This window comes from Xiphophorus hellerii, chromosome 21 (genome assembly GCF_003331165.1).
Source record: "Xiphophorus hellerii strain 12219 chromosome 21, Xiphophorus_hellerii-4.1, whole genome shotgun sequence".
Taxonomy (NCBI): Eukaryota; Metazoa; Chordata; class Actinopteri; order Cyprinodontiformes; family Poeciliidae; genus Xiphophorus; species Xiphophorus hellerii.
In genome coordinates this window covers 26,230,777-26,299,535 of record NC_045692.1, presented here as the reverse complement: position 1 = coordinate 26,299,535, position 68,759 = coordinate 26,230,777, and the positions used below count along the sequence as shown (strand labels likewise).

The 68,759-nt window shown below is 46.8% G+C and overlaps 4 protein-coding genes and 1 long non-coding RNA gene across 19 annotated transcripts in view; 1 reads left to right on the top strand and 4 right to left on the bottom strand.

Annotated features, from left to right (window-relative positions):
* The window catches only part of kmt2ca (lysine (K)-specific methyltransferase 2Ca), a 43,118-nt gene extending 26,158 nt beyond the window's left edge, over window positions 1-16,960 (bottom strand). For 3 of the 11 annotated variants that reach the window (XM_032550928.1, XM_032550929.1, XM_032550927.1), the window contains exons 1-21: window positions 16,660-16,915; window positions 13,671-13,865; window positions 12,046-12,128; window positions 11,112-11,886; window positions 10,737-10,916; window positions 10,623-10,645; window positions 10,347-10,436; window positions 10,173-10,282; window positions 9,826-9,976; window positions 9,575-9,746; window positions 9,340-9,454; window positions 9,104-9,267; window positions 4,343-8,925; window positions 4,132-4,272; window positions 3,420-3,952; window positions 3,240-3,350; window positions 2,548-2,670; window positions 489-608; window positions 311-412; window positions 125-229; window positions 1-49 (exon numbers count right to left, since the gene is read on the bottom strand). The exon at window positions 1-49 is cut by the window's left edge and continues 133 nt beyond it. In XM_032550928.1, the coding sequence (XP_032406819.1) occupies window positions 1-49; window positions 125-229; window positions 311-412; window positions 489-608; window positions 2,548-2,670; window positions 3,240-3,350; window positions 3,420-3,952; window positions 4,132-4,272; window positions 4,343-8,925; window positions 9,104-9,267; window positions 9,340-9,454; window positions 9,575-9,746; window positions 9,826-9,976; window positions 10,173-10,282; window positions 10,347-10,436; window positions 10,623-10,645; window positions 10,737-10,916; window positions 11,112-11,886; window positions 12,046-12,128; window positions 13,671-13,864 (7,924 nt within the window). In that variant the 5' untranslated portion in view covers window position 13,865; window positions 16,660-16,915. Of the gene's footprint in view, window positions 50-124; window positions 230-310; window positions 413-488; window positions 609-2,547; window positions 2,671-3,239; window positions 3,351-3,419; window positions 3,953-4,131; window positions 4,273-4,342; window positions 8,926-9,103; window positions 9,268-9,339; window positions 9,455-9,574; window positions 9,747-9,825; window positions 9,977-10,172; window positions 10,283-10,346; window positions 10,437-10,622; window positions 10,646-10,736; window positions 10,917-11,111; window positions 11,887-12,045; window positions 12,129-13,670; window positions 13,866-16,659 lie in introns of all 11 variants that reach the window. The other 8 variants (XM_032550921.1, XM_032550923.1, XM_032550930.1 and 5 more) reach the window with 6 other exon arrangements.
* A 1,007-nt stretch (window positions 16,961-17,967) lies between these two features.
* On the bottom strand, window positions 17,968-21,048 carry xrcc2 (X-ray repair complementing defective repair in Chinese hamster cells 2). Of its 3 annotated transcripts, none has more exons than XM_032550936.1 (6): window positions 20,403-21,048; window positions 19,888-19,969; window positions 19,777-19,812; window positions 19,553-19,702; window positions 19,214-19,475; window positions 17,968-18,381 (listed from the first exon to the last, which is right to left on the bottom strand). In XM_032550936.1, the coding sequence occupies exons 1-6, from the start codon at window positions 20,421-20,423 to the stop codon at window positions 18,042-18,044; spliced, it is 891 nt and encodes a 296-aa protein (XP_032406827.1). In that variant the 5' UTR covers window positions 20,424-21,048; the 3' UTR covers window positions 17,968-18,041. The 3 variants fall into 3 exon arrangements, with proteins under 3 accessions (XP_032406827.1, XP_032406828.1, XP_032406829.1); XM_032550937.1 differs by having other exon boundaries at window positions 19,244-19,475; XM_032550938.1 differs by lacking the exon at window positions 19,777-19,812.
* Window positions 21,049-21,186: 138 nt separating this feature from the next.
* Window positions 21,187-28,037, bottom strand: actr3b (actin related protein 3B). 3 transcript variants are annotated; one of them, XM_032550935.1, is made up of 12 exons: window positions 27,766-28,037; window positions 26,004-26,059; window positions 25,785-25,909; window positions 25,603-25,713; window positions 24,554-24,649; window positions 24,381-24,488; window positions 24,166-24,309; window positions 23,917-24,090; window positions 23,131-23,223; window positions 22,891-23,016; window positions 22,635-22,718; window positions 21,187-22,549 (listed from the first exon to the last, which is right to left on the bottom strand). In XM_032550935.1, the coding sequence occupies exons 1-12, from the start codon at window positions 27,807-27,809 to the stop codon at window positions 22,454-22,456; spliced, it is 1,257 nt and encodes a 418-aa protein (XP_032406826.1). In that variant the 5' UTR covers window positions 27,810-28,037; the 3' UTR covers window positions 21,187-22,453. The 3 variants fall into 3 exon arrangements, with proteins under 3 accessions (XP_032406826.1, XP_032406825.1, XP_032406824.1); XM_032550934.1 differs by lacking the exon at window positions 26,004-26,059 and having other exon boundaries at window positions 25,785-25,942; window positions 27,766-27,974; XM_032550933.1 differs by lacking the exon at window positions 21,187-22,549 and having other exon boundaries at window positions 22,635-22,792; window positions 27,766-27,986.
* A 2,135-nt stretch (window positions 28,038-30,172) lies between these two features.
* LOC116711595 (uncharacterized) lies at window positions 30,173-32,185 on the top strand. Its single transcript, XR_004337278.1, has 2 exons — window positions 30,173-31,859; window positions 31,893-32,185. It is a non-coding gene; the product is annotated as an uncharacterized LOC116711595 (long non-coding RNA).
* Window positions 32,186-43,225: 11,040 nt separating this feature from the next.
* LOC116711589 (5'-AMP-activated protein kinase subunit gamma-2-like) lies at window positions 43,226-60,812 on the bottom strand. Its single transcript, XM_032550920.1, has 15 exons — window positions 60,451-60,812; window positions 60,210-60,310; window positions 55,563-55,753; window positions 49,928-49,985; window positions 49,613-49,722; window positions 49,357-49,438; window positions 49,198-49,256; window positions 48,855-48,900; window positions 48,731-48,785; window positions 48,474-48,600; window positions 47,101-47,266; window positions 46,984-47,021; window positions 46,770-46,916; window positions 46,576-46,669; window positions 43,226-44,711 (listed from the first exon to the last, which is right to left on the bottom strand). The coding sequence occupies exons 1-15, from the start codon at window positions 60,525-60,527 to the stop codon at window positions 43,897-43,899; spliced, it is 2,166 nt and encodes a 721-aa protein (XP_032406811.1). The 5' UTR covers window positions 60,528-60,812; the 3' UTR covers window positions 43,226-43,896.
* Window positions 60,813-68,759: the final 7,947 nt, after the last annotated feature.

Here is a 68,759-nt window from a genome sequence, read left to right as displayed (position 1 = left end):
CTGTGCACTCCAGGCAGCGCCAGCCTTTGGTGAGCACCACTCGGGTAATCTGAAATCAGATTGCAGAGTAATGAGTGGATCGGAACCAGATTGCAGCGGAGGCGTAACCGGGCCGGGGACGCACCTTGACGCCGACACAGTAGGGATGGTAACACTGGCCGCACTGGGAGCAGGGCAGCAGGCGGCCCTCTGAGCCCCGACCGAAGCTGCCACACACCACGCACATGTCCTGCAGAGACAGACGGAGAAATGCTAGGACACCAGGGTGCCAGGAGGCGCCCGAAGACAACTGGGGTACACCTCTGAGTACCTGTTTGAGAGTGAAATGGTCTGAGGTGGAGAACATCACCACCGTGTTGTGCATGGAGTTCTCCTCTTCCTCCTTTGCCTGAAACGTCTCCACATAGCTTCCCTAGCAGACACACAGCAGGGGGGAGGTCAGCTTCCTATTACCATGGCAATTCCTCCATCAGCCAGCGTGCTCTTACCCCAGGGAGCACAGTGAGGCTGTCCTGAGCCTTCAGCCGACTCCTGCCTCTTCCTCCTCTTCCTCCACCAGCAGCTCCACCTCTGGACCGCTTCCTGCCTGGAAACCCTGAACCCCGACCCTGAGGAGGACGGGGATGGGAGGGGGTTAAACTACCTGGCATGTTACCATGGAAACCCTGGGGAGAGCAGCACCCTGTCCCATCCACTCCTTGGGTCAGGTCAGCAGATGGTGCCACTGACTGAGTTGTAAACAGTGACCTGGGGCCTCATGCATAAAGCAGCGTACACATAAAAAATGCGCGGCGCCATATTTTATGCACAACTTGGCATGTATAAATGAACTTTGCGTCAAAGTTTGCATAAATATACACAAACTTTTTCCCTGCCGAGAAAATGTGCGGCAGCCACACAAACTTTTTCTGTGGACAATAATAAACTACAAAGAGTCAAAACTCACTAAATCCTCTGAAATCTGACAACATCCAGTTATTTAGACCAGGAAGCATCAAACCTGATGATTTTCATGATTTTAATATTTTAGTGTTTAAACGATGAAACTGAACCACATTTATCGTCAGACAATAAGCTAACACACACACACACAAAATAAAGAAAATAGAAATAAAGGATGTGAAAACCTCAATGTAAATAATCATGTTGCTCAGTTTGTGTCTCATAAAGATGAAACTCATCGTCTGAATGCATCTATTTATTCTCACTATCAATCAATCAAATTTTATTTGTATAGCACATTTCAGCAGCAAGGCATTTCAAAGTGCTTTACATCATTACAAACACAAACTAAACACTAGAGAGAAACCAGGGTTGATCAAACAGTTTGATTATTGATCAGGTGATCAGGTGTGGAGACAATCCCAGGTATATCAGTAGCTGCATCAAGGTGAGCCGCTACCTGAGGAGCTTTGGCTCTGATGGAGAACATGGAGCCATTGATCAGAGATCAGATTGATCTGCTGGTTTCTGAGCGTTTAGATTCATCCAGACTGATCATCCTGGAGCTCTGAGCAGAACTTAAAGCAGGTACCGGTACCGGTCCAGCTGCAGCTGAAGCGAGCGCTTTGTGAATGCGCCTTATGGACAGAAATCATCTGGACTCTGTAAATGAAACTTCTGCTCATGATTCATGGATTCAGAAGAAACATTTAAATCCCAGCTGAACGCTCTGCTGCTCCAACAGCGTGTGCTCTGAGATCTTTAGTTATTCTTTTATTTGGATTTTTCTTTCTTTAAAATGTATTATTTTTATTTTTGTGAGGTGACCTGAAAACACCTTCTAAATAAAATATATTTTATTTATGTGTGCATGGAGCAGTATAAATATTATAAATACTCGTAGTGCTACAAACAAGGATGTTGCCATGGTTACTGCTTCACATGGCGACAGACTTCCAGGTATTTACACTAATTTACATTAATATGTATTCATGGAGGCGACAGGCGGAGCAGCAGCTGATCTGTTTCCCCTATATTGGGATTTATAAAGGAAAGTTGAGCGTCCACATGTGTGCGCACGGCTTTATACATCCAGATTTTTTTGTATAAATTTTCTACATTTGTTCGTGCATAAAAGAGTGCACATAAAACTGCGCACTCTTTTATGCATGAGGCCCCTGGAACTGGCTGGCTAACCGGGTCCAGACCCGTTCAAACTCAGGTAAAAAGAAAACATTTAAAGTCACAAAATTTAAATCCATGACAAAAATGATGAAGCAATCATAAGCCGGAGTGAAACTGGTTTGCAGTCCTGATTTAAGAACTAGCAGGTTCTGAACATCTCAGGTTTTCAGGCCATTTGTTCTATCGAAGCTGAATGTTTGGTTCTGAACCAGAACGGGTACCAGAACCAGAAAGCAGCTGGACCAGAAGAACCGTCATGTTCAGCTTGAGGCGGGCTCAACTGGAGCAGCAACCTTCTGATTGGCTGAATTTAAATCCAATAACTAATTTAAATCCTCATTCTCAGCCTCAGGCCGGTCAACAGCTGCTGCTGAAACCAACTGCAACCTGAAGCCATCATGTTTGGGTGCGCTTATTTACCACTTTCATGCTCCACAGAGAAGAGTCTGGTGGGCGGGGCTTAGGGCTCCAACCTCCCTCCCCCGTGGAATCCTGGGAGGATGAGGGAGGGCTCGGCGCCCTGCGACTGCTGCACCACGAACCCTGAGTCATGCAGAAGGGTCAGGGGGGTAGGAGGGCAAGAGTAAGAGGAAGAGTGGAGGGGGACAAAATGCAGCAACATAAATGCAACAGCCACAAACAAGAAACAGAAAACAGCCTAGTCAAGATACGAGACGTTAGCATGACAACCACATGCAGCTCTGCTCAAACATTCAAAAAGTTTAAATAGCGACATGCTAAACGGCTACAGGCACAAGAAAGCAGCATGCACCAGATCAGAGGCTCCGGCCCGACGGGCGAGAGGCCCGACGGGGAGGAGGCTCCGGCCCAATAGAGAGCAGGCTCCGGCCCGACGGGCGAGGGGCCCGACGGGGAGGAGGCTCCGGCCCAATGGAGAGCAGGCTCCGGCCCGACGGGCGAGGGGCCCGACGGGGAGGAGGCTCTGGCCCAATGGAGAGCAGGCTCCGGCCCGAAGGGCGAGGGGCCCGACGGGGAGGAGGCTCTGGCCCAATGGAGAGAAGGCTCCGGCCCGAAGGGCGAGGCTCTGGGTCTCCAACCAGAGGCTCTGATGCTCCACAAGCTTCTGAGCGAGGCTGCTGATCGGATCGGACCTGTGGTACCTGCCGGGACCGCGCCCTGCCGGGGGAGAACTTCCTCTTGGAGATGGCAGGCTTTCCCATGCCAATCTTTGGGGTCAGCAGGAACACGGCAGTGGGTGGAGCCTAGAGACATGAAGTGAGGTTAGCCAGTGGAGACAGAAAGAGATTTTAGTGGTCCTGCCGGAGTCTTACCTGGGTAGGGGGCGGAGTCTCTCTGGAGGAGGGAGGAGTTGGTGGAGTCAGAGGTGGAGGAGTGACCGGGGTCCGGGCAGGTGAGGTCTCAGGGGACGCTTCAGTGGAAAACGGAGACTGCCGTAGACGGATGGACAGGTCATCTGAGGGGCGGGACCAGGAGGGGAGGGGCCTTAGGCTCCGCCACTTTCCTCTGCGGGAGGCGGGAGGTGCGGCTGAGGTCATCAGCTCCATCACCTCCATGTCCAGGGATTGGTCCAGATCCAGAATTGGGCCATCTGAGGTCTCCTCATCTGGTCCCGTCTCCTCATCTCTGATTGGCTGGTGTCTCTCTACTGACCTTATCTCCTGCTTCTCTGAAGGCTCGGAATGGGACTGGTGTCCATCTTTGGTTGATTCTGTTGCCATGACAACAAGTTTATTCAGGCTCTGTGATTGGCTGTACTCTTCCTCCACATTCCTCCTCTCAGCCAATGGAGGATGGTCTCCTCTAGGGGATGTGGCCTGAGAGCAAGGACAGGAGGACAGGGAGACTGATGGGAAGGAGGAGAAACAAAAACCAGAACCAATTAGAACTCAACCCTTAACCGGCCAGTCAGAACAACATAAATTTGACCATAGGAACTGGTCTGGACCATCGAAACCAGTGTAAACCAGTCTAGTCGGCTGGAGATGGATGATGTCAGCATAGCTGGTCAATCTCAGTTCTCACCTGAAGGACAGACCGGACCCAGTGTTGGGCTACTCTCCTCATCGTCTCCTTGTACCTCAGTCATCTCAGCAGGATTGACCTCATCTTCTGGACTCTCCATCGCTGCTTCTCCTTGCTCTTCCTCAGCACTCCTCTGCTCTGCTGCAGGAACAACACCAGTTTAGAAAACAGTCTATTGTCCCATCAGAGCTGGACTCTCCATGATACTCACCTCCAGCAGGTCCATGACCATGTACAGAACTAGGCCGTTCGGGGATAAGGCTAAAGTCCACACCAGAACCAGCACAATCAAGATTGTGGTGGTTCTCAGAGCAAGCTACTGACTGAACATGGTTACATGGATCAAGACTGAACTGTTGCTGTTTAGGACCAGGACCAAAATCAGAACCAGACTCTGGAGGCAATGAATCAATGGTACTCCTATCAGAACTTGGCTTCAGCTGCACAGGACCTGGTATGGGGCAAGCATGAGGACTTTCTGAACCCACTGCCCCAAGGACAGAACATTCTTGTGAAGTTCTGACAAAGCTAACTGGAGCCTGAAGCGTTGAAGTCAATACTACAGATGGAGGGCTAACCTGTGGGTGGACAGAGCCTGAAGGACTGGCAAGGCTTTGAGTAGACCGAGCAGGGTCACTAGGTCTCTGGGACCCTTCATTGGGTTCTGCTGTTTGGACAGCACCAACATCCAGAACAGAGTAAGGGGGAACAGTAGATATTTGGGTGGAAAGATCAACTCCCCGGACCCAATCTGACAGAGAGCCCGGGCTGTAGGGAGTTTGGCGAAGGCTGGGACTGGTTCCAGGGTTGGACATGGGTCTGTGGAGCACTGTCCCATCCAGAGCTGGACTCTGAAGTGGGCTAACGGGTGTTTGTACTATACAAACAGTATTAGTTTGACCAGCATGACTAGTCCTTGGAGAGACATCACTTGTGGGAATACTAGTCAGACTGTTGGCAACAGAACTATTAGCTGACAGAGTATGGGTAGAAGATGTCATTGCAGAGCTGTGGACTTGTGTGGGACCAAAGTCAATAAGGGCCTCAGTATGGACCAGTCTATCTGGGTGGAGCTCTATATCCTTACCCTGACCAGAAATTGAGTCACCAGGTTGAGCCAGTTGTGCTTCAATTAATGATGGAGACTCTGGACCATTTTGTTGTGTTGAGGACTTAGCTGGTATGAGACTTGCTGACTGTGGTGTGGGGTCAGTCTCTATTGGCAAGACTTTGAGACAGAAGGCAGGGTTTGTAGGCATTGTAGGCACTGGCTCAGCTTGCTTGGAACTATCACTTGTGCAGGGTGACAGACTTTTGTAAGGACTCTGGTTTACCTTTGTGTCCTTAACACAAGGTGAGTAAGTTAGGCTACTGTGTTCAAAAGAAGTGCTACTGTTATCAAGGCTTTCTGGCATCTGAAGGGCAGGTATGTGAGGCCGGTAGTTCTCAGCAGATTGCACTGTGGAGGAGTCATGGGTGAACTCTATACCTTCCAGTTTCAGTCCACCAGAGTCAATACTTTGCCTGACCATTTTGTTGTAGTGGTGCTGAGTTGGACTTGCAGGTTGTGAAGAACTGTGGGGTCTAGATTTCCCCAGGAGAGGGTGAGGGCTACAAGGAGCTGAATAGGATCCAAGTGCCATCTTGGTAGATGTGCCAAATATCTGTGGTGATTTAGGGTTCAGATTACAGAGATTCTGTGAAAGGTCTGAGCCAGTGGTTGTGTGGTCCAGTGTTGTGGGAGTTTGCGGATAAGATATACCAGCTTCCAATTTATGGTTGGGCTGGGAGTTCATGATGCTTGTTGGACTGCATGGTCTCTGTAGCAGTGCCTCAGGTTCCAGGTGGTATCCTTGTTGAAGCCTGGTAGGACTCAGCCCTGATGTACTCAGACTCTGTGGCTGAGGGTTGTTACCCAGATGTGCCTGCAGAGATCGAGTACCGAGCTGGTCCTCTGTGAAGTCTGGTTCAGAAGAAGGACAGTTCAAACTGAGCTTAGAAGAACTCTGAAGAACCTTTACAGGGGACCTTTTGGTTGGACTAGGACGAGAGGACACTGGACCAAACTCAAATCCTGTTGGACTGGCCTGAGATTGAGGAAGCCTTTCAGGTTCAAGTTGGTGTGACAGGGCACATTCCTGGTTTTCTGACTGACAGTGTGGTGATGAGGAAGGTGACTGCTGGTCAATGGAAGCAGGGTGAGATAATGTTGAGCTTGACATACAATGTGCAAGCCTGAAGCTGTCCTGGTGATCTCTATCACTACTTTCTTGGCAATGTGATAGTTCAGCAGAACTTGGATGGATCTCTTTAGGCAACAAAGCTGCTACTTCTGAGAAGTTTACGAGGTTTAATTCAGGACAGTCTTCTGTCCTTTCAAGAGATGGTGGATGATCTTGTTTGAGATTTTTAGGAGATGTAACAAGACTTTGGAGATCGGCCTCTGGATATGGAACCAAACCTTCATCCGAGTTCTTCAGAGGAGGTTCTTGAAACTGGCAAGTCTCCCCATGAGACCGAGCAGAACTTTTTAGTAATGGTTCTGGACTTATACACATGTGGCTAGGGGGTGGACCAGATTGATAGGTGCCTTCTGGAGATGGAGCAGGAGTTTCATATTTCTCACCAGGAGACTCCACAGATGGTTGCTGAGACTTTAGGGGAGACATTGGAGGAATCAGCTGATCAGAAGAGAGCAGCAAACTTTGATGGGTTGTCTGTGGAGAGGGTGAGCGGATCTCTTTTAAAGATGGTCCCTGGACCTGACCAGCAACCTTCTCATCTGCTGATGGAACAAGGTTTCTATGGGGTTGAGTCTTTTTTAGAGATGGTAGAAGACTCTTATGGGTCTCCTCTAGAGATGATGCATCGTTTCTATCAGGATCTTGTACAAGGCATAAGGGACTTTGGTGGCTGTGCTCTGGAGATGGTCCAAGATTTGGATGGCTGTCCTCTAGAATTGATGCAGGAAGTTTAGCAGAGGTCTGAGGAAAATCATCTGCTGGTACTGCAACACTCCGATGGGCCTCCTCTTGAGGTGCTGAAGGGCTCTGACACAGGGTGAATGGAAGATGGTTTAGGACAATGTTTGAGTTCTCTATTACATGATTCTTAAGGGGCTCCTCTGTAGTGGAGGAAGGACTTTGTGCTGTCTTTAGAGAAAATTCACCAGAGACTTCAGCCTCTTCTGGTAAGAGTTGACTGATCCCTGCTGGAAGGGCTGCAGAACTCTGATAGGTCCCCTCAGAACTTTGATGTACCACTGGAGGTGAAACAGAATCCTGATGGGTCTCGGTTGAGGGTGTTGATGATGGACTCTGATGAGTCTCGGCAAGAGTTCTTAAAACACTCTCATGGGTCGTGGCTGGAGTTGTCGATGGACTCTCATGGGTCTCGGAGGAAGGTGATGCAGGACTCTGAGTCTCAACAAGAATCTCATGAGTCTCAGCTGGATTTCTTGCAGGAATCTGATGGGTCTCGCTTGTAGGCATAGTAGGAATCTTATGCGTCTCCTCTGGAGGTGTTGATGGACTCTGATGGGTCTCGGAAGAAGGTGAAGCAGTACTCAGAGTCTCAACAAAAACCCTATAGGTCTCGGTTGCAGGACCCCGGTCGGGCTGGGTTGGAGGGGACGCAGGACTCCGCTGGGGCTCGGCTGGAGGGGACGCAGGACTCCTCTGGGGCTCGGCTGGAGGGGACGCAGGACTCCGCTGGGGCTCGGCTGGAGGGGACGCAGGACTCCTCTGGGGCTCGGCTGGAGGGGACGCAGGACTCCGCTGGGGCTCGGCTGGAGGGGACGCAGTACTCCGCTGGGGCTGGGCTGGAGGGGACGCAGGACTCCGCTGGGGCTCGGCTGGAGGGGACGCAGGACCCCGCTGGGGCTGGGCTGGAGGGGACGCAGGACCCCAATCGGGCTGGGCTGGAGGGGACGCAGGACCCCAATCGGGCTGGGCTGGAGGGGACGCAGGACTCCACTGGGGCTCGGCTGGAGGGGACGCAGGACTCCACTGGGGCTCGGCTGGAGGGGACGCAGGACTCCGCCGGGGCTCGGCTGGAGGGGACGCAGGACTCCTCTGGGGCTCGGCTGGAGGGGACGCAGGACTCCGCTGGGGCCCGGCTGGAGGGGACGCAGGACTCCGCTGGGGCCCGGCAGGAGGGGACGCAGGACTCCGCTGGGGCTCGGCAGGAGGGGACGCAGGACTCCGCTGGGGCCCGGCTGGAGGGGACGCAGGACTCCGCTGGGGCCCGGTTGGAGGGGACGCAGGACTCTGCTGGGGCTCGGCTGCAGCATGCTCCAGGCTCTGACAGAAGGTGGATGGTGATATAACAGGTGGTTCGTATTTTGCGAGAGTAAGTGACGACGGCAGGTCAGTCTGCTCTGGTGACGATGTGTGCCTCTGATATCCGGTAGGTGGAGATGGACTTCTTTCGAGGACTTCTAGTGATGCTGCAACACCGTTCTTCCGATAGGATGGAGACCGTGGAGGAGTGAGTTGGAGGTCTTTCTGAGACGTTCCAAGAATGCTTTCACTTGCTACAGAACTTATTGGATGGTCTCCAGAAGAGGGTGTGGGACTAGGTTGGAGCTCTAAGTTCGGACTCTGCAGAGGACTAGGTGGTAGCTCCAGGCAGAAAAGCTGGCCTGTATCAGGAGCAGCAGGTGGACTAAGCGCCAGAGAGGTGTCAGAGGGAGGGGCTAGCTGCTGTTCAAAAGGGCTGCAGGAGGAGCAGAGGTAGAGGTCAGACTCTGCTGTGCGCTCCCCAGCTTGGCCCGAACACTCAGCATGAACAGACCTGAAGCACAGAGAACATCAAACACTCAAAGGACTGAGGAAGGAAAGTAAACACATTTACGTCACATCTTGTCGAAGAGCTGCAAGACCTGGTAGTTGTTCGTTTACTTCCATCTTTACTGAAGGAAACTGAAAACTGGCTTCTAGTCGGAGGATAACCCCTCTCTAAGCATGTTTACCTGTAGCAGCTGCTGCAGGCCAGACTGTCCTGCAGCGAGGCAAAGTCAACAGCACGGTAACAGAGAGGACAGGGCAGGGCAGGGTCACATGACTCGCACAGAAACTGATGATTGGCCCACTGACCCGATGATGTCACACCACATCGGCGACAGACTCTGCAGTTCTGGAGAAAACAGGCCCAATGAGTTTAGAAGCAACACACCTGGGCAGTTGTACCTGACAGAGATTTTCTGACCTTGCAGGTCCAAGCGCTGTTGGGTGTGCCGTCCAACGGAGGAGAGAGGCAGTGTGTGTGGTAGGCCTTATCACAGCGCTGACACACCAGCAGAAGGCCTTCGTCACCCCGTAACCTGACACACACACATAGAGCTGGTCAGGACCGACAGGACGACCTCTGACCTGCTGAACCTGAGTCCAGCCAACAGTGGTGCTCCACAGTCAGGTACTAGTTCAGTCGGAAGGTGTGTCACCTGCAGCTGCGACACACCCTGCAGGCGGGACACTGCCACCCAGACCGGACCAGAGGGGACAGGGTGAGAGCTGGCTCCAGGCAGTTGCCATGGTAACAGCTACCGCAGCAACAGCACATCAACAAGTTGCCGGGTTCGGTTCCGCCCAAACACGACAAACATCTTGAGGAGCCTGTGTAGACAGAGGTTAGTGTGTTTCCATGGCAACAGCGGGGCGAAGTGGGGGGAAGCGGAGCTCTGAGTTCCCCCACCTGGGCCGGCGTGCGTCGGGCACAGTGTGAGCCTTTGGGTCCAGTCCTGATGAGCGCCAGCAGCAGCAGCACAGGGGAAGTGGTAGCTCCGCCCACATCCCGTCTCCTGGCAACGCAGCGAAGCACCCAGGCATTGGCAGAACCCACATACCTGGACAGGTGAGACAGGGGGTGGGGCTTATTAATTTGAGTGATGGGTTCCAGAGTTCATCCGGATCCAAGCCAAAAGCCCATTCAGCATCAGAGTTCTTGAAGTTCTAAAGACCTGAAAACACCTGGACACCCAGGCAGAAGGCTGTGCTCTTCATCCATCAACCCCCCAAAACAATTTCCTGTCAGAAACTCACCTGGCTGCTTCCTGAGTCGATGGCTTTGTCCACAAAGAGCAAAGACTGGCCATCGCCATGCCGCACACCTTCTGACCAGGCGGCACACTGCAGGTGAGCACAGCACTGACCTGCACACAAAGCCAGGTAAGCACACGTTTACAGAGGAGGAGAAGGGAAAGGACGAAGGGCTACCTGTGGGGTCGAACAGTGATTGGACGTTGATGTCGTGTGGAAGGCCGATGGGGCCGAGTTGTCGCATGAACTCTGAAGAAGATTCATCTTCTGAAACACAGAGGGACCGTGACTGACCTGCAGCCCGTCACCAGGTGATCACCTGACGGTGGACCACCTGATGGTGGATCACCTGGAGGTGATCACCTGGTATTCTCCAGGTGATCACCTGATGGTGGATCACCTGGTAATCTACCATCAGATGATCACCTGGAGATCAGGTGCACCGGTACTCACCACACTGTGCTGGGCTGCTGCACCTGACAACAAACAGATCAGCTGGTCAGCCTCATCTTTTCAAACCAACAGTTTCTTCTTCTTTATCTCTGAACAGGAAGTGAGGTCACATACGTGGGCGGGGCCCTGTCTCCATGGTAGCAGTGGTCATGGCAGTCATCGACACGATCAGAGGAGGTGCGGCGGTTCAGGATGTGGAGCGGGATGTAGCCTGGGGTCGGACCGAACACCACAAGGCGGCCCTGGCCCAGAGGAGGCTGGTCGCCGCGGTAACAGAAGGCACATTGCTTCAGCCTGCAGGAGGACAGGTGAACACATGAACTCAGGCGGGTCCTATGTGACCATGGCAACGGGTCATTTAATTACACTTAGTCCAGGGAATATTTGTTCTGAAGCCATCCAGAAGGTTCCCCACAGCTCTGCCCTCATGACAATCAGTAGCAGCGGAGGCCTGAGGAGGAGTGCTTCCATGGTAACACCCAGACTCACCGTTTCTTGGCGTGTCCCAGGGTTGGGGCAGGTGAGCCCCCTGATTCCTCTGATGGGGAGTGCTGGAACAGGGGGGAAAGGGAGCCCTCGTCCTCGTCCTCCAGGCAAAGGGACACTGGAGGACTGGAGTGGGGACTCAGCTCTTGATTCTGCTGCACCGGACCGACAATACAGCCTTCCTTGGTGTCCATGGAAACCCTACTAGGACAGCTGGTCTCAATAGGGGTGGGGCTGTGGGTGGGTTCCCCTGGTTCTGGAGCGCCAACCTGAGGATCCTCCACAGGGACCTGAGATAACAGGTCAACAGTAAAGGGACCGGTTCTGGTACTGTCTTCCTCCTCAGAAACAGGGGCTGGTTTTGAGCTGCATTTTGGGACTCTGGGCTCAGGAGCTGGTTCAGGACTAGGACTGAGCCCAACCTGGCTCATTTCAAGGTCTGGTTCAGGGTTTTTGTGGGACTTCTGCCTAGAGATGAACCTCCGGGACCCCACAAGCTTCTTAGGTCCCTTAGGCTCCTTGGGTTCTGGAGGTCCCTTGGCCTCTGGTGGCTCCTTGGGCTCTGGGGGATCCTTGGGCTCTGGAGGCTCCACCAGGTCCTTGGTTTTCCGCAGTCCCTTGGGCTCTGGGGGTTTCAGTGACTCCTTGGGCTCCAGCAGCTGATTGGGCTCCTTAGCCTCTGGGGGCTCTTTGGCTTCCTGCGGCCCCTTGGGTTCTGGGGGCTCCAGCGGCTCCATGGCTTCCTGCGGTCCCTTGGCCTCCGGGGGCTCCTTGGGCTCTGTGGAGATCAAACCGAGGATTCATTTGAGAGTGCAGAAACTTGGTGAAGTCAGTTAAGTTTGAGTCAATCAGAAAATGAAGCTGAGCTTTTTTCTAGGTCCTCCTGAGAATGAATGAGTTCCTGTGAGTGGAGCTCTGATTTGTCATTAAGGCCCACCTGTCTTTTTCTGGAGTCGCCTCTTCTCTGTAGTCCCCGTGCTTTCTTCACCCTCTACCTGGGCTCTTCCTCGGCTTCGCCCCCTGCAGGAACACAGATCAACAGGAACTGTTGATATTTATGCAATTGCTGCTGGAAACCTGGTTCTGCTCTCATTCAGAAACACTTGAAGAACATGAGCAGAATGACATCACATTCTGTGTTTGGTAGGAAGTAAACCCAGGAGCCAAGTCCACCCCTCACCCCGGTGCCTATTTTACCATCATGCCCCTCACCACTTCCTCCTGACATTCTAACCACAAACACACTTTTAGGCACAGTCGTATATCTATGAGGACCCTAGGTGTTAGTACCTTGCTTGAAGTCAGACTAAGCAGACCCAGACTGGACTAAGTTAAGCCTGCTCAGTTTGCATCCTAGTTCAGCCTGAAGAACATCACAGAGGTATTGTTGCATTGTTACCTATGCAGGTATCAATACCTGCATAGCAGCAATCACTGATCAGACGATACAGATGGTTTGATTCAGTGCTACATTATTTACTCCGTTTTCTATCTCCTTTTCCACCTCGTTCAATAGAGTAACTTCACAACATCGCACAATCTTCTCTAAGAATTTCTTCCCCATTTCTCATCCACCCCAGCGTCCCTGACGTATTGGTCCTATAGAGAGTGCAGAGGCTCTCTATAGGATTTACCAGAGATGCAGATAACATTAACCTTCCAGGTGGGGTTCTGAAATTTCAGCAATTCGGACTCCATGGCCAGCGTCTGATATTTTCCGCTCTCTAGCCAGTGTCTGTTATCGTCTATTATCGTGTGCTCCCTGGTGAGTGGCCAATCCCTGGATGACATCCAGTAATGTTCGCATCCTGCCTATCCTACACTCCTCTCCCTGACTGATGTCCACTCCATGGGTGAAGTAACTAACATCTGTTCACTGGCCAGCATCCTCTTCACTCCTAGGCTAACATTCGCTCCCTGTTTATTGTCTGCTCTGAACCCTGGCTAATGTCCGCTCCATGACGAGGGACAGCAAACTGGAAGACATCTACTAACGTCCGCTCTCTAGCTAACATCCGCCAACTGCTAACACCCACTTCCTCGTGGTGCTGGTACTAGAGCAAGTTCACGGTCTAGGAGGCTCTCGCTCAGAAAAATTCAAGTGAAACAGAGACTATATTTGAAATGAACCCGGGGCAGAAAAATATCAACACCCTTTGAATCAAGTCAATATCGCCTCGTCATATGTTGTGATTATATAGTCCAAACACTCAGGGAGGGACCAGTTTCTGTTTAGAGAACAGAATCGGACCTGAGACCAAACTAATCCCAGTACCAATCAGGTGTCTCCATTTGACAATGGTGGAGGGTTGCCCAAGCCGCCTTGCCTGCTGGTCAGGCAAGGCTGATGGCAGCCTTGCCTCCATCAGTGTGACCCAACACTGACGGAGTTGGGTCACACTCCCAACAATTGTGGCAATTGTCCAGTAGCTTGCCACCATTAGTGTGTGAATGTGTGTGTGAATGATTGAATATAGTGTGAAGCTCTTTGGGTCCTCTGGACATGATAAAGCACTATACAAGTACAGGCCATTTACCATTTATCATTAGTGGTGCACTTACTTCTTAGATTTGGGTGAAGGAGGAGCAGGAGGCGCTGGGCGGCCGTGGTTCCCATCCTTCCGAGGCCGCCCGCGGGGTCGCTTCTCAGGGGCGGGGCTAGTGGCTGCAGCTTTGGCCAGCTGAGCGCTGCGTCCAGCCCGCGTGAGGGGGTGGGGGGGCCCTCTGTCTCGAGGCTCCTGAGCCTCAGAGGGCATTCTAGGTGCAAGCAGACAGACGAGGGTTAAAGTTTTCTGTTACCATACATGACTCCACTCCGACCACAAGAAGACGCCACACTAAGCTTGTGAGATAAGGAGTCTGGCAGCAGAAATGGTTCACACCAACACATCTAACTGAAGATCAAAGATCTGCAGGTGCCAGCTGGTAGCAACCAACCAAGCAGAGGTGGGATCTTTGCAGAATCACCAACTAATGTTTTTGTCCTATTATTTTACCATTTTAGATCAGAAAATTTCTGTCTCGTATGTTTATTTCTACATGATTTCATCTCTTTTAGTTGGACAACTTGTAGCTTTATATCAAAACTCTTGTTTAATGGTGACTGATCCACTGAGGGGTTCTGGTGAAATGGGACACGTACTGGTTCTACTGTCTGACCAATTCAAGCAGACAGTGTGAAGGCAGAACCGCGAACCATCCATTATCCATCCATCAACCAACATCAGTCAACCAACATCCATCCATGAACCAACATCCGTCCATCCGTGAGCCAACATCCAACCGTCAGCCATCCATCCATCTGTTAACAAACGTCCATCCATCCATCCATCCATTAATCTATTTTTTCATCCATGGTCCATCAGCAGATGGAGCAACTGGGATGCTAGCTGGGTTTCCATTATAAATGTGCACAAATCTATGTTCAGCTAATGTAGAAAAATAAAATTGCCCTACTGCATTATTTCCTTTAAATAAGAAATCCACTGAAAATCACACATGAATAACCTTGTTTACACCATAAGTCCTCAAGAATCATGGCAGAAATGGATAAACATAATTATAAACTAATAATTCAGCCATGGCGCTCATCATCTATCAGTCGATCAGAGGAGAGGTCTGCGTCTTATTCAGGCGGTGGAGCGACAAGCCCCGCCTACTCAGCAGAAGCCATGTATGAAGCGTTTTGGGAAAATAGTAGTCAGTGATTTACACAAGAGCCATGGAGTCAACGTGTTGGATTGATCAACTTTTGATGAACTGATGATGTGAGAGCTCTACTGGAGACAGCTGGGCATCATCCCAGGAGGCCAGAGTGACAAAAGTACTGGGTACAAACTGATGATGCGATTAATTACAGTTTTACAACATACACCCTTTTTTTTTTTTCTCCGAAGAGTTTTTGCAGCGCTAGTGGCTCATATTTTTTGTACAGTAGGCAGACAGGAAGGAGGGTGATGAGAGGGGGGAAGACATGCGGCAAAGGTCGTCGGGACCGGGAGTCGAACCCACGACGTCCGAGTCGAGGACTAAGGCCTCCAAACGTGGGGCGTGCTAACCCCCTGCGCCACCACAGCATGCCCCAACATACACCCATTTTAAATGGCTGAAAAATTACCTCATACTAGTGCAAATTTTTTTTTATTGAAAAATGGGTGTTTTGTTGCATTGTTGCTAACAATGCAACAATACCTCTGTGATGTTCTTCAGGCTGAACTAGGATGCAAACTGAGCAGGCTTAACTTAGTCCAGTCTGGGTCTGCTTAGTCTTATTTTGATACTACAGTGTTTACATTAGGCAAAATTATTTTTGCTATTCCAAGTGCAATTTTATGGGCAGTGGAAGCGCAGCCAATGATGAGCTGCAGATCAAGGAAAGTCTGGGTGGGTTCTGTTGTGGTGGAGAACCTTTGATTACCCTAACCAACCCAACATCTGCTACTGGTTGGACCTGATGGGTCTCATCAGCTGAGGTTTGCCGTATTCTTTAAGTCAAGTCTCTGCTGGATTTCATGAGCTGCACTAGACAGGTCTTTTTGGTTGTTAATGTTTCTCATTTTCCAGTTGTTTATTGGGTTTTGATCAGTTTTGGTTGGTTTTCCTGCAGCTCTTTGAAGTTCTTTGATCTTCTGGATATTTTCATTTCTTCTATCAAGAACCAGAAATGCTCATGGTTCTTGATAGAAGAACCAGGAGCCATTCCAGGTGGATCATCTGCACCTTCTGCTTTACTTTCATCTACAGTCAACAAGCAGTGGACCAGAACCATCAAATACGTCTTAAACCTCTAACTACCGCAGCAGAAGAGCCGTCTAGAATCACTGGATTAATTCTGCCTCAGAACCTGAGTGTTGGATCTGAACACCAAAGAACCTCGTAGAACCAACTCTGGACTACAGCCAATCCAACAGAACCACAAAGATTCTACCCCAAAACTCAAGTCAACAGTACCTGACCCATCTTAGATCCAAGATTGGACCCTTAGAGAACTTAAAATCAACCATGTAAATCCTGTATGACCCCGTAGAACCTTAGAGAACAACTGGGAACATCAGAACCATGTAGAACGACACCAGAACCTCTACCTGAGACAGTAATGGCCCCTTCAGAACCAGGAACGAACTGCGTATCTCCATCTGATGAGCTGGTACCGATCAGAGGTCAGGGAGGCCCTTTCGGACAGGTGAGTCCTGGTCAGGTGAGCCAAAACTGTGTGGCTAACCAACTAGCTCCATGCTAACACACCCATCTGTCAGCGGACCAAAGCCGGCTAACAGCCGCCGGCTTTGGGAGACCGGTAGGCGGCCTCCCACACCGCATCAGCCTGTTAAGCCTGCCTGGATGCCCGGACTCAAGCTGCTAATGACAGTCGGTGTAGCCGTTAGCAGGTAGCCTCCCCGTTCACTTTACCGTTAGCATTAGCATTAGCTCCTCGGCTGTCTATCGCGCGGTGCAGGCTACTGACAGCAGGGCAGGGAGCGCGGACAGCCGGCCTTGGCCCCTGGTTCGGGGCGAGTTAGCGGCGGAAGGAGGACCGAGACAGGCTGCTTACTGATTTGACGCGGTTCTCCTTTTCCTCTCCAGTTTTCAGTCAACTTAGAGCGACGTGATCAGCACCGAACTTCTGCGACAGAAAACATCTGCTTCTGGTGTCTGCCGTACAGAGCTGCTCCGTGGAAACATTCCCGTGAGCTGTAGAAGGAAAAACACGCAGTTTGGACGCAGATAATCAGTGAGAAATCAAACTTGAAGTGGTCGCACCGTCATGGAGGCCATGTTTGGGAGCGACCGAAGCACCGCCTGTCAGCCCCAGCAGGAGAAGTAGATCCCAGAAAACCTGTCCTACAGCTCCACCAGGTGGCCGCTCCGTCCTGGAACCAGCGCCGGGATGAGGGCAGCCTTCCACCAGACTGTGGCCCAGCAGAGTGCCCGTGTGGCCCAACTCTCTATTGTAACCGCCTGGTTTGTTTGTGTTGTGTAAAAAGTGTGTGTGACCCCGCGGAGGGATCTGTTGGGGGGCTGCTCCTGTTATGCGGCTGCTGTCATCAGACCAGGGAAACCTGGGCCGGATCGGAAGCGGGGGGATCAGGACTGCAGTTGCACGTGCAGTAAACACAACACCGGAACTTGACAGATCCGTCCAGAAGGAACGTTCTAGGTCTTTCGGTTCAGTTCTGGTTTCAACAGGATTCCTCCAGGAGAACTTGATGAACTCTGTAGAACCTGCTCAGCTGATGGTACATGAGCAGAACCAACAGTCAGACGGGGTCAAAAACATCCATCTTTGGTTGTGCAGAACCGTCATGTGATCCGAACCACCGAATCCAAGATTTTGGACTTTGAACACCTATGGTTCTGCAGAATCAGTACTGTGAGAACTCCCTGTCCAGCTCCAGAACCAGGGAGTGACTGGGTTGAGGTCCGGTACTGATGGCTGGATATGGTCCTGCTAGCTATATGTTGAACCAGGCAGGTTTATTAACACAACCCATTTTCAGCAACAAGGAAATCAGTTTTACCTGATTAGACGGAAAATCAAGCTATCAGTTGCAAAGTAGGGTGGCAGGTTGAAAAACAGACTACTAACCAGGTATTAACCAGCTAGTTTCCAGCCCTAGCCTGGTTGTTACCTGGATAGTACCCAGGTAATAAGCGGGTACTAACAATCTGGTTTAATCATCATTTAACCAGGGTATGATTACTTCTGGATCGATGGTTAGTTCCCTTCATCAGTGAAACAAATATTAAAAACTGCTTCTGATTTTTACTCTGGTTATCTCTACTAATCTTTCCTGATTATTTCTACAGTCATCTTTATTGATTATCTCTACCGGTAAAACCAAACAACTGATGATCCAGATTCCGATCCATCTCTGGTTTTATTCATTTCCAACATGTCATCATAATAAAGTTACAAACATCAACAGTGAGTCTTTAAAGTACAACAGAAAGACCAGGAGGAGGTCTATGGGTCCAAACGAACTCCACACCACCATCAGTCACTCTGAAGGAGCTGACCCTGGAACCCTTGGTTCCGGTCCAGGAGGAGCAGTGGACGGTGAAGACCTGCCGGTTCCTCTGCTCTCCGCTCCCTTGGTCTCCATTTGCTGGGTTATGTTCAGCTTCCTGTTTGGAGCACACCAGCCGGTGGGTCACCAGACGCTGCCAGGCTCGGCAGAGATGGGACCGGTCTGCCTCTGAGGAGGAGGAGGGTGGTCCACTGGAAGTCCGCCTGATGGGGTGGCAGGTTGCAAAGATGGTGATTCTGTAATCCCTGGGGAGGAACCACAGAACAGGACATCAGCTGTTGATCCACAGCTGTCAGAACCACGTGATGGACCAATGCAACCTTGAACTTTGAACTCTAAGGCTTGGACATCCTCCCCAAGAACAGTGTTGTTTTACTGGAGCTGATCAGATGGAGTGGTTCCTGGTCTGGAGAACATCTGGATCTGGTTCCTTGATCCAGTACTGAACATTGGCACCTCGGGTCATGGAATGAGCTCCAGAACCATGAACCTGGGCCACCATCATAGGACAGGGTCACTGATTGGAGTTTCTGATCAAGGTTGCTACTGATGTACTGCAATGGACTGGACTCTACTGGATTTGAACGGGTCAGTCGTGCTAAAGACCAAATGAACCAGAGGACTGTTCTCTGGGAAGAACTTTCCGTCTGACATCTCAGTTCTTGAAGAATTTGTTCAGGCCTTTTAAAGGACACGAGAACTTTCTATATGTCCAGTTGGACCTGCTGAAAAACCTTCCACCTGAGCATCTTTTTTTAGGTTTCATTGGCTCTAGTGGCCTTTATCTGACAGTGAATTGACAGGACAGTCAGTAATAAGAGAGGGGGAAAGGTAATCAGGCCAGGACTCGAACCTGTGACGTCCACGTCGAGGACTAAGGCCTCTGTATATGGACTATGCTTCACCTCTGCACCACCAAGCCCTCCACCCCCACCCACTGGAACCTTCTAATGACCCAGAACTGAATCAAACCCCCCACCCTCAGTGTACAAGCTCAGATGGACAGGTAGGCTCTTCAGATAGTCCGTCAGAGGTCAAGCCTCTACAGAACATTTAGAACCCACTTAAAGGATCCACCTGAGCAGTCGACCCAGCAGCTCTGAACACCTGCTGAGCTTCTCCTCCTGCTTGGCAACGCTGGCTCCGCCCTCACTGCGATCCGACCAATAGAACGCCGAGATGCTGTCAATAAGAAGGAGCGCTGCTTTGGGTCGAGAAGACAAGGTGGTCTCCAGAAAATGAAGGGTGAGGAGGAGCTCGGAGGAGGAGGAGCAGCGGACCACCAGGAGGCGAGACAGACACGAGCGCAGAACTGCATCATCAGACCCGGCAGAACCATCTGGAGAGAAAGGAACCAGTCATGTTCCGGTAAGCTCATCTGAAGTCTTCACACCCTGCAGATGTCGTTAGCTTCACCTGCGCTCAGTCGACTGTCCAGAACACTGGCCAACCGGAACACGTCCAGACTGTAGTCTGTGTCCATAAAGACGACGTCCACCTCCAGACCGCCAGCCGCCTCCGGCAGGACGCAGCGACACAGCAGGTGGTAGAGCAGCTCCGTCTTTCCTGGAGACACCAGAACACAGGTCTCAAGTGGGTCAGGTCAGGGCACAGCACCCGTGGAGCCAATGAAACCTCACCTGTCCCCTCCGGACCGTACACCTCCACCACCTCCCCTGCCACAGTCAGACACACAGTCAGAAACAGCCTGATTACTGGTCAGCTGAGAAGAAGTGGGTGGAGTTACGTACCAGGGTCAGGTCCTCCATCATCGGCAAACAGCTGAGGCTCAATGTCCTTCAGACAGCGCCGGGCCTCGAGACGGGCAAGCAGCTGCAGGGAGACACCAACACTTGGATGGTACCAGAACATAGACTGAACCAACACTAGAATATATACTGTACCACTGATGAAAGGACACTACAACCAAACCTGAGATGAACTTTTACTGTGAAAAGCCTTAGGGCTAGACTGACTGCTGAACCTGACCTGGACTTTTACTGTTTAAGTCCATTAAAACTTCACATCAAGTTTTAATGTCAAGTTTAATAAAATAATCTGAGATGAAGAAAATATTTTGTAAGTGTTTTTTTGCAGAGCTGTAGATATTTTCTGTACTAGTAGCTCTACAACTAACCGGAGTTGGGATTTCATTTTGAAAAGCCAACAAAGACAGTTCCGGAGTTAAAAGATTTGGACTCTAAACCCGGTCATGTAGCGAGCTCTACCACCACAACCAGGTCACCTGTCCGCATCACAAGCTCACCTGAGTCCCGCTCTCACTCATCTCTGTCCGACCTTCCTCTTCCTCTTGATCATTTGCGCGGGAACGCTTCGACTTCCGCTTGCTAGGTTTTAGCCGAGGCAGTTGCGGGGATATGATTTAGGTTCGATGCCGGTTCGGAAAAGCCCAGACGGATACATTAAAGAGAAACAAGAAGCGTTGGTTTATTAAAGCACAAACAAGTGAATCGATTTGTTGACAGTGACATCACTTCCGGCTGACAAAATAAGACTCGGCTTTTCATAATAAAAGTGTGTATATGTATAAAGGGATAACTTGTGCTTAAAAAGAATATCTCGGCTTTCTTCATCCCCATCACGAAAAATAAATAAAATTACAAATAAACCAACTTTTACCTCCATGTGGAGGAATAAGAGCGATAATGAGGAAGGCGGCTGAGGTTAAAATGATGAAGATGGAGGCCCAACGCTGTAGATGTTATTATGAATAATGTGCTGACACTGAAATGGCCAAGGTCATTTATGAAGAATAGAAACAGTTTCTTTCTCTTTGCAACCTTTTGTTGAGTAAGTCATGTGTTTTCTCTGTCTGTAGGATTGTAATGCATTATTATATAGAGAACAGCTAAAATCAACAATGAGCGTCAAGTTTTAATGTCAAGCTTAATAAAATAATCTGAGATGAAAAAATATTTTGTCTTTTTTTTTCAGAGAAGTCAGGCCTCACTGCCTTGTCTATGTGTCAGTGACTGACTGACAGCACCTGAACGCACCACGTCTCTCAGTGAATCCAGCAGACACGTCAGTGAGTGTTTAAATTTTATTGACCTTAGAATTTCTCCAAAAAAGGTCAGTTTTCATTTCTTTACAAATATAAAGATTCTTAGAGCTGTGGGTGAAGCAGAAAAACAAACAGGATCAGCTGAGAAAATTTGTACTCTCCCTTTAACACAGGTCCAAACTCCTGCTGGTTCTGGTTCATCTCTGCATGCCGTGTATTCAGTACAGCATCAGTGTGGTGATCTGTTCAAAACATCACTGAGAGCGTTGGTGAAAAAACATCTACAAAGAATCCAACCGGACAGCGCCCCCTTGTGGAGGATTAGTGCAGGAAGCTGATGGAGGAGTCCAGCCAAGACAGAAGTTCGATTAGAAACATTAGAGCAGATTCGCAGACCCGATAGTGTACATCTCATGACAAAGAACACAGCCCAATATGGCTGACTGAAGGTCCAGACTGAAGGTCCAGAGCTCTGCTAGAGAGAACAAACATGAGGGAGGAGGGCCCCAGGAAGCCTGCAGGGTGGTCAGAGAGGACCCAATATCTGCAGCTCTGCAGGCAGCCTGACGATAAATGATAGAGAATCAGGAAGAAAGAAGGGAAACTGATCAACCTTTACCAGTTCTAGCTCAGTTACACCTGCTGAGGCATCTCGAGCTTCAGCAGCCGGTCTGGAGCCAAGAGAAACACCTGAGAGGACGCGATGAAACCACAAGAAATTAGGAAGGAGAGGCTGCAGCAGGAAACCCCGGCACTACATCAGAAATGAAGGATAGCTAACATCAGCTAGCAGCAGCTGAGAACAAATATCCGCTAACAACTAGCTAAAAGCTAACACCGGCCCATAGCTAGTATTAGCTAATAACAGCTGGCAACAGGTAATAGTTGCCATCAGCTGAAAGCTAGCAGAAGCTAACAGCTAACAACATCTAACAGTTTGCGGCAGCTAATAGCTCACAGAGGCTAACTACTAAGAGATCGCAGCAGTTAATAGCTCACAATGGCTAACTGGTAGATGGCAACAGCTAACAGCTAATAGCTAACAGCTAGCTGCATCTAATAGATAACAGAAGATAACAGCTAACAGCTACCATCAGCTGCTAGGTAGCAGCAGCTATCTGTGGTCTAAATAAAATGGCATCTCTGCTGCAGCAGAATGATTATCATGCCTTCTAGCTAACATGCTAAGTCTTTCTTTCTGCAGAGACAGTATGCTAACAAGCTCACAGGAATCACACGAAGCTAACAGTTAGGCATCCGGTGCCGAGCAGACAGCATGACGACGGGCCCCATCAGGACATGATGCCGAAGACGGGGTTGTGTCGACAGATGCTGGGGCCGATCTCATCGTAGTCCTTCTTGGAGTGACAGACCTGGAAGAACTCGGGCTGCAGGAACAGAAGCAACAGCAGAGCATGAGGGCAGCAGGAGAAGCTCAACGCTTCAGACCGATTGTAGTTCGTCCATCCTCACCGTGGACGCCAGCATGGAGCCTCCAAACCAGACAGCGTAGCGCTGCATGTGATGGGTCACCACCTGGACCTCCATCGGCTTCGGCTGCAGAAACACAGACACGCCGAGATAAACACGGTCCAGAACCAACATGCTTCTGCTGCTGACGGTCCGAGTCACTGAACAGAGACAGACGTCCCGCAGCATCATTCTGCCTTAACAGACAGCTGATGACTAGGAGGAGCTAGAAGGAGGGCAGGCGACCGGCGGTTCTGACCTTGATGCGTCCTCCGCTCAGCTCCTCGCTCAACCTCAGCCGGGCGTCCGTCGTCCTCTTCACGTCTCGCTGCAGCCGCCGCCCAAAGTCCCTGAACATGGTGGAGCCTCCGGAGAGAACGATGTTCTGGAAACGGAGAAGCAGAGGCTCAAGTCAGTCTGGCAGGAAACAGTCCAACACAGTGACACATCTTACCACCAAACCATCTGTGTTTGAGATAATGACAGTGGTTAGACTCGCCTTGTAGAGCGGCCGCCTCACATCGATCGGACAGCTTTGAATGACCTCATCGATGACATCAGAAATGGGCTGCATGAAATCTGGGTTGGCAAACTGGAAAACATGGAAAAAGTATTGAAATGAGCTTAAAATGAACGTCAGCCAACACTTTAAACCAAAGTCCAACCTGTTCAAGCTGAGCTTTAATTTAGTACAAATGTAGTAAAACTGGAACGTCAGCATATGGAGAACATGTAACTAAACAAGTATATTGTGACATTAAGAGACCAGCGAAAAGCTTGCAAAACCGCTTGCTTCATTCACTTTGTGTGACACAGCGCCCCTAGAGGTCTGGTGAAAACTTCTGACATGTATTTCAACAGGCAATGCAGAAATTCAGCAACTTTGATCACAAAAATGTTGATATTACCAACAAAAAACCCTAATTTAAAGAAAAGCCAAGTGGACAGATTGCTATTATTGCTATTCTTTCATTGTCGTTAGTATCTACTTTGCTTCTCATGCACCTATTTTACTTGTAAGGATTACAGGTGAGGCACTGCTTCACTTGACTGCACGTCACTGGATTCCTGCAGGTTCTAGAAGGAGAAAGGCAGATCCTTTCATCCCTGTTTACTGAGGCAGACACCCCATCAACTTTCCTCTGAACTTGATGCATTGATTGATAACTAGGATCAGTTGGGATGATGGTACCTGAGTTTGAATTATGGGTTGATTATTCTGATTGTGTTTCTATAGTGAAACCAGAGAAAGCCTGAGATGTGACGTGTGAGTTGGTTCTGGGACCTCGGGATGGAAGAAGATCTCGGGTCCAAGGAAGCGTTCGTAGCCCACGTCAATGTGGAAGGGGGTCTTGGTGACTGCATTGATTCCTTGGTACTGCTTGATCCACTTCCCAGGGTCGGAGTCATACTTGGCGAACTCCCTCACGATGTCGGGACAGATGTAGCAGTACCGCTCCTAGATACGAGGGTAAAACATTCAGTGAGCAGCAGAGGAAACAGAAGAAGACAGCGAGCAGCAACAGAGAAACACCTTGATGGCTTTGGCGGTTTCCAGTGACTGCTCCGGAGGAATGCCCGCCTCTCTGTCCCTGAGCAGCTGCTGGATGAAGAAGGTAATGTCTCGCCCTGCGATGGGGATGTGTTTTATACAGCTGCCAATCACGTAACCCTCGGCCTGCCGCAGACAACCAATCAGTGAGCAACGTCCGCCGCAGCATAACCGTTGAAGGTGAGTGCGGCTCTAACCACAGGAATGGCGTGCGTCACTCCATCTCCGCTGTCGATCACGATGCCGGTGAGGGTCCGCTGTCCCACCTGGCGAGATGTCCAGGATGCCGCCAAGGCCAGCACCGCCTGCGGGAGGAACACGGTTAGCCAGGGAGGTCTGCAGCATCCTGGAACACTCAGGTGGCTCTCACCTGCACTGCGATGTAGAGCCCAGGTACGTTGAAGGTCTCAAACATGATCTCAGCCAGGTACTCTCTGTTTTCAGGAGTGTTGAGAGGAGGCTCTGTCTGCTCAGGTAGGCCCAAACACACACACAGAGGTGAGAGCAAGAAGAAGAAAACATCCACTCACCTGTTGCCTCTTTAGAGACCTTCCTACCTGGACAGGAGGCACTGCCATTAACCTTCTGCTGAAAATCACAGCAAAGACTGTTCTGATGCCAGAACGTAGATACAAGAACATGGACTGTAATAACACCATGACATAGACAGTACCGACACTACAAGGTAGACCATACCGAAACCAGACTGTAGAAATCCCTGAACAACAGATGCTACAGCTCTCACACTCTCAGCTTCTTCAGTAATATTTATTTTACATTTCCAGGAAGCTGACTTCCATTAAGACCCCTTACAACCCAGTGTGTTCTTCACATGGCCTTTGGAGCGGCTTCACTTTGGATCCTTGAGGACTCGCTGTATCCTTCAGGAAGGAACCTGATACGTTTTCATTGATGCGCAGAGCTCCCCCTGCTGGCCTCTAGGAGACCCAGGAGTCACCTGGAAACCTGCTGCAGTGTCTGAATGGCATAATAGAAAACCTCAAACCTTTCTTAGAACAATGAACCCTTCTGGAGCTGTGGACACCCAGCTGAACGTCAACATCTCTAAGCCTCATCATGTGACCGGTGTCCTCCTGGCCTTGAACCCTTCCTGATGCTCAGCTCCTGAATGTGAAGGTGACTCTTGCTGGGTTCAGTCTTCAGACACCTGAATGGTTGTGATTTGCTAATGGATGGTAAACCGAACCCCCATTTCAGAAAGGGAAGGACAGATGTTTATGTCACTATATAAAACCTGTCATTCCTGTAGATAAATAAGTAAGGTGCTCTGATGTAGGATTTCTCTCTTTTATAAAACATTCAAGGACTGTAAGGCAGTTAGTTTTAGATTCTGGTGTTGGATCAGCCTGTCTTAATTACTTTAAAATTGCAGTTGTGTTGACATCACACAGTCTGTACCATCAGGAAGCTGTGGTCCTCTGGCTCGGCCCTCAGGTACTTGAAGATGACCTGCTCCATGAACTTCTCCATCAGGTCCCAGTCCTCCACCATCCCATGACGGATGGGCCACTGAACAGCAAACCGTCAGTCAGTCTGCTGACCCAATCAGCTTCCATCCTCTTCCTCCTCCACCAGCTCACCTTGGTTGCATAGTTGGGTTTATCGATGGCTTCGTCTCCGATGTAGAAGTCCAGGTCGTCCACTCCTCTGGCCAGCCTCCTCTGGGCCTGCTCTCCAACGCTGGCCGACTCCTTGACGGCGATGCCTGGCGGAGACCGCAAAGGAGCCCAGGTTGGTTCTGTTCAGTAAAAGCGGAACAGAACCAACTGTTTAACTGAAGAGGCTCAGCTGGTACTCACAGGACGGCATGATGAACTGCGGCTCCGTGTTTCCTGCATAGCCGATCTTAGTGTATCTGCAGTCAGAAGGAGAGAGCAGCAGATCAGCCCAGACAGGAGCAATCAACACACAGATTCACTGATTGGAGCAGAACAAGCAGGAAATAAGGCTTGGTTGTGGTTCTGACCCGACAGAAACACTAAACAGCTAAAACGCTGTGGTTCCGACCCAGTAGATCATTCAAATTCCAATCATTCCAATTTACAAATCTGGAAATAAAAATATTAGCAATTACCACCCTATTTCTCTTCTTCCAACTTTATCAAAGGTTCTTGAAAGAGTTGTCCACAACAGATTAACTGAATATTTGAATAAACGTTTGATTCTTTCAAATTCACTGTATGGATTCAGGAAAAAGAGCTTCGCTTGTTGGGCTATTTTGGACCTTATTGAAAAAATGATTGATGCACCAGAACGGGGAGATTATGGCGCTGGCATTTCTAAGGTTTGACACAGTAGATTTTAATATATCACTGGGCAATATATTAATCCCACTATGGGATTATAGCTGGTTTAAAAGTTACATTTTTGATAGACATCATTATGTAATTAATCACCAAAAATGGGGACATCAGACATGGGCCACTATCACAGGATTGATTATGCTCTTCATTATTTATATTAATGACTTTGTAAACTCTTCTAAAATATTTCATAAAGTTTTTTACTGATGACACAAACTTGGTTTTTTCACATGCACATCTAAATGAACTACAGGAAACTTAGAATTGTAGAAAATAAATACCTGGTTTAGTTATCTCCTAACATCAGCAAAACTCATTTTATTTTGTTTAGACCGAATACATTTTTATCATTCACTGATCATATAGATCTTAAAATTGGAAATGAAGAAATAATGAGAGTGAGTTCTATAAAGTTCCTGAGGGTCTTCATAGACCAGTTCTTACATTTTTTAACCTACAATCTAGAAAACTTGTTATATGGTGCAACACTTAGCCCAGGTAACTCAGGAAACTTGAGATCCTTCAAAAGATAATAAGCGCCGTGTTCTGGTTCTGGTTCTGGTGTTCTCCACCTCCCATCTAGGCCGTCGCTTCGCTCTCCTCCAGGTCACTGAAGTAAATGGGAGCCAGAATTAACTCATCATAGGTTGACAGCTTGTTCCAATCAGTGGCCCTCAGCATATTAATAACTCTAGGAATGGATTTATTATCTATGGTAAAAAAGAAGAAAAATACTTATTATTATTATAAGGCAAACTTTGCTTGGAGGGTCCAAAGGTTTGGAATGAGATTAAAAGGTTGAAACTCATCTCCACTTTTTTTTTTAACAAATTAAAGATTCAATTGCTTTATTGATACATTTATAGGATAGTTTGAGGAATGAACGATGTTTCTTTCTTAATAAAAATGTTATGTTCACAGGCTCCAATATAAGCTTTTAATAGCTTCTTTGGGAACCTGATTCACTCACCATAATTTTGCAGTTATGATCTGTATTATCAGGTAAAACATGTTATGAGCTCATTATAGAATTTATTAAATTGTGTGAGTGAATAAACTGAATACCCGGAAAATACTGTGGTACCGACCCAGCAGAACCAGTCCTGGCCAAATAGTGAGAACCAATAAGCTTGTTGTTGTTGTAATGACGTCACTAGCAGGTGATTGGGGTTACTGTCCCTTTAACGGAACTTAAAACAACACGCCTGCAGAAATATCTCTCGTGATGTCACTCTGTCCTCTGTGCGCGTGTCCTCACCCAGTCCCGCAGTCTATCACGCACGGCGGCAGCTGCAGGGTCATGTTGCGGTTCCGCTCCGGTTCGGTTCGGTCTGGTCCGGTCCACGCCGCACTGCGCGCTGAGTGTCCGGTGGGTGCGGGAATGATGAAGAGAGCGTCCTTGCGATGCGTGTGCGTGCGTAAGAGGAGCACTTCCGGGTCGAAGGCAGAACCCAGAACCCCCTCTCCCGAACCCCGCGGTAACTGGAGAGGTGATGCGTTCAGGTGCTGCCAGAAGGGCCGGAAGTCCCGGAGTCAGAGTCCGTTCAGAGAATGATGATGATGATGATGATGATGATCAATCATAGTTTATTTGTGTAGCTCCTTTCCTTTTTCTGGCTGGTGTAGAACTGGGTGGTGTAGAACCGGATGGTGTCTCTATCCTCCTGGTTCTAGTCAGAACTCCAGCAGCAGCGTTCTGGACCGTTGTGTTGTCAATCAGACCTGTGAAGACGCTGCTGCAGGAATCAAAGCCACTAAAGAGAAACTAAAGCCTGGATGAGTTTCTCTGATCCGAGACTTTAGTCTCTGGTTCTGGAAATGTTCTGCAGCTGGGAGAAGAACCACTGTGGAACCAGCTTTATGTGGCTCTGGAGGGGCAGGGCAGAGGTCAGAGGTCAGCCTGATCTCTACGTAGTTTACAGATGGAACAACTGAACCTGTGTGCTGACTCTAGATCTGTAACTCTAGATCTGTTACTCCAGATCTACAGCTCTAGATGTTCCTCTATAATAACTCCAGTTTCAGAAAGTTTTGTCTCATCCACACATTTATCTGTTTTCAGTGCTTGGATGGGGTCAAAGGTCACCTGGTGACATCAAAATGTAGAGGTGTGTATCATCTGCGTCGTCATGGTAACTGATCTTATTTCCTGCTATAGCCTGAGCCAGTGGGAGAATATAGATATTGAATCAAATGGATTCTAGAATGGAGCCTTGGGGAACCCCACATGTGACCTCTGACCTCTCTGAGAAGTTTCCTATTGAAACATAGAAATCCCAGTTCTTTATGTCAGACTGGAACCAGTCCAGAACTGGACCACAGAGTCTGACCAGCTCTCCAGTTGTTTCAGTAACATGATCAGCACTGAGGTCCAACAGAACCAGAACCAGAACTGTGGTTCTTCCACAGTCTGTGTTTATATGAAGGTCATTGAACACTTTGACTAGGCCAGTCTTAGTATGGTGGAAACCATGGAAACCAGACTGAAAGACATCAAAGTGGTTGGTTATCGTTAGGAAGCCATTTAACTATTGAAGCTTTTTCAGTAACGTTGCTGATGAACAGGAGGTCAGAGGTCAGAGGTCGGCCTGTAATTCTGCAGCAGATTTTCGTCCAGATTGTTGTTTTCATCAGAGGTTTGATATCTGCTGATTTTAAAGCGCATGATGAGAGCCAGGAGTTCAGATCAGATCAATAAAGGCTGGACTTTCTTAAGAAAAGTTCCGGGTTTTGATTTCTAGACAGCAGGAGGAAGAGCTTCATTTATAAATGACGTCTTCTAAACTTTTATAATTAAGCAGTTGAAATCGAGTAATTCTTTTTGAATTTGTTATGTTTGGGTACAGCATTGATGCGGGGCTTGATATTAAATAATCTGTTAAAGGGCGTGCCGTGGTGGTGTAGTGGTTAGCGCGACCCATATTTGGAGGCCTTGAGTCCTCGACGCGGCCGTCGCGGGTTCGACTCCCGGACCCGACGATATTTGCCGCATGTCTTCCCCCCTCTCCTTCCCAGTTTCCTGTCAGCCTGCTGTCATATAAGGGACACTAGAGCCCACAAAAGACCCTTGGAGGGGTAAAAAAAATCTGTTAAAACTGCTGTTCATAAACTCTGCATCTAATCTGAGCTTCAGCTGTTTGGCAAAGAAGCAAAACTTTCAGTCAGTAGATGATCAAAGCTGGGAGAGACGAACCCTAAAGACTAGCAGCTGCAACTACAGCAACTGGTGGTTCCAGAAGTATTCTCTCAGAGGGATGAATACTTTTACAACACGCTCTCTACAGTTTTAAATTCTTAAAAAATGTTTATCATATCATTTTCTTTCTACTTCCTGATTGTGACCCTCTTCCTGTTGCTGTTTCAGTTTGTGGCTGAAAGGAGAACCTGGATGAGTATGTTATACTTGTGACGGCCTTCAAATCTAAATTATTTAATGATTACAATAATAATATCTTGATAACAACAAATTTGTCTAGAATTGAGAATTCGTTCTCCAAGTATGTAAAATGACCGATTTCACCAAAGGTTAAAGAGACTCGCTTCAAAATCTCACAATTTTGGTGTGTGCCGTGGTGGCGTAGCGGTTAGCGCGACCCGTATTTGGAGGCCTTGAGTCCTCGACGCGGCCGTCGCGGGTTCGACTCCCGGACCTGACATGTCTTCCCCCCTGTCCTTCCCCGTTTCCTGTCAGCCCACTATCATATAAGGGACACTAGAGCCCACAAGAAGACCCCCTGGAGGGGTAAAAAAAAATCTCACAATTTTTACCCAGTGGCTGAATTTTTGCACAAAAGATTTAAATTTGATTCAACATGTTGTATCTTTAGTGAATGTCCAGAAGAATCATTAATCAGCTCTTTTTTTCTGTCCTTTTTCTTTTAAACTATGGAGAGACATTAAAAATTGGTTGTCCCTTAAAATTGAAGAGATAACCATCACCCACATATTATACTATGTTGATGATCTTGATAGTCAAATATCTGACATGGTAAATATTGTCTTCTTGCTTGTTAAATATCATAAATCCTGCTGTAAATGCAGAGGTTCTACACCTTGTTTTGATTTTTTCTTAATTAATTTAAACTGTATTACACCTCATTGAAACATTTGAAATCTGTTTATGCAAAAAAGGGTAACTGTCAGTATCTCTACTTTTCTTTTGTTTTAAATCTTGCTCTATTTTTATTCATTTGCTTTACTGTTTATGTTTTTGTCTTTAGTCTTAGCCCCATGCTTGGTTTCTTTTTTTCCTACCTTTGTTGCAAAGTTCTTTGTACCTCAACGAGTCTTTGTATACTGTTTGTCTAATAATAATAATTAAAAAAGAACCTGGACGGGTTCCGGGGTGTGAATACTTTTGGCTGTCCTGCAGTAGCTGCAGGCCTCCAGCAGGGGGCAGCGGCTCTCCACTCACTGAGATGTTTTGATCCGCCGCTGATCACTTCCTGTTGTTCTAGTTCTGTTGGGTCCGGTACCCTATCCAGAAGCCTGAGGTCCAATCTGTGGTCTCTGGAGTCTACTACTGAGGTTCTGGCACGGATCCAATCGGGATCAGATTCAGGTTCTGATTGGATCAGAACCAGAATCAGTACCAGGAGTCGGGTCGGGGGTTCTGACAGAAACAGAAACTAGAGACTATTTCAGTTTCCGTGGAAACAAGATGCAATGAGCAGAAAGTCCCTAAACGTTTGCAGCGCCTGGTTCCGGTCCAATGAAACTTCACAGCCCGGTTCCAGCCCAGGAGACCCTTGGTGGATCTTAATCAGAGGTTTGAACGCCTGAACTCCCTGAAGACCAAACCGGATCAGAACCAGGACCCTGGACCGTGAACCTGACCAAGTTCTGATCTAGTTCTGGTTCTGACCTGGTGTTGGTTCTACTGGGCCAGCGCTTATCTAATAAACCAAACTCAACCAGAACCAGACTGACCAGTGGAGGGCGACAGTGGAGAGGAAAAACTCCCCATTAACAGGAAGAAATCTCCACCAGAACCTGACTCAGAACCAGAACCAGGCTCAGAAACAGCAGCCGTCTGATACGACCAACCGGAGGTCAGAGAAGACAGAGCAGACCTGAACCAGGAGAACTTTCTATGTGATCAGGGCAGATGGTCAGTAACTGGAAAAGTCTGTGAGAAGAAACATCTGTGTTGAATAAAAGACATTGAGTTTTATTTTTTATTTTTCTGTCCAATCGTATTTATCTTGGAGATTTTCATGATTTGTTCGTGTTAGGTTTTCCTTTACTCCTTTACATTTTGGCTGCGAGTGAAGTGGTGTGTTAGCAGTGTGTCAGTGGGATGTTAGCAGTGTGCTAACGGTGTGTTAGCAGTGTGTCAGTGGGTTGTTAGCAGTGTGCTAACGGTGTGTCAGCAGTGTGTTACAGGTGTGTCAGTGGGGAGTTAGCAGTGTGCTAACGGTGTTAGCAGTGTGTCAATGGGGAGTTAGTTGTGTGCTAACCATGTGTCAGCAGTGTACTAACGGTGTATTAGCAGTGTGCTAACGGTGTGTTAGCAGTGGGTTAGCGGCGTGTTAGCGGGTAGTGCAGAGAAGTTCTGCTTCCTGGTCTAGACTCCAGCTTGTTGATGTTGGAGAAGAACCAGCAGAGACTCGGAGTCAAAATGTTTTATTAGAATCAGTGATCAGCTGCAGTTACAGAGACAATGAAAGAACACACACTCCAATGCTGGACCTGTCGGACCTGTCGGATCAACAGAACCCAGCGAACAGGTTTCAGGTGGAGAAATAGCTTCATCATCATCAGACTGCTGGACGCCCTGAAGAACTCATCGATGGCATTGTATTTAGTAAAAACATTTTTTATTTTAAGTTTTATGTTTGAAAGTGAGACAAACCAATCAGGAAGTGTTTTCAGGTTAATTTAATCCAATCAGAATTTATCCGGCTACATTGCTAGGCAGATAATGGGTCCATCTGTTCTGTGCTTGGTGGTATCGGATGGAACCATGTTTTTGGTGATTTAATGTAGAACTTTATCTTTTAGGGTGATGGCTTAGTGTTTTTCAGGACATGATGTGGTTCTGATTGGACTTCCTGTTGGTTCTCCTAACCAGAGGATTAAACATGTTTCTGTAGCTCACTGGAGCTGATGAAAGATTCTGTTGGGTTAACTGTAAGAGTGTTGGGTCAGAGGGTCTCGGTCTCTGGGACCGGCTCTCCTCTGTCTTCTACTTGAGGTTCAGATCTTCTGCCAGACACGGATCCAGCTCACACAGCGCGGCGATGAAAGCCGAGCTGGCCTTGGATCCCTTGTTACGGACCATGTCGACCACGGCCCGGACTTTATCCCCCTGGTTCATAGGACCGAGATCGATCTCGCAGTCGTTCATAATCTTGTTCTCCAGCATTTTGTCCAGAAGCTGCTGCAGAACCTGCTTGGAGATTTTCCCCACAAGCTGCGTCCTCACCGATCTCAGCACCTCAACCGAGTCGACCTGGGAGCTTGAAGACGCCTTTGGACTACCAACTAGAGAACGAGTCAAAAACTCATGTCAGGATGCTGATGATGGACTAAAACTTTAACAGAAGCCGGTCACTACAACAAACCCTGAATTTCTATGACTGGGTCAAACTATGATGATAATAATAATGCATTTTATTTGACAGCGCCTTTCAAAACACCCAAGAATATTTTACAACATTAAAAACACAAACAGCAAAGAATTGCTACAAAATTAAACTGACCAAACATCTGCAATCTGGAGCTGACTTTAAAAGTTGTGGGTCAGTTTTGGGTCGAGAAGCATTGGGGTGGTTCTGGAGGACCAGATGCTGGTCCTCCAGAACCACTGACATGAAGTCAGTGGTTCATGGAGCTTCATGGTCATTAATCTGACATGAAGCTCTCTGACTGACCTTGAGCTGCATCTTCAGGACACAAATCTGCCAGCTTCTTCACCAGGTCATTCCTGTTGATCTTCTTCAGTATATTCATCATGACCTGCACGGCTCCAGTGGTTTCGTACTTCTGCACCATCAGGTCCACAACGTCCATCCTCTCTGCCCTCTGCAACTGGGAGCCTTTGATTGGTTGCATACCGTTCCAGGTTTCCTTCTTCAGATGCCATATGAAGGTGCTGAAATCCCCATCTAGCATATCATCCATGACATCAATAAGATTCTCTTCTGTGCACATCTTGACCTACAGCTGAAATCAGAGGAAAACGCGAGTCAGAAGTTTTCTTGATAATCAGCTCATCAGTTGGATCCTGGAGAACTTGACAGCACAAAGGAAGTAGCTGAGCCATTTGACTCAGGTGTGTTGGACCAGGGACACGTCTAACCATTGGAGGACACCGGACCTTGGACTGGCGATGAAGATGAGCCCCCTCTATTGGTAGAGGAAGGTCAACACAGAGTTTCCTCTACCGGTAACGTCTGCTTGCTCAGGAAAGATGGAGGCTTCAGGCAGCTTCATTGGTATCTCTCCAGGACTGTTGTATACGGCAAAAAATGTGGAAAAATCTAATTTTATAGTGGAGGCAACCATGACGTTGCTTCCTGGTAACATATTAGGAAGGTTCACCTGAAGAGGCCACGTGTTAATTCAACAGAGTTCTGGACCTAAACCATCAGGATCCGTGTTGTGGAAGAGGAAACACAATGTGTATTTTCATGATCTCAGAAGATGCTTCTCTGCTCAACAACATGACCCTAGATGCAGAACTCTGTGTGCATACCTGCTCTGAAAGTCGCCTGACGACTTTCAGGTGAGTTCCACAGAACTGGGCCTCACCTGTGGTGTCAGGTTACAGTGTGAGCCAAACATGCCCCTCTCAACAGCCCAGACTGCAGTCTGATGTTCTGATTGAAAATCTCAGGTAAGTTCAGGTAAGCACCATGCGACCTGCCCTCCATGGCCCCCCCCCCATCCCTACATCCCTTTCCTGCCATGTGACGTCACAGAAACCAGCACATTTAGTGCTCCAGTAGACAGAAGGTTGGATCTGTGGGACGGTTGAAGTCTCCGCTGGATGTGCACAGCTGGGTTTTTAATCACAGACCCTCAGTAGGATGGTAATGCGATGGGTAAGGTACCAGCATTAGGCCATGCACCCTGAGTCAAGCTAGATCTTAAACCCCATTCCTGCCTGTTTCCCAGTAACTGTTGGTATCAAACAGAATCTGACATTAACATTAAAATTCTGCACAGCAGATGAAGCTGTGCAGGTTCAGACTGGCTGAAGTCTGACTTTCTACCAGCTCAGAGGAAGAAGCCGTTATCTCCATCAGTGGACAGAAAAAGAAAACCGCAAACAGCTGGCTGACCTCCTCTCTGGTTCCGTTTGCGTGGCTAGAGAAGGGTCAGAGGTCGTACTCACCAGCTGTCAGACGGAGCTCAGCGATGCGTTGCCTGCTGCGTGAAGACGGCGGTGCGCTGCTGGATCGACCCAAACTGAGCTGCTTCCGGGTTTCTTCCACAGAAACGCTAAAGGCGCTGCTCAGAAACCGGTTCTGTTGCTCCTCCAACATGTTCTAACTCCTTCAGTGTCTCATCAACACCGCCTGTAAGATCACCATCTGCTTCTTCATCACCAAAGTTAAAGTCTAAATTCTGTGCTACTTCTGCATGGTGCTGCAGAACCTGTGGGGAGGTCAAAGCGGATGATGGACACTTATTCTGGACCGGTAAGTCTATACAACGGTCCCAACACGATTCGCTACAGGAAACATGCAGAGTAACGTGGAGTTTAAGAAACACTGGGCTTTGATAGCAACTATTCATTCATTAAAGGCTTTGATCTCTTCTGGTTGATGGGGGGTTGGGGTTAGGGTTAGGGCTGGGGTCAGCCCCCTATCCACTCTTATGTCCCCAGACACACACACACACACACACACACACACCTACACACACACACACACACACACACACACACACACACACACACACACACCTACACACACACACACACACACACACACACACACACATTTTGGTCTAACACAACATGTCAAACAAGCAACACACACTCAAGGACACACACTCAGTAAGGGTGTGAATATTTCCAATGTCTCTGTAACTGATGTCGCCTGTCGCATCACTTCCTGTTATCTTTGAAAGTTCTTCATCTTTTAACCCACTTGGACAAACAGCAACCATCACAAAACGTTCTCTCACTGAAAACACAGCAGAAACTTTTCATCAAATCTACTCTTCTTCCTCACCCTTAAGCTGTAATGATGTAGATAAGTTGGTAAAAGATTTTCAGTCTAAAGTCTCAGATATTATTGATTCCATTAAAATGAAGGTTGTGTCTGGTAGGAAGAAATCTCCATGGAGAAATGCACAAACAGTTAGATCAGCAAGACAACTCTGCCGTAGGGCAGAACGAAAATGGCGTAAAACTCAACTCCACGTTCATTGTGACATCTATAAAGAAAGACTACGTAACTATCATTTAACACTAAAACATGCAAGAGAGGCTTTCTTTGCAGATGTCATAAACAAAAACATTAACAATGCTCCAGCTTTATTTGCAACAGCTGACAGAATCACAAACCCTCCTGTGACGTTACCGCCTGAATTCCAATGTATTGCCGCCTGCAACCAGTTTTCCAGCTTCTTTTCAGAGAAAATTCAAAAAATCAGAGGATTAATCTGCACATCCACTATAAAGTCAGTACCAATGCTGAGCCCAAACAAAACAAATACAGGAAAAATGACCCAATTTCAACTACTTAATTATAAAACCCTACAGGAAATTATAAGTCAACTAAGGTCAAGCTCCTGCTGTCTGGATGTCCTAGATCTATAACTCTAGAACATTTCTTTAAGAAAGTCCTGCCTGTTATTGCTGCTGATCTGATCCAGATAGTAAACTCATCGCTCTCATCAGGCGTTTTCCCCCAGGCTCTGAAAACAGCAGTAATCAAACCACTTATAAAAAAGAACAATCTGGACAAATCACTACTGCAGAATTACAGGCCGACCTCTGACCTCCCATTCATCAGCAAAGTTATTGAAAAAGCTGTGTAAACAATTAACTAGCTTCCTAACTATAACCAACCGCTTTGACTCCTTCCAGTCTGGTTTCCAGTCTCACCACAGCACAGAGACTGGCCTAGTCAAAGTGTTCAATGACATCCATATAAATACGGACTGTGGGAGAACCACAGTGCTGGTTCTGTTGGACCTCAGTGTTGACCATGACATATTACTGAATTGACTGGAGAGTTGGGTCGGACTCTCCGGTCCAGTGCTTAACTGGTTTGAATCCTACATAAAGAACAGGGATTTCTTTGTTTCAATTGAAAACTTTTCATCAAAGAGGTCAAAGGTCACATGTGGGGTACCCCAAGGTTCAATCCTAGGGCCCCTTTTATTCAATATTTATATGCTCCCACTAGCTCAGGTTATAACAGGAAATAATATTAGCTACCATAACTATGCAGATGACACACAGCTCTACATAACGATGTCACCACGTGACCTTTGACCCCATCCAATCACTGAACAGATGCTTAGAACAGATAAATGTGTGGATGTGCCAAAACTTTCTCCAGCTGAACAGAAACAAAACTGAAGTTATTATTTTTGGACCTAAAGAGGAACGATCTAGAGTTATAGATCTAGAGTTATAGATCTAGAGCTATAGATCTAGAGTTATAGATCTAGAGTCATAGATCTAGAGTTATAGATCTAGAGTTATAGATCTAGAGTCATAGATCTAGAGTCAATGCACAGCTTCAGTTATTACAACTGAAAACCAGCGATCAGCCCGAAACCTGGGAGTAGTGATGGACTCTGACCTGAACCTCCAGAGCCACATAAAGACAGTTACAAAGTCGGCCTTCTATCACCTGAAGAACATTTCCAGGATTAAAGGACTAATGTCTCAGCCAGATCTAGAGAAACTCATCCATGCGTTCATCTTCAGTCGTATTGATTATTGCAACAGCGTCTTCACAGGTCTGTCCAACAAATCAATCAAACAGCTGCAGCTGATCCAGAATGCTGCTGCTGGCGTTCTGACTAAAACCAGGAAGATAGAGCACATAACACCAGTTTTAAAGTCCCTCCACTGGCTCCCTGTAGCTCAAAGAATAGACTTTAAAATACTGTTGTTAGTTTATAAATCACTGAACAGCTTAGCACCACAATACATTAAAGATCTGCTGTTGTTGTATCAACCTTTCAGACCTCTCAGGTTCTGGTTCTGGTTCTGCTCTGCATCCCCAGAACCAGAACCAAACGAGGAGAAGCAGCTTTCAGCATCTATGCACCACAAATTTGGAACAAACTTCCAGAAAACTGTAAAACAGCTGAAACACTGACTTCTTTTAAATCTCAACTAAAAACCCACCTGTTTAGAATTGTATTTGAAATGTAATCAATTACAAATTTATTGATGGAACTTGAATGATTGATTCTATATTGCATTGTGTTTCTGTGTTTGTAATGATGTAAAGCACTTTGAAATGCCTTGCTGCTGAAATGTGCTATACAAATAAAATTTGATTGATTGATTGATTGATTGATAAATTGGGGCATGAACTGAGGACTCCGGTAAACTACAGTGTAACTTAATTTGTTTCCATATTTTCAAACAATTTAAAACAATCCAATTATTTACTCCACTATTTGTAGGAGATATTGGTGCTGAGATAAAGAAGAGAACTGTTTATAACACAACTTCTTTCATTAGTCACCCAAGAGGGAATTTGCAGATGGTTCTGGAGCCTCAGCTTCCTGCCGGTATACTGAGGCCCTGGCATTCGCCGCCCAATAATAGTGCTGAAAGCAGCGTAATCCTAATCCCCCCCATCTCTCTTGGTTTATGTGAGTTTTTGATATTCTATGAGCTTTAAAACCCCAGACAAAAGGCAAAATTATTGAGTCCAACGATTTAAAAAAAGGCCTTTGTTAAAAAGATAGGCAGACCCTGAAAAAGATATAAAAATTTAGGCAAAGACACCATTTTAATAGCATTTATGCAGCCCATCATTGAGTGGAAGTATTCTCCATTTATCAACATATTTCCTAAGATTAGCCACTTTTTCTTAAAAGTTCAATTTGAAAATTTGTTTGGGGTCGTTTGGCAAAATAACTCCAAGATATTTCACTTTGTCAGTTACCTTAAATGTTAAATTATCAAGGAATTCAGAAGTAAGGCTTGCACCTAATGACATACGTTCACTCTTCTGCCAGTTAATAGTATAACCTGAAATCTCACCAAATGACTGAATAAGGTCCAGGAGAGTCGGCACTGACTGCTCAGGATGTGATAGAAAAACAACATCATCATCAGCATACAATGAGATGTGATGGTCAATGTTTCCCAATTGAATCGGTTTGATTATTTTCAGTATTAGTGTTTTCTAATACTAATGGCGAGGGGCTCCATAGCAACCACAAAAAGCAGAGGACTAAGTTGGCAACCCTGGTGGTTCCCCGCTGTAGGAGAAAAGGTTCTGGCCTGTCCTGGTCTGAGGACTGAGGCAGATGGTTGAGCATACGTTGTTTTAATTCAAGACTCTAATTTACTACCAAACCCAAATTCCTCAAGTACAATCAGGATGTAAGGCCTTTCCAATTGGTTAAATGTCTTTTCAGCATCCAGGCAAAGAACAGCTCCCTTAAACTTACTGTCATATTTACGATACATAATGTTCATCAACAGTCTGATATTAAAAAATGAAAACCTTTTAGGGACAAAGCCCATTTGGTCCGGGTGAACAATAGGAGAAATATATTTATGTAGCCTATTTGCCAGAACTTTAGCGAATATTTTAATGTCACAATTCAGTAATGAAATAGGAAGATATGATGAAACTCTGTCTCCTCCTTCTTTATGTAGTAATGTTACATTAGCTTCATACATAGTGGGGGGAAATTAGGGGAATTAGTGAGCGAACATCCTGCGGAGGAGAGGAGCGATCTTCCTGGCATATCTTTTATAGAGCTCAGTTCCAAAACCATCTGGACCTGGCCTTTGAACTCGGGAAACGATTTGATTACATCTAGGATCTCTTCCACAGTGATGTTTGCGACATTTAGATCTTTGAGCCAGTTTAAGACGTTTCCTTTTGCTTTGGACATGTATAGTTGTTGATAATATTCATTTATGCTTCTTGGTTCAATTATAATTGTTCCCGCCTTGGACTTAATTTTATTGCCCTGTTGGCCTGTAAGCCCCACAGCCGACGAGTCAATAATTTATGGGGCTTATCACTCAGCTCAAAGTGCTTCTGCTTGATTTAACCTAACCCTAACCGCTGATCAAGCACCTGCCTGGACAGAATAGTGTATTATTCACATTTTAGTACAAGAATGTTTTGTAAAATCGAAGGGTTGGAAGAGGACTTGTAGTCTCTGTCTGCTCCTTCATGAGTCGTATCTATCTTCTGAGAAACTAGCCCATTGACCTTATTGGTCACAATTCATTTACATTGATTTAAAATATAGTATAGTGTTATCTGTACAGATATCCTACAAAAGGACTATAAATAGCCCGTTACCAATATAAATCTGCCATTTGGGTCAGTCACAGTAGAAATATGTCTAAATGGAACTGTTCTACGAATCAGAATTGCCAACCCTTGAGCTTTACCCGAAAAGGTGGACTGAAAAATTTGGTTGGTCCAACTGCATCTCAGTATGTGTCTGATGTGTGTTTCTTAAAAGGTATACAATGTCCGTTGATAAGGACTTTAAGTGAGAAAATACTTTAGGACATGCCCCAAACCCTTGACATTCCAACTGGTAAAAGTTATGCCACCGCCTTGTAATGATGTGTTATGACACACAGAAATTTTTTAACAGAATGGCTTCAGTGCACTCACGTGTTAGTCTGATAGTGTATTGAAACACGTAAAATATGTTTTGAATAAGAACCACCAACAAAAAATTACCCCTTTGCCCCCATCCCACTTTCCCAAACAAAGTGAGAATAAAAACCCCACAAAGCCAGATAGAGGAATCCGGGCCGTACAAATACCGAGCCAACTCCACAAAAGGCTCTTTCACCCACTCAAATTTAGCAAACTTAGATTATGGTACAAAACATCAAGCTGTTCTAAACGCGATTCCGGCCCCGCATGACCCAAAGCAAAAAGCACATACCACAGTGTCTGTAACTTCCAGATGCTCAGTCACTGGAAAGTTTCCTCTGCGTCCCGCGGCGAGGAGAACGTCTCATCCGTAGAGCCGACGGTGACGGAAACGCGCCGGATACCGGACACCGGACCTCCTCCAGCATCCTGCAGACGCTTCTTCACATTGTCAAAAGCCTGCCGCTGCCTCATCACCTCCGCCGGGTAATCAGGGAGGATGATGATCGGCTTTCCTTGTGACGGAGGGGGAACTGCTGACGGGCCAGTCGTAGAATCGTCTCCTTCACATGGAAGTAGTGAATTCGTGCCATCAATGCTCGCGGCCGCGCGTCGTCACCAGGCAGCCTGCTTCCCAGCCGACGCGCCCGGTCCACCTCCAGCTGTGTGAAAATGATCCGCACCAAGCAGTTCTGGAATGAACTTCATCAGAAACTCTCTTGGACGTCCACCCTCCATCTTTTCCGGCAACCCGATGATTTTAATATTCTGCCGCCTGGAACGGACCTCAAAATCGATCACTTTCAGGCGAAGAGCCTCGTTCTCTGGCTGCATCCTGGGACAGGGCTCCTCCTGGGACAGGGCTCCTCCTGGGACAGGGCTCATCCTGGGAGAGGGCTCCTCCATCCGGTCGAGATTTAATAAAAATGCCTGGGTCCAATCGAAGCGAGGGGTTGCTTCAAGATCGTTAAATCTACATTCATTGTCTTGCTAGTGTAACTGGGTCTATATTGTGGTATATTTTCATAAAATGTTTTCTTTAATTTATTTGTCCTCTTATACTTGTCTGTCTTTGTGTTCCTCTGTGTCTGCTGTGAGGGGTTTGGTCCTCCAGCTGCGCCCTACTTTCTTCTTCTTTTGTTTGGGGTCCTCCAGCACCATTATAAATGTTAAGTTGTTAATTTCCTCTTCCCTTTTGTTACTCGTTCCACTGGGAAGAGGCAAGTTTTATAATCCATTGTAATCCTTTCATTTATATTGTTCAAATGTTTATTTTTTTTCTTCTGTATTAATGTTAGGTGTTTTAATATTTTCATTTGAGTTGCTATTACGCATTTATAAGATTTGATGCATGCTAACATTATTATTTTGCGAAATAACAAGGAGACCTTAAGGAACACGGCCATATTTTTCTAAAAGCAACAACTGAACCTGAACCATCAGCTGAACTAGAACTCTGACACCAGAGCTGCTCTACTGTTAAGCTATGGGCTTGTTGTTCCTCAGGCTTCAGAAGCAAAAAGCCTGAACCGTAAAATCCCCGTTACTTGGTCTCTGACACTAACGACAATAAACCACGTAATATACTTGAAAACAAGGTAAAAACATTGTCCGTTAGAATGGATGAATGTCTAGCATAAGCTAAAGCTAATGTTAGCCACAAAGTTTAAAGAAAGTAAAACTCACCTTCGTATCTGTGAATAACGAGGCGAACATCTTAAAACCTTTCTCCAGCTTATTGTCGGGGCTTCAGATCGATGTTCATCATTAATTGTTACCTTGGACAAGCCCTGCAAACACCCAGTGGAAAGAGACTTTTTCAATAGATCGGAAATGATTGAGCCGCTTTTCCCCGAATGCGGAAGCTGAGGAGCAAAGAGCCCATTAGTACCACAAGCTGAGAAAAGGACGGAAAGCAGAAAAGGCCGTTTCTAGCTGGACATCCACAGAGCCAGTCTTTTCTTGTAAGCCACTCTGAGGTTCCCTTCTTTCTTTCTTAGAAAACCTTTCAGCTCCGCTGTTGCTTTTCCAATTATTTCCTGCTTCAATTGAAAATCCACTTTAGAAAACTGTTTAAGTGTAGAAATATAGTCATCCATGTTGACGTTGGAAGAGAGGAGAAAACAAATCTATCGCTGCACTACACTTATTTACTGTATGGCTAGCTCCATGGCTAGCATGGCTAGCTCGCTGTTTCTGTCTCTTACTCTGCAGTTGTGGAGTCTCAATGTCTGGATCATGAGCGCCCCCTGCCATGAGGCCAGAGAACTGCCTGCCTCACCTCCAATCTGTTCTCTGGTTTCTGATCGCTGCTCAGCACAGGAAACACGTTACACACACAGTTGGTGACAAAAAACACTGAACATTATGTACATAAGCTAAATTATGGAAAATCAGTTTATGTATTAAATGTTTCTAACCATTTTATTGTCAGCTTACAGACAGGAGAAACATTGAATAGCAGCCAGCGCAGTTAGCCAGAGGTTGATCAATCCCAGGTGAGGCTCAGCTTCCTGCTGCCTCACCGACTTCACTTCTGAGCATTTGAATGGGAAATTGCAAAAATTCAGCGATTCTGAAGAAAAAATAATCAGAATTGGTTAAGCTAAATGAAAAATAAATACTTTATTGTACAAACCACAGGGTGAAAATAGAAATATAAATTATTTTTCCATGAAGACAGATGAGGCTCTGCCTCACCTGCCTCCCCTGACTCAAATCACTGGGTTAGACCCAGTATGTTCTGGTCATGAGGTCAGTGTTGACAGACCTGATGAAGGTTTTCTAAGCTAAAGCTAGCTACCTTAAATTCCTCAATGTTCCAGTTAGATCAGTTGGACCAGTTGGATGCTACACATGCGGCCATCCTTCCTGTCATTACTGTCACATAACAGTCCCCAGTTGGACCAGTAAAACCAGACTGGCAGATCTCAGATCAGCAGTTTTAATTCGTTTTCACAGCAGCAGCAAAGCGACTCACTATGGAAACTGTGATGTCACAGACGCACCATGACGACATCACAGCTGTTAAATACTACATTTCTCTGTCTCTATGGGAACAGTAAAATATGAATATACAAAGTTAAATATTCTCTCATCTGATTGGTCCAAACTGTCTGGGGCCCCGCCCCCTTACAGTACAGCAGGAAGTAGAAACAACACTTTCCAGAATAAAATCATTTTCCACCAAAGTAACAACCTGTGATTGGCTACGTCAGTGAAACAGGAAATGATGCAGCAGCTCAACAGTGATTGGCTCATTCAAATGTTTCTGCCACCATCAGAAGGTCCAGATGTTCAGGGTGACCCGGTTCTGTTTGTGGTAGAGCTTCATGGCTGTTATGAGGCTGCAGTGACAGACTTCCACCAGGAGGGGCTAGAGGACCAATCCATTGCCATGGCAACCAATCTTCCTGAAGCTTCTCCAGAACCCAGCAGGCAGAACCAGAACCTTCCTCTGATTGGCATCAGCATGTTAGTCTGGCTCTGCCCACCTGAGCAGCAGTCCAATCACAGTCCACCCTGTCCTGATTCTTCTTCTGTGGTTTGACCCGAGCGCGGTGGGTCGTCAGAGTCCAAGGGGAAGCACTGTGATGATGTCACTTTCCCTCTTCCCCCTCATCCCCGCCTGCCACCTCCTCCTCCTCTGGCTCCCCCTGCTGGCCGCTCTCAGGAGCTTCCTCTGTGGCTCCTTGGGGATCCTGGTCCTGGTCTTGGTTCTTTTCCTGGTCCTGGTCCTGGTCTTGGTCTTGGTTTTGGTCCTGGTCTTGGTTCTTTTCCTGGTTCTGGTCCTGGTTCTGATTCTGGTCCTGGTCTTGGTTTTGGTCCTGGTCTTGGTTCTTTTCCTGGTTCTGGTCCTGGTCTGGGTTCTGGTCCTGGTCTTGGTTCTTTTCCTGGTCTTGGTTCTTTTCCTGGTTCTGATTCTGGTCCTGGTCTTGGTTCTGGTCCTGGTCTTGGTCTGGGTTCTGGTCCTGGTCTTGGTTCTTTTCCTGGTTCTGGTCCTGCTCTTGGTTCTTTTCCTGGTCCTGGTCTTGGTTCTGGTCCTGGTCTTGGTTCTGGTCCTGGTCTTGGTTCTTTTCCTGGTTCTGATTCTGGTCCTGGTCTTGGTTCTGGTCCTGGTCTTGGTCTGGGTTCTGGTCCTGGTCTTGGTTCTTTTCCTGGTTCTGGTCCTGCTCTTGGTTCTTTTCCTGGTCCTGGTCTTGGTTCTGGTCTTGGTTCTTTTCCTGGTCCTGGTTCTGGTCCTGGTTGTGATCAGTTTCAGTTTCTGTCTCTGGCTCGCCTCCTGGTCCCGGGATGCTTTCTGCCTCCGGCTCCAGAACAGGGTCCTGGTCCGACCCATTTGGAGCTGTTGGTTCTGGTTCCGCTGGGTTCAGGGGTTCTGGTTGGGAGGTGATGGACTCCTTCCTCCCCAGTCCTGGAAACACAGAGACACACGGATGAGGGCCCAGTTGGATCTAAGACCTTTGGTTCTGGTTCTGCTGTGAGGGGGAACCAACATCTCCACCAGAGTTTCCCCCAGTAAACCTGCTGAGCCCGGCGGGCGGTCCGCCACCGGTCCGCCGAGTTTTTGTATTAAAACATGTTAACTAGACAGGAAAAGTAAAAATATTACTGGGTAATTAAATCTTACTGGAAAACTTCACCAGTGAAACTATTTAAACCAACAACCAGTCTGAAAAACAACAAATCAAAAAATATAATTAAGATGAATATCAATTATTTGCACTTTTGTTTAATCCAAATGAAGTCAGCAGCTCCATCGGGCCCCCAGGGCTTCAGGGGCCATAATGATAATATTTTAACACAGATACATAAATGTAACATTTATTTATTAAGATGATCAATGCTGCTAAATTTGATTTAATGGTTTCAACATAAATTAAAATATTTAAATTGTTTAACATTTATATGTAAGATTTTATGGCAAATTTACTTTGTAAAAGTTCAAAGAACAACATTCATAGTTAGATTGTTTTGTTACCATAGCAACAGTCTGATGCTGTGAGTTTAATCTTTGAGTTTGAGCAAATGAATAAACTGTAATTATAACTGATTGTTTTTTATGTTGGCCAGTTAATCTACTCTCTCTCTCCCAGATTAAATCCAACCCAGAAGCTGTTAGAGGTGCTGATGGTTTTAGCAGCAAGAGGGGCCCCTAGGTCAGATTCTGCCCCAGGCCTCATGCAGCCTTGGACCGGCCCTGCAGGATGAGTTCAATCTGCTGCACTGAGCAGAGATGAGCAACAAACTGAGATTTAATTTAATGCTAATGTGGCTTTAGCAGCTCTAACATTTCTGTCTGTTGAGTTTTAATAAGAGCCACAGAAACTGTTTTGGTTGCTCCAGTTTATGGGACGAGTTTCTCAGATCTCCGTTCTCAGTAACTCTGACAAAGCATTTGATATGGTTTGTTGCATTGTGTAACCAAAAAAATAATACTACAAAAAATAATAAAATAAGATTAAACCAGTGTGATGCGTGACTATGACACGAACACAAAAGCTCCTAACTGGGCTGAACCTGCATGATCAGGTTAGCGCTGGTTAGTTAACCGCTAACGCTCCGACTAACTGGGAACTCAGACATGAACTTTACAGCGCAAACAGCGCCACACGCTGGGCAGCGTGTTGAGATGGAAACGCCACATAATTCTTAGTTCACAAAGATAAATCATTCTCACCGCGCATGTCTGACAGCAACTACAAGTTATAGATCTGTGCAACCAGAGCTAACGCGGTGGGTTTTAAACTCCTACCTTGATGTTGAGTAGGCTACTCCGAAGAAACATGATTCTGTTGGGGTTGATGTAAATATCCATACAGGTCAGCCTGTGTCCAGTTTGAGTGAAAGGGGGCGCGCGATCCGCGCTGAGGTAAACTTCAAAGCTCATTCATCAGCATCGCACAGAGGCGCCAGCTGTGTGATTGGTCCGCACTCCGGCTTTAAATGCATAAACTATAAACTTATATTTTAGGAATTAATTTGCTTTGCCAGTGAAACACTCTGATCAACAGAGACGCTTTCAAAACGGATTAAATTAGTAAAAAAAACAAAAAAAATCCTTTTTTTTAATTATTAATTTTTCTAAAATCAAAAAGAAGCAACGCTTGGCCTGACGGGGGGGCTAGTAAAGCATGGCAGCCCGCCAGGCTTATAATGCACTGGGGGAAACCCTGTTTCCACTGAGAATTTCTGCAGACAGAAACCCGGATCACCAGATCCTGAAAGGATCTACTGACAGGCTGAAGCCCTGAACAGACAGTAAATAAAGTCGGTACCAGCAGGCATCAGAACCAGCGCCTGCAAGATGTCCGACAGCGACACGATGCCAATGATATGAGACTCATCGTCAACCACGACCAGCCTGTGGACCTGCAAACACAAAGACTCAAAATCAACCAGATTTGGGTCTTTGCAGCACCTTTCACAATAAAAACCTTGAAACTTTTTGACACCTTCTGTATCCTGGTACCTCAGCCTTCACGATCCGGTCCACGATGGTCTCCAGCGTTTCCAGCTTGTTGCACTTCATGACGCCTTCAAAGTACTGCGATCTGTGTCTTAGAGCCTGGGTGACCGTCACATCCAGATTGTTGTAGGTCTTCTCAGCTGCCAGGTTCTGAACAAACACAGCAGTCAGAAATCTGACAACTTCTCCAGAACCAGCAGAGGACGAAAATACTCACAATCACGTCAAACTTGGAATAGATGTCCACCACCTTCCCTGCAGGCAGACAGGATCCCAGCTCATCAGACACTCTCAGAAATCAACTCTTAACAGGACGACGGAAACAGCTGCTTACCGCTATGATCCACCACGGGCAGCGCAGAGACCCGGCGGTGTGTGAACACAGACAGGGCCGTGATGAGCGGTGTGTCGGGGTGGATGTAGGCAATGTTGGAGTACGTTCCCACCGCAAGTTCCTCCAGTGTCTGCTTCATGAAGGCCGGCATGGGCATCTCACACACCTGAGGCCGAAAGGGGTAGAGGTCAGGAGACAAGAAAAGAAGACATAGTTGGAGACAATGAGGTACAGTGTACCAACAGCAAGGTTTGCCCCAGAAAACCAGCTAAAGCAGTCATTCATCCAGCGGCCCGTTGTGTTTTTCTTAGTTAAAAAATGTTTAAAGTTGACAAGAAATTTGAAAATATCACTTGATAATCAGGTGTTATTGAAAGATTACCCTTTATACCTGAAATGTAAAGGTGTTACACTAGAAAGCCTCTTCCATTGTCTCTCTGAACGTCTTGGGTAGAAAAGCTCTCACACCTAACTCGCCCCCACTAACTCGCCCCCACTAACTCGCCCCAACTTGCCCCCCTAACTTGCTCCCCACTAACTCGCCCCCCCAACTTGCCCCCCCAACTCACTCCCCACTAACTCGCCCCCCCAACTTGCCCCACTAACTCACTCCCCACTAACTCGCCCCCCCAACTTGCCCCACTAACTCGCTCCCCACTAACTCGCTCCCCCACTAACTCGCCCCCCACTAACTCGTCCCCCACTAACTCGCCCCCCACTAACTCGTCCCCCCAACTTGCAGTCCACTAACTCGTCCCCCACTAACTCGTCCCCCCAACTGGCCCCCCACTAACTCGCCCCCCACTAACTCGTCCCCCCAACTTGCAGTCCACTAACTCGTCCCCCACTAACTCGTCCCCCCAACTGGCCCCCCACTAACTCACCCCCCACTAACTCGTCCCCCCAACTTGCAGTCCACTAACTCGTCCCCCCAACTGGCCCCCCACTAACTCGCCCCCCACTAACTCGTCCCCCCAACTCGCTCCCCACTAACTCGCTCCCCCACTAACTCGCCCCCCACTAACTCGTCCCCCCAACTGGCCCCCCACTAACTCACCCCCCACTAACTCGTCCCCCCAACTTGCAGTCCACTAACTCGTCCCCCCAACTGGCCCCCCACTAACTCGCCCCCCACTAACTCGTCCCCCCAACTCGCTCCCCACTAACTCGCCCCCCACTAACTCGCTCCCCACTAACTCGCCCCCCACTAACTCATCCCCCATTAACTCGCCGCCCACTAACTCGTCCCCACTAACTCGTCCCCCATTAACTCGCCGCCCACTAACTCGTCCCCACTAACTCGCCCCCACTAACTCGTCCCCACTAACTCGCCCCCCCACTAACTCGTCCCCCCAACTCGCCCCCAGACTCACAAAGAGCTGCAGGAACTTCAGGATCCTCTTGTGAGTCAGGATGTAGAGAGCGTTGCCGCTGATCGGATCGATGACAGGAAGCCGGTGGATCTTGTTCTTTATCAGGGAGTGGACCGCTTCGAACACACTGGGGAGGCCGGGGGGGTTAAGAGAGAGAGAGAGAATCAACAGCTGCTGTTCTGCCTTCAGGAGGAACTCTGGTCTGACCTGCGGTCCAGCAGAACCTCCATGTTGTCTGGATGACCTGATGAATCTACCTGGCGTCAGGTGAGATGTGCACCAGAGGTTTGAAGGTCTCCTGCAGGTACAGCTCTGTGAACATGGAGGGCACACGTTACTCTCAGGGCTTTTCCAGAGGCTTCCGGGTCGGTCGGCTCTTACCTCTCCACGTCTCGATCTTATGCTCCTCCAGCTCGTAGATCTGCACCTGGACACACACACACCTGAGAGACACACCTGGGAAGAAACACACTGAGACGGCAGCAATGACACGGGGCAGCTGACGCCTCACAGAGGTTCAGTGAGGTGGAGGGGTCAGAGGTCAACCCGTCTGGTTTCAGGTTCCATAGAAACCTTCAGCAGACTAATCCTGATACCTGCAGCTCCAACAACCAATCAGAGCACGGTCTAAATCTATGATTTTCATGTGTCAAATAAGCTGTTGCTATGACAACAAAACACCCTTTCAAACACAGGGACAGGTGGGTGTGTGTGTGTGTGTTACCATGGGGGATTTATAGTATCTGGTCAGGATGTTGATGAAGTCTGTGATGGTCAACATTCCTGGAACAAAAACCGCCTGTTATCATCGTCATCACCTCCATCAGGTGAGACGTGTCAGGCTTTTATTGTGAAGGTTCAACAGGAAGCAAGGTACTCTTACCCACAAAGCTTTGCTTCTTGCTCTCCCACAGAGGAGCTGCTCTCACCCCGTTAGCCACCAGCGCGAAGAAGGCCTTCTTCACCTGCAATGACAACGCCCCACCAGAACCGGGCCGACCCAGAAGGGCCCACAGATCAGAACCGGGCCGACCCAGAAGGGCTGGGAGGTCTGGTATCTGATTAAAACCAACCTCAGTAATGAACACAGCTGCTGTTGCAACAGAACCCATCAGAACCCAGCGTGGTTCTGGTCTCACCTGCAGCGTTGTGTCGAACACCACCAGTTTGGAGCTGGTGGGGACGATGTCGTAGCACTTGTGGCACTTCATGAACCGCATGTAGATGTCTCTCTCCGACTCCTCGGATCCTGGACCACAGAACAGAACCACGGGTCAGAACTACAGAACCGTGGGTCAGAACCGATCCTGTTGCCCAGATTATGATCGCTGCTGTCCTTTCAACTCTCCAGTGAGCTGGTTCTGCTTCTGAGCCGTCTGTTGCCAAGACAACATCCCACCTGGCTGCAGAACCTGCCGACCCGACGGAGAGGCGAGGGATTAGAGGAGCCTTACCGGCATCTCCGGGTTCCGTCTGATCCGGCTGCTCCGACATGCCGCCAGCGACCTCCACCTGGACGGAAAACACAGACAGAGTGAGGCATCTTCCCAATAAACCATCTTTATGACCCCACCTGCATCACTTTCTGCTACTTTCTTCATCTCAAGGGAAACTTTAAATGTTGGCAGAACTGGGATCATCCCAGTATCGTTAAAGAGGCGAGCTGGAAGGATCTCCAGTAGCAGTCAGTGTGGCAGTGAATCTGAAGAAGCCTCTGACTGAAGACAGGTGGCGTTTGATGACCTCATGACTACCATGACCTGCTAGCAGCTCAGTATCTCACTCCACAGCAATATGTGCTGGATGCCTCCATCAGCTAGCTCTGCTAATCCGTCTCCTTCGCTTTTGCTGCTGCCCTTTAAATCTGAACTTCCTCCTTCTCTCTGCATCCATGAAGTTTCCTCGTCAGTGCTGGCAGGATTTGGGGTCCCAGTTCAGGGATTATTTGACCGTGGGACTGGAGGAACCCTGTCAGCTGCTCCACAGCAGAGACGAAGGACGAGGTTTTCCTTATAGTGGAAACAGTTAGTTCTGCAGCCTGGACCTACTGACCACCAGAGTTCCCCATTAGAACAGCCAGTTACCAGGACAACCACTAACTGACCAGTTCCCCAGCGGTACCTGGTCTAATCCCAGGTACCGCGGGGTTTATACGGGGTTTACCTGATTAAATAAAATAAAGGAATATATAGGGGGGAAAAGTTAGGACAATTCCAAGGGCCTTTGGCTGACAGGGGGCCCTCCACAAAAATTATTTTTTTCTTATAGAAGTAGAAAAAAATTTGGGGGCCCTGTCATTACTAAATTAATCATAGTGTTTTTAAAATTGTTTTATTAGTAAAAACAAAATGTTACCACTCCCAGACTAAAAAAAGCTCCCATCCATATTTGTACGAAAACCCTGGTTCTGCATAAAATGGTTCGTCAGTAAAGACCAGAACATCTGTGGTTGTTTCTATGATGCCTAGAAAAATAATAGCCAGGTTTTCAAAATATATAGAGAGAAAAAGAAAAGAGTGTCAATTTATAGCCCAGTTTTTCTCCAAGAGAAGTGAGTAACTGTGTGAGATTATCAACCATTTAGCATAGTTAGCTTAGCTACAGGCTACTGTTTGCCTCCATTTCACTAACATTTAATGAATTAAGGAAAGAATTTAACAACTTGTTCATATATTTAACATGTCCCTGCACCTCTTACCACACTTAACAACAGATGAGTGAGTCAGCAGCAGCTCTAACCCCGATACCACCATAACCTTTAACCCCTGTCCCAGTAAAAAAAAAGGTGAGCAACACTGTGTTCAATGATAAGCTAGTTAGCATCATTCCAGGGAATCTATAGGAATTTTCCCTGTCTCTCTACTTTCTTTACAGTTACACAACAAAAACAATGTATTTCTTACTGACAGAAATTCAAACAATCTTTCGCACACTTAGCAGTGAGTGAATGAATTTGATTGACAGCACTAAGACTGCTCTCCTGGTTCTGACTGGTGGTTTTTGGTCAGATCGGTGCTTAGACAGGAGTAGCAGCTGAGGGAGGAGATCTTGATCTTTTCACAGATTACCTATCACGACATGGTGACAGCTTTAACAAATGTGGAAAATTTTTTTTTTATTAAAGTTATAATCTGGAGCTTGGACAAAATACAATAACGTAGCATTTTTTGAGAAGTCTGGATTGCTTCGTGCATTTTTGCACGTTGCCTGTGACTGTTGCTGGTGGGGAGAGACATTTCAATGAGCTAAAACTGATCATTAAAAAAAATTAAGCAACCTATTTGCGTATTGTATGCAGACCGTTGCATGTAAAATTCATTAGCAGTGAATATTGTGCTAGTATCAGTACTGGACCACAAAAAACAAGGCAGTTGCAAGCCTTTAAAATTGTGACTCTTTTGATGAGTCAGATAGACTTGTATTGTAACACAAGGTGCGCAGGGGGGGGGGGCAATTTAATGTTTTGTCATGGGGCCCACGATTCCTGGCGGCGCCCCTGCCTCTGCGGTCGTACGCAGCATCATAGACAGCATCCTGGTGTTGTGCATCATCTGGTCACCAGGTAATCCCGTCTCGGTGTTTACCGGTGGTTCGGTGATGAAACCGCAGCCGATGCTTTCAGAACCGGGTCCGCTCTGACGTCACCCGGTCTGACTCTCCAGGGTGTTCAGCGAAATAGATAATGACGGTTTTTCAGCTAAAATGGCAGACTTTTCAAGGGGAATCTAGAAACCGATGAGCCCACGGCTAGCACCTACCGGTCAGGCTCCGTTCATGAACTGCTCCGAGCGGCTTCTCTCCGCGAGAGTCCTCAGGGCTTTTATTCGGAGATGGAGCAGGTTTTCAGTGCTCCATCTTGGATCTAAGTCCGGATGGAAGAGCCCGCTGAGCCCGGAAAGCGGTCTGACACCTCCGCCTGCTCTCGGCAATATTCGGCTACTTTCGAAAAAGGCTTGCTTCTCTCGGTAACAGTCGCTTCGTTCGGTCAAAATAAAAAGCTGATCTAACTAACTTCCGGTGAAAGCGATGAAAATAAAAGCAGAATGTTTCTAATGAATAGTTAGATGGGCCCAGCTGACAGAACCTGAACAGAACTTTATCTTCTCTGGTCATAGAAACTACAGAACCCACCTGTGCTATCTAAATGCCCTGAACACGCCGCTGTTGTTCCGGCTCAATGCCTCTGTTCTTCAGTGTGATAATGAAACCCTGTCAGACATTTTTAAGAGATGGTTTAGTAACTTTCCTTTAATTGAAAGTAGAAATTTCTATTCCATTGATAACCGTCTTTAACCCGTTTGGATCAAACCTTTTGGGTTTCCTTCCTCAAGCTTCTCCTGGCGTTCTGGTCCGATCCTCCTGGGGGAACGGAGTCCATTTTGTAGTCCGCCTCATGATGGACGATCTGCCTCCATCAGGACTTTGTGACTCCAGACCATCGACTGTCAGTCACCGTGGCTGAAAGCTGAGGCTGCTGTGGAAGACCAGCCTGTGCCCAGGCTTTAACTGTTTCATGACGCGAACCGGGTCCTCCTGCAGCAACCGGCCCACAGCATGAGGCTGCCACTCCCATACTTCACAGTAAGGGTGGCGAAAGGTTCCTCGTTCTTCCTCCAAATGTGACGATGGTCACTCAGGCCGGTCAGCTCCACTCATCAGACCTCATCCCTCCATTAGTCTGGAGCGGCCGCTCCGGTCAGAACAGAACCAGCTACAGCAGGGCTGTGTTCTGGGCTCACTCTGCACATTTTGGACCAGAACCAGATCAGAACTGGTCCATCTTTATTGTTTGACAGTTTGATCAGAAGAACCTTTACTGTTTGATAAATAGTCCCAGGATGGACCGATCTGGTTCTGGTTCTGGTTCGTTTCCCATCGAGACAAACCAGAAGGCGTTCCAGGTGCGGCTCAGACGAGTCAGTTAACCTGTCAGACGTTTGTGAAGGAAACCAAAAGGTTTGAGCTGTCCTCCATTTTAAAACACAGTTTAGAAATGGGCCGGCCCAAAGCGTAAGCAAACTAAGCGGCTGCTCAGGGCGCCGTGGAGGCTTGGGCCGGTCCTGATTTTCCCTGATACCGACAAAGAACGCAAAAAAAAAATCCTCACCAAGTTTTCTGGCTTTCAGCAAACAGATTTTAGTGATTTGGGTGAGACAGAAAACAGGTAAAGATGGATCGATCAATCAATCGATCAATCACCCTTCATTCTAAAAGCAGATCAAAGTGCTGTACAGATCAATAGAAACAAACAATTCCCCTCCAGCCCCACATGGAAAATGCAGACTGAGCAGAAATGATTCGGTTAAATCGGGTCTGGATCGGCTCTTAAAGACAGAAACGTTTCCTGCAGCCCTCAGGTTCCCTGGCAGACCGTTCCCCAAACTGGGCCGTGATACTGGGAAGAAGCCTCACCATCAGTGTGAGTTCTGACTCCGGGAACCGTTATCAGTCCGGTGCCAGAGGGTTTGTAAGGTAATAGCAGCTCTGCAAGGTAAGATGGTGCAAGACCATTAAGAAATTTAAAAACCAGTAAAAGAATCCTAAATCAGTCCTGAGCCATACTGGGAGCCAGCGCAGTGGTTTTAAAGCAGGTGTGATGGGAGCCTGCCTTGGTCCTGGTCAGCTGTGGAGCAGCAGGACAGGAACCTCAGCGAGAGAGAGCAGAGCGAACTCTCACTCAAATGTTCACAATGTCTTCACACAGATTGATTTAATGATGGGTGCAAAATTCTTGCTCTACCCGAGTGAAGTAAAATATCACAATATAGCAACTTCAGACCACGCCCCCTTTCTCTGGATTTACATTTAGATCATTTGAACCAAACTGAAAGGACGTGGAAATTGAAGGAGCCAGAATTCTGTAAGTTTATCAGAGAGCAGATACGTTTTTCCTTGAAATGAACGTCTCCTTCAATACTGTGGGAAACTGAAAGCCTATTTAAGGGGAGATATTATATACTGTATCTTTGAGCAGCAAGGAGGAAAAGGAATCGAGCAGTCGGTGGATTTAGAGCAACAAATCAGGCGTCTGGACAAGGACAACGCTACAGAGACTCAAAGTAATTCTTTCACTAAGATACAAATATAATCAATTATTGTCAGATCACATTACCAGAACTTCTATTTTTACACAGTTTTATGAATCATTGTATTCCTCCAATGCTGTAAAAGATATTTACAATATTTAAAATCTCATACTCAAAACATCCATAAAATGAATGAAACAGTGATGATGAATTGGGTCCAAGAGGCAGGTGGCTGGTTGGACTGGAGAGAAAACTTTGCTGGGTATCAGGCTCAGGAAGACAGTCCAGAGTTTCCACAGGTAAAACCATTCAGTGGGTTTAAAAACAGGGTTCTGCTCAGATCCAATTCCAGCTCTAATTGACTTGATCTGAACTGTTCGCAGAGAGTCAGTCTGTGAACGAGCAGTAAAGTTAGTTCATCAGATTTTCAATGGTGGAAAACAAAACTTTGGGATTATTTTTGTGACTGTTAATTATTTGGGTGAAATATGAATTTCTTGAATTTCGGACAGCAGCGTTGTATATGTGGAACTGTTCACAAAGTTTGGGATCAGTTCTCAGTTTGTGTTTCCTGCCATTTCTTTTAAGGTTCTTTAAATCTTCATTTTTAGGGCATAGTTGTTTATTAAAAACAGTTTGTTGAAACTAATGGAGCTACATGGTCCAGGTTAGATTTCAGTTTGTTGAAAAATTGGCTGACCATTGCGTCACAGGAAGCAGCTAAAATAACAGGAGGATTATGGGTAATAGCCTCAATAAAATGACCAATCGCCTCAGAGGTCAGGTGGCGCCTCCTAACAGCCGTGGCCTCACACTGGATCAAATCAGAGACATTAAAAAACACACAGAGATGGTCAGGTCACCACCAGAGGTCGCAGACCAAAGGTCATGACCTGGTGACCCTGTTGTGAGCGGGCCGGCTGACATGCTGAATAAAATCCATACAGTTTAACGTTTCTAGGAACTGTTTAGAGTCAGATGGATTATCACTCCCTGCCAGAAGCAAGGACTTCCTGTCCACACAGGAAGCAGTTCCACCGCAGCGAACACCTCAGCTACTCACCTGGCTCCAGGTGTGAGCAGAGGCAGGTGGAGGCGGGGCCTGAGGGGGCGGAGAGCTGCAGGTGGAGGTAGCCAGGTGAGCGGCGTCAGGAGGGGAGGAGTAGGAGCGCGGCCTGCTGGCCTCTGGGCGCCGTGGCTCCGTCAGGTACGTCTCCAGGTGGAAACCGCCCACCTGCCTGTGGGAGGAGGGGGCTGGAGAGGAGGGGGAACAACAAACCAACATGAGGAACTGGCGCCCCCTGCAGGATGCTCTGGAGAGCTGCTGGAGCCAGAAAACGTTAACGAGTTTCACTGAACACAGATTCCTTCAAGAGACAGAAATGTGCCTAGTTTTTCCCTCCACTAAACTTCCCACTAATATGGACACAACCTTTCTTCTTCTTAGTTGTCAACGCCAAAACCAGGCAGAACATTCTGGGCTGAAATCCTTTCCCCAGGTCCGCTTAGAGCAGACCTGGGCATTTTACGGCCCGTTGGGCATCCCTGTCCGGCCCGCAGCCCCCCAGTCAAAAATAAAAACTTATTTTTGTGTGCATGCAACGCAGCTGTCTTTAATTTTGAAAGGGCTTCACGCACCGTTTATGAATGCACGTAAGTAAATGCTAACGCACAGTAACAGGTGATGCTAGCAGCCGATCCCCACAAAATGTCATCTCACGGTAAAAAAAGAAAAGTTGATTCTGAATGCTGAATTTTCAGCAAGGCACGGACAGCGAAATATTTCTTTACTGAAGCCAAAGGCAAGGCCGTGTGTTTAGTTAGTGGTGCACAGGTGGCTGTGTTAAAGGAATATAATATCCATCATCACTACGTGACCAAACACGAAAAGAGATACAAGAACTTTTCAGAGAAAGAGCGCCACTGAGTCGTCTGTATGGACCTTACCAAGCTCCGCCCACAGCCGACCTAGTGGCCTCAAGTCTCACAAACAAAGCCAGGCGGCGCGTTGTTTCTTTGTAAATATGGCGTCTTCCACTTGGACTGATTCTCTCCAGTGAATTTCTGACTCCATTAGTGCCTCATTTCTACCGGAGTTTAACAATATATCAGCTGCTACAATACAGAGGAACCAACAAGTTCATGTCATCCTTGTTGGATGAGATCAAGGTGTTTGAGCCTCGCGACGCCTCCAACATTGTTCATGTCACAGCAAAATGCTTTTGCTCCATGAGGAAAATGGCAGATCCACCCACCCTCTACATCAATATAGCTGTGGACAAGATCACTGATGTCTGTTGGTCTTGCCAGGCTGGGTAAGTCGGGCATTCATCGTTTTGAAATCAGTGGGTGATTCCTGTGGTTTGTTGAAATGTTTGAGTGTGCCTAGACCTGATACACTGTACTTGGTGCTAACGTGGCTAACATCAGTAACAATTTAGTCCAAAGCCTTTTCTGCTAAAATAAAATCTTTAGTGTATGTCAGATACAGACACGTTGCATATTGATCTGTTTAGCTAACGTCAGACTGTGTAGCAGACAGGCTTCAAGGTGTAGAAGGTGTATCAGTTCTGCCATTATGCTGTACTTAGCTAACGGGAAGCTAAGTGTGTTTGTGAGACGGCCACGCACGTTGTAGCCGCGCTACCACGTAGAATGAAAAGCAGCCAATGAAAAGCGGCCTCTGTGGTAAGGTCCATTGGTAGCCAAGTTGCAAGCTCATGTGTTGATGTCGTTAACTAAAACAGTTAACTTTATCAGAGCAAAGGCTCTGAACCACAGACAGTTTGTTTCACTTTTAGAGGAAACTGAGACTGACCACCAGGACCTAAGCTACCATACAGCAGTCAGGTGGCTCAGTCTGGGAAAAGAGCTGAAAAGCTTCTGGGACCTGAGAGAGGAGATTCAGGAGATCTCTGTGAGGAAGGGACACGCCATCCCTCAGCTTTCAGAGTCAGACTGGCTGGCAGATCTTGGTTTTACTGTTGATGTGACTGACATTTAGTTCATTCATCTGATCAAACTGCAGAGCAATTGTTTTTTTGTGTATGAAGTGCAGTCAAAGCCTTCAGTAGGAAGTTGCAGATTCTGTCAAGCCAAATCAAGGCTAATAATCTCAGTCATCTGCCTCCCCAGCAGCAGATCAGATCCAGAGGTTCTCATCCATGTTAGAAGCAGGCTGAGTTTTCAAGGCGATTTCAAGACTTCAAATGCACATGGTGTCTTCTCCCTTCACTTGCAGTGTAGATAATGCATCCAGAGATGTTCAGAGCTCATTGACTTGCAGTCTGACACAGTTCTGGCAGAGCGCTGCGGCTCAGTCCCACTGCTCGAGTTTTGCTTAAACAGGAGAACTTTCCACACTTGAGGAGACGAGCTCAAAAGATCCTTGTGCTGTTCGGATCTACGTATGTATGTGAGCAGACATTTTCAGTGATGAAGCTCAACAAATCCAGATTCAGGTCTTCCATAACTGATGATCACCTCGCGGCCGTCCTGCCGTTAGCTCCATCAGACATTCAGCCAGACTTCAGTGCACTTGTTGAAGCTCAAGACAGACTGGACTTTTCTCATTGAACAAGTCAACTGGACATGATACTGGAAGCTTTCTATTCCTTGTAGTACTTCAGTTTTGGAGTACTTTATTTTTGTAATTTCTTACAGGTTTTCAAGTCATTACAGTTTCATTTTGTAATGAGTTATTATATTGTTACCTAAAGTGATATTAGTTTTGTGTGTGTACCTCTTTAAGTTTCTGCTGTACTTTTGTGTTACTCGGTCCTTCAAGTTGCAGCACTGCAGGTCCGTCAGGCCTTTCCAATACTTAAAACCATTTATTATATATATATATATATATACAGTTGATCAGTTGACTAATATAATACACACCATTTCAGTTGTGGGGAGATTAAAAAGTTAAAAATAAACTCAGATGTGATGACTGTATTTGTTTCAAACTATTAATTTGATAGAATTAGTATTAATTCTCACTTCGACCAAACCACAAATTAACTTTTATGAATATTTACTGAATATTCTTAATACTAAAAGAATCTGATTTAAATATTTTATTACAACAAGACTATGAGAAAATGTTTAATGAGTCGAGATTAAATTAGAGTCATTGCTGGTTCGGCCCTCCAACATATTTCTGATTTTTCATGCGGCCCCCGGCTTAGAGGTTCTGGGAAACGAGCCGAGCCGTCAGAACAATCAGAACCAAACCTGGACCTGAGGGCGGAATGGACCTCTGCTGATTCAGCCGAGTCTACCAAACATTATTAAACCCGTTCCGGTCCGGGTCCAGCTGGTCAGGGTTCCGGTCCAGGTTCCGGTCCATGTTCTGCTGATCCCGGTTCCGGTCCAGGTCGTGCAGCCAGCTGCTCTATCTTTAGCCAGTGATGCTCTGCTCTCTCTAGCGACCCTTTAAGCAGCTGTTGCCATGGTTACTGAGACACAGACAGCAAAGGTCGCAAGGCCCCATAATGCCTCAATCAGCACTGCTGGAGCCTAACACACACACACACACACACACACACACACACACACACACACACACACACACACACACAGGAGCCTGAAAACACTCAGCTGCTTCTTGCTGCTGCTCTCACCAGAACTTCATTACCCATAATCCTTAGCTGCTGGTACAGAGGAAAGTTCTGACTGCGTTTAACTGGACATTCGTCCTGGGAAAACTGGGAGCACTGGAAACACTGTTTCCACAAGCCATGCGGCCCGGTTTGGCCCGATTCGGCAATGAATAGCTGCTCTATTCTCCTCATGTCATCATCTGGAAACAGAACCGGAACCAGAACCAGGTTACCAATGCTTCAAATATGACCATGAGGTTCAACTAACTAGATTAGCTAACTAGCCAACTAGCTAACCAGTTAACTAGATTAGCTAACTAGCAGTTTGCCCCTCTGCCTTGAGGAGCTCCCTGACCTTTGAACCTATCTGAATCCATCAGAATCCGACCCGGTTCTGTCCTTTTGGAGGCCTGGTGGACAAGTGTCATGATGTGGTTGCTATGGTAACAAACACATTTATCTTACTGTAGGACAGTGGACGTCCCCCTGGACACGTCCCCGTCTCTTCCTGAGGGACAGAGGACGGCGCTCCGAATCCCGCACACAGGACCACACAGGAAGTCCCCACCCTGTCCTTCACCCTCATGCAAGACACGGAGCGTCCTCGTCTGTCCGGCTCCGTCCTGTCCTGCCGTCCCCCTGCTGGCTCCGCCTCCTCAGCATCAGGCTGCCGAGACGCTTCATGGAGGACAGCGGTGTCCAATCAGAGCGCAGGAATCAGTCCACCGCCACTCCTGCTGGTTCTGACCCGGTTCTGAGAGGCTAGTTGTTGTCTCTGCTGAGATCTTCCTCCCAGTTCTTCCAGTACTCCCAGTACTACGGCTCTCAAGAGGAAACAAACAGGCTGGACCAGAACCAGAACAGCTGTTGCGACAAGAGGAGATTCTCTATCAAATAAAAAGAAGAAGAAGAAGAAGCCACTTCCTGCCTGAGAAGAACCAGACCCAGCAGCTGGGCCAAACTGGGTCCATTTAACACAAAAGCCAGAGCGAGGGGTGGCGCCGCTTAGCTATTGGACCCATCTGAACAGAACCAGAATCAGCAGGACAAATACTGCTGGTTCTGGTCCTGGCCGGGCTGTGATGCCACCTCCGGCCAGCAGGGGGCAGCAGTCTCACCTCTGGCCTTGTCTCTGTGGTTCCGTCCAATCAGCTTGTGGGTCGACCCGGGTTGCTGGTTCCACTCCCTGGAGGCCCTGAAGATCCCACTGAAGCTCAGCCTGAAACACAAACGGGTCTGATTGGACCAGAACCAAACCAGAACCTGCTGAATATTCTGAACACCAGGAGAACCTGAGATCCTCAGGTCGGTTCTGACTCAACTATCTGGACCCAGCGGGTTCCGGTTCTAGTGGGCTACCTGCGCGGAGCCTTGGGCGGGGAGTCCTGTGGTCCACTCGGGTCGGGGAAGACGGTTCTGGGAGGAGTCGGACTCATCTTGAAGCTGGAGGTTCTGTTCGAACCGGAGCGTGGACCCGAGGTCCAGTTCAAGGGAACCCGCTTTTAGAACCTCCTGTTGGGGCTGACTGAGCGGCTCAGAGGCTCCCCCTGCTGGACGGGAGGACACGACAGTCTGCAGGCGGAAAACAAGCTGAACGCACCGGGGCCGGTTTTAGGCTGGTTCGGACCTGATACCGGTATCAGGACCCTGAACGCATCAGGTCCTCCATTCGGTCAGAACCGGTCTGTAGAACCGAGCCTGAGCAGGTGGCCCAGAGGAACCTGCAGCTGGTCTCTGCTGCCCTCTGCTGGAACTGCAGCTAAACTAAGTTTACGCTCCAGCTCGAATGATTCTGGTTCTGGTTCTGGTCTTGGTCTGGGTCTCCTCTCGGCTTCCTGTGAAGCGCCATTGTCATGGTTACCTTCCTGCGCCGGTCCCGGTCCGGTCCAGTTGGGTCCAGGGACGACATGCTGAAGGTCCTGGAAAGACAGACGGACACCGGTCACATGACCTGCCGGTTACCATGACGACGTTCTGACGGTCCAGCAGCGGTTCTGCAGGAGGTCCCGATTAACATCTGCTGACTCGGGTTCCCACGGATCAGAACCACCGGGTCAGCAAGCTGAGTCAGAACCACCCGCAGCGCCGCCATGCTGGCCCTCTAGTCGCCATGGCAACCTGGTTGCTCAGCCGCCTGGTTCTGATCGGGGACGTTTCTGCTGCTGACTGGAACCGGACCGGCTGACCTACGGATCAGAACCACAGTTTTCCCCTGCCGGTTCTGGTACCACCTCTACTGGACCCGGCCGAACCAGTTCCTGTTCTGAGCCAGAACCACTCCCGGCCTCAAACCAACCTGCTAGAACCGATTGGTTCTGATTGGGTCCAGTTGGTTCCGGTTGGGTCCAGGTGTGTCCTGTCTCAGAGCTCGTCTCAGACCCAACTGGATCAGAACCGAGCCTGAAGCAGGTGTGTGTTCCTTTGCCTCACCTGGAGCTCCACCCTCTCACATGTGTACTGTCAGCCAATCCAGCTGCAGCGGTTCTGGACGGGTTCTGCCCACCACCCTGATGCTCACCTGAGAACCTGCTGACTCCAGGTTCTGCTGCTGGCTCCGCCCACCTCCTCCCTGGGAACAGTGTTTCCATGGCAACCTGTCTGAGAACTGGACCGGTTCTGCCAGTGTGTCCGGTCGTAGAAGAAACCAGTTATGACCCGGTTCTGATCTGCAGAGTTTCACAGTTGAAAACAGGTTCTGTTGTCATTCTAGAACCAGGATCAGCATCAGAACCAGCAGGTCCGCTGGAACCCGTAGGTTCAGACCGGGGCGGTTCTGGAGCCTAAGAATGAAGCAGTTCTCAGGAGCCAGAACTGGATCAGAACCCGAACCAGTCCAAACACAGCAACTGGTGAACGGCTGAAACCCAGAGCAGAACACAACTCGGCCTGGAGTTCTGTAGATCCACGAGCAGGTTCTAATCCGATCAGAACTCATCAGAACCGTGATGAATCCGTCCAATCCTGCGGAGCACAGGAAGTCCCACTGAGGGCAACTTCCTGTTGTCCTGCAGCGTTCTGAGGCAACGGCAACGAACAACCGAGTCTGAGTCAAACAGTTCTCCATGAAAGAACTTCGGTTCGGTTCGGTTCAGTTCAGTTCAGTTCAGTTCAGTTCAGTTCAGTTCAGTTCAGCTGCTCCTCCCAGTTAAAGATGGCCGTCCCTCTGTATTTTTTTTTTATAACTTTATTTTTATTGAAAATTTTTAGAATACTTTCAAAAAGAAAAATCAAACAATACAGAACAAACAAAACAAATATAAGCTAGTGGGGGGAGACTCCTATTCCAGAATTTACCGTTCATATCCAAAATTACTCCTGTAGCGTTGATGTGATGTTTCTCCATTTTCCCATTTGTCCTCACGTTGCTCTTCTTGTGTCCTCAGTGTTAGAATCTCCTTCTCATATAATGAGTTCACAGTCTGTATCCTTCCTTTGTGGTGGGAGGGTCAGACTGGCACCACTTCCTAGTTATTACCTTTTTGGCAGAATTTTAAACAAATAACAGTCATTATTAAGAACAACATTCTCCAAAAGGCCAAGATATAAAACCAGACCGGTCTTAGGTATTATGTAACCTAATATTATTACAATCTTTTTGTGTATTTCCTTCCAGAACTGTGTAATTCTAGGACAAAGCCAGAAAATATGGGCATGATTAACATTAAATGCTCCACAATTTCTCCAACACGGTTGAACAGTAGATTTGAATTTACTGGTAGTTTTGGGTGTTATAAAAAATCTGATTATATTTTTCCAACAATGTTCTCTCCAAATTCTGGAAGAGGATGTCGTAGTTTGGGTCTTCCAGATATTCAACCAGTCGTCTTCCGTTAGCAGAATTTCCGATTCCCATTTTGTTTTAATATCCAAAGTATTAGTGCCTCTATTTTCCAATAGATGTTTATACAGTAAGGACACTGTTCTGTGTTTTTTACCCTTATAGGTCTCGATCAGCATTTTGACAATCCCATTTTCATTTTGACCTACTCTGTGTTTTATCTCTTTGTTATAAAAATCCCTTCATTGTAAATATCTAAAATGGTTTTGAGTTCTTAGAGCAAATTCTTGCTGTAGTTCCTGGAAACCTTTGAAGTGCCCATCTTTAAGGACCAGGCATAACGCTGTTAAACCTCTTTCTAGCCACTCTTTAAATCTTAGGTCTTGAGTAAAATATTTGTTATAGGCTGGCCACTGGATCAAACATAATTGTTCCTCTAGTTTGCATTTCCGGATTATATATAACCATTTACCCAGTGAGAAACTGGTAATAGCATTAACTTTCTCAAGTGTATTCTTGGTGGTCTCTATATCTCCAATGATACTCCGCAGTTCTCTTCCATGGACTTTTTGTTCAATATTTTTCCATTTCGCTTCATAATTTTTGTCACTTATATTTATTATGGAAGTTATTTGGGCAGCGTGATAATATTCTCTAAAGTCTGGTAATGCCATACCTCCCTTCTCTTTTGGTAATTGTAAAGTTGCAAATCTTATTCTGGGTTTTTTGGCGTTCCATATGAATCCAGATATAATCCGGTTCCATGTTTTAAACTGTCTGTCCGGGATTTCTATAGGTAATGCCAGGAAAAGATACAATAACCTTGGTAATACGTTCGTTTTTATGGTTTCAATTCTAGAGCTGAAATCTAGTGTTAGAGCATCCCACCTTCTAATGTCCCTCTTAATTTCTTGGTCCACTCTAATAAAGTTAGCTTTATATAGCTCATCTATCTTTTTCGTTAATTGTATTCCTAGGTATGTCATCAAAGTAGAGATCCAATTTAATTTATATTGTCCACGAATCGTTTCTGATGGTGTATAACCCAATGTCAAAACCTGCGTCTTTTTCAAATTTAATTTATATCCTGAGTAGAAGCCGAATATCTCTGTTTGATCAGACAAGGCAACGAATTTTCCGGGTTTGATAAATAACAGATTACATCATCCGCGAACAGACCTATTGTATGAAATTCATTATGTATATCAATACCCTTGAGATCCTTATGTTGTCTTAGGTGTTGTGCCAGTGGTTCAATATAAATTGCAAATAGTGTTGGTGATAAACAGCAACCCTGACGGGTAGAACGCTCCAGTTTTATATTATCAGTTAGATTTCCATTAATCTTGTGTCATGAAACGGTGTGGTGTTGGTGATGGTGAGGCAGACGCTTGTAAACCCAGGTAAAGATGAATAATGAATTTAATAAAGAATGTCCAGAAAATCCACACAACCTGGCAGCACGACTGAGCAGAAGCCAGGGCTCAACGCCGGTAGCAACTGGTAATTGAATGGACCAGACGAAGGACTGAACGCACATTCGACGCTGACAAGACATTGACAGTGAATTGACAAGAACCCGACAGAGACGCAGACACACAGGTGGAGTTAAATACACAGCGGGTAATCACAGAACGAGACACACCTGGGAACAATCAAGGGGAGGACAGGACAAGAAAACTCGAAATTAACACAGAAAACACAGAACACGACATCTTGATTCTGGCCACTGGGGATTGGTATAAAGTCCTCACACACTGTACAGCCTTTTCATTAAAACCACATTTTTCAAGTGCTTTATATAGGAAGTTCCAGCTTACACTGTCAAAAGCTTTCTCTGCATCGAGACTGATTAAAATAGCTTTTATTTTTTTATTTTGAATATGGTCTATAATGTGGGCTGCACAGTGGCGCAGTTGGTAGCACTGTTGCCTTGCAGCAAGAAGGTCCTGGGTTCGATTCCCGGCTGGGGTCTTTCTGCATGGAGTTTGCATGTTCTCCCTGTGCATGCGTGGGTTCTCTCCGGGTACTCCGGCTTCCTCCCACAGTCCAAAAACATGACTGTTAGGTTAATTGGTCTATCTAAATTCTCCCTAGGGGTGTGAGTGTGTGTGTGAATGGTTGTTTGTCCTGTATGTCTTTGTGTTGCCCTGCGACAGACTGGCGACCTGTCCAGGGTGTACCCCGCCTCCCGCCTGGAACGTAGCTGGAGATAGGCACCAGCAGCCCTCCCGACCCCATTAGGGACAAGGGTGAACAGAAAATGGATGGATGGATGGATGGATGGTCTATAATGTGAAGTGCCCTCCTGATATTATCTCGCGTTTGGCAACCTCTAATAAATCCTGTTTGGTCTTCATCTATGATATCTCCAATGAATTGTTCAAATCGTTTTGCTAATATCGAGGTATAAATTTTATAATCCATGTTTAGAATAGATATAGGTCTATAATCCGAGCATGTCTCACTCATCTCTCCAAGACGGAGGGACCACTGCATGTTCCAAAGTGTAATTAAATGATTTTTCTAGTAATGGTAGGAGATTTTCATTAAAGGATTTCTACCACTCAGATGGCAATCCATCACTACCTGGTGTTTGACCGTTTTTTAACCTATTAATTGCTTTTTGTTTTTCTATCCTTGTTATGTGAGAAGTTTGTTTTGATTTTCTCCAATTGAGGGTCCAGTAAATCCAAGAAGGTTTCTATCTGTCCATCTTCAGCGGAAGGAGGTTGACTGTATAATCTCTGATAGTATGTCCTAAACAATTCCTCAATAATTACAGGGTCGTGTATCATTTGATTTGTTTCACCATCCTTTAATTTATAAATATTTCTATCTGACTGTTGCTTTTTCAGTTTCTTTGCCAGCAGTTTTTTCCCTTTAGGTCCGACTTCATGATATGATTGTCTAATAAATTTCGATTTCTTTTCAATTTCATATGTAAGTATTTTATCAGCGTTGTTTCTTAATTCTTTTATTTTCATAAACAGATTGGGATTTCGGGTTAATTTATGTTGTTTTTCTAGTTCTATTAATTTAGCTCTTTCTTTTTCATAGGCTTCCACTCTGGATTTTTTAAAGGCCACAGTTTTTGATATCAATTTTCCTCTTAATACTGCCTTAAGTGCGTCCCATAGTATTACCGGGTTAACCTGACCATCATCATTCTCTTCTATGTAAGTTTTTACATCATGGGAAATTTCAGTTTTGATTGTTTTGTAGTTCAGCAAGCCTACTTTTAACCGCCAGGCTGTTTTGCGTTTTCTGGAAAGTAAATTTAGTTTTAATGTTAGGGAAGAATGGTCAGATATACTTGTTTCTTCTATTTTACATTCCTTTACTTTATATATGTCAGATTTATTCATGAAAAGGTAGTCAATTGTGGAATAGCTTTTATTGGGCACAGAATAGTGGGTATAATCTTTTATATTAGGGTTTAATTCCCTCCAGACATCAACAAATCCAAATTCTTCAAGTGCCAGTTTAAATTTTTTTGTAGTTAGATTTTGTTTTTTATTGTTTGTTGTATCAAGCTTGGTGTTCAATACCATATTGAAATCTCCTCCCCAGATCAGCATTCCCTCTGTTTCCATAATTATTTTATTGAGGAGGCTATTAAGAAATTGTATGTTAATGTTTGGGGGGTTGTAGACATTGACCAGTGTTACCTTTACGTTTTCAAGAGTCCCCTTCACTATCACATATCTCCCTTCTTTATCTGACAGATCATGGCTACAGTCAAATTTTACTGAGTCATGAATTAGAATTGAAACTCCTCTTTTGTTTCCATGTCTGAATGAGCTATAAAATGTATTTGAGTAGCCAAAGCCTCTAAGCCAGTGGTTCTTAACCTGGGTTCGGTCGAACCCCAGGGGTTCGATGAGTCGGTCTCAGGGGTTCGGCGGAGCCTCTGCCGCGGAGGTAAACACACACCTGTGTAAAGTCGTGATGACGCGCCCCGCTTGGCCATCACTGGCCGCAGAGGATCACGTTACATTGCTCGGCCAATCAGGTGTAGCGCCTTTCTCAACTGAGCAGATCTGACTGCGAGGTGTAGTGTTAACCAGTTTGTATAATCAGAAGTAGGTACGGCACGGAGTCATGAGTGGGGTGAATAATTAATACAACTGATACAAAAAAGTAAAGTTTGTTAATATTGCTATTTATTGCAGTGGCAATAATAATAATAATAATAATACCAAAACAACAAAACAATAAATTTCCAAAAACAGAAAGGGAAAAAAACAACCCAACAAAAACAATTATAATAACAATCAGTGATACTTCAAACGTAATAGAGTCCACAATAGATCCAAGAACAAAAAGAGAATAATTATGTTCCCTTTTCAATACTCAGAGTTTAGTTCGTTTCTGTAGGGAAAGTGTAGTTCCGTTTTCCTACCACCAGATGGTGGGTGGGTAGCTCGCCATCTTCCGTCACCAAGTGAGTCAATGCAACGGCAAAGGGGGAAAAAAACCTGACCGTCGAGTAACGGATTATCTGAGGAGGTGGATGCAATGATAACTTGCTCAAAACAGGAAGGTTTACCAGCTCTCAATGGATCACAACCGCAATCTTCAAGTTTTAGAGATTAAATATGAGTGATGAGTCGATTCAGAAACTCCAGGTTGTTTTACAAACAACCAACACGACAACCAACAGTGAGTAGCAGCAAGGTGGGGAAGAAAAAACAAACCCCGGAAGCACACATGACAATCAACTTAAAGGGACAGCTTAAAGGGAAGGTGATTGGGTCATGGCGGACACCTGGGTTACACAGGGCTGCGGGGAATTTAGTGCGCGCAGTATCAGCTTCTGTCGTAGTTGTACGTCGCGTGGTTTCTTTCTTAATATTTTAATCCATACTAAATATGTCGAGCAAAAAAAGAAGAAAATGAACAGACTTTGCTCTGAAGATGCACCTGCCAAGGTGAAGCCACGCCTCTCTGAAGCCACGCCTCTCTGAAACCACGCCTCTCTGAACTGGTCTCCCCAAAACAACAGCAGGAGTCTCACTGATTTGCAGGTATGTCATTTGTGCAAAACTTTATTCTGGCCCCAAAAAAGTATTTTGTGGATTCAAAACGACAAAAAACAAACTAAATTTAAAATTTAAAAAATGAAGTTATTAAAAAAAAAATGTACTCTTTGAAAAAATCCAAATTTATTTTTAATTAGTAAAATAGTAAAAAAAAAATTTGGGGGCTGAAATTCTTTCATGGGGCCAAAATATTTTTGGGGGCCAGAATAAAGTAACACTGTAACTTGCTGTGAGTTCATGGTTTTGTTCTTTGAGCAAAGTGACGTTCATGCACGACTCATTTTGTGCACCAGCAAAAAAACATATACATATACCTATGTCTTGAATTTGGAAAAAAAAAGTATTTTATTTATCACTAAAGAAGGGTTTGGTGAATGCGCATATGAAACTGATGGGTTCGGTACCTCAAAAAAGGTTAAGAACCACTGATCTAAGCTTTTCATGTTCTGGTTTAGACAGGTGTGTTTCCTGTAAATAAATTATCTGTGCTTTCTCTTTTCGCATTTTAGTTAAAATGTTTTCGTTTAATAGGATTGTTCATACCGTTCACATTCAACGAAACAATCTTGATATTATCAACCATTATTTAGATTAGTATGGTCACCATGCAATATCAGAAAAAGAACCCCCAACAAATAACTAAACGGGCTATTAAAACATAGATGAACAAATAGAACAGAAGCTTCCAAAGGTGGAGATGTGTAAGGACATCCCTCGGGGTCCCTGCTGGTGGGGGGGAGGCAAAACACCACACTAAGGTGGGGGCCCTCTCTAGTAGTAGCCTGAGGTCTACTTATACTAGATAAGTCCAACATTTGGTAAACACTACAACATTTGCTCCATTC

What these genes read in the sequence shown, in the direction of transcription:
- xrcc2 (XM_032550936.1), bottom strand. Translation starts at nt 20,423, where the DNA reads ATGAGTGAGAGCGGGACTCAG. An exon ending in TGATGGAGGACCTGACCCTG is followed by an intron (nt 19,813 to 19,887) that starts GTACGTAACTCC and finishes TGACTGTGGCAG; the next exon opens with GGGAGGTGGTGGAGGTGTAC. An exon ending in GGACAGTCGACTGAGCGCAG is followed by an intron (nt 19,476 to 19,552) that starts GTGAAGCTAACG and finishes CTTTCTCTCCAG; the next exon opens with ATGGTTCTGCCGGGTCTGAT.
- LOC116711589 (XM_032550920.1), bottom strand. Translation starts at nt 60,527, where the DNA reads ATGAGTCCGACTCCTCCCAGAACCGTCTTCCCCGACCCGAGTGGACCA. An exon ending in GCCCGTGGTGGATCATAGCG is followed by an intron (nt 47,022 to 47,100) that starts GTAAGCAGCTGT and finishes GTCTGCCTGCAG; the next exon opens with GGAAGGTGGTGGACATCTAT. An exon ending in ACCGGATCGTGAAGGCTGAG is followed by an intron (nt 46,670 to 46,769) that starts GTACCAGGATAC and finishes TTGTGTTTGCAG; the next exon opens with GTCCACAGGCTGGTCGTGGT.
- actr3b (XM_032550935.1), bottom strand. Translation starts at nt 27,809, where the DNA reads ATGACCCTGCAGCTGCCGCCGTGCGTGATAGACTGCGGGACTGG. An exon ending in TGACGCACGCCATTCCTGTG is followed by an intron (nt 24,310 to 24,380) that starts GTTAGAGCCGCA and finishes TGTCTGCGGCAG; the next exon opens with GCCGAGGGTTACGTGATTGG. An exon ending in AAACCGCCAAAGCCATCAAG is followed by an intron (nt 24,091 to 24,165) that starts GTGTTTCTCTGT and finishes CCTCGTATCTAG; the next exon opens with GAGCGGTACTGCTACATCTG.